The sequence below is a fragment of the Bos indicus genome, chromosome 4, assembly GCF_029378745.1.
Source record: "Bos indicus isolate NIAB-ARS_2022 breed Sahiwal x Tharparkar chromosome 4, NIAB-ARS_B.indTharparkar_mat_pri_1.0, whole genome shotgun sequence".
Lineage (NCBI taxonomy): Eukaryota > Metazoa > Chordata > Mammalia > Artiodactyla > Bovidae > Bos > Bos indicus.
Window position 1 is genome coordinate 29968995 of NC_091763.1, and position 72089 is coordinate 30041083.

Consider the following 72089-nt stretch of genomic DNA (forward strand, 5'->3'; position numbering starts at 1 on the left):
ACTTGTGGAATCTTTGTTCCTGACCAGAGATCAAACCCTGAGCCTTTGGAGTGGGAACAATGACTCCAAGACCCTAGACTACCAGAGAACTAACCCTGCTGCTGCTGCTAAGTTGCTTCAGTCGTGTCTGACTCTGTGCGACCCATAGATGGCAGCCCACAAGGCTCTGCTGTCCCTGGGATTCTCCAGGCAAGAACACTGGAGTGGGTTGCCATTTCCTTCTCCAATGCATGAAAGTGAAGTCACTCAGTCGTGTCCGACTCTTAGTGACCCTGGGGAATATCAAATAGTGAGAACTCACACTAAGGAAACCACTTGAATATAAGACCCTGCATCACGCAACCACCAGTAGCACCTGTGCAGGAGGCTTCATCTAAACAACAAACAAAACAAAAATACAAACCCATTCATCACCAGACAGGATTACCACCTCACTCAGCCTTGCCCATCAGAGGAAAAACAAACAAACAAACAAAAACTCAGCACAAATCTCACTCTATACAAAGCTTACACAAACCACTGGATCAACTTTAGGAGGGCAGAAACCTAAAGGAAGAAAAAATTCAATCTTGAAACCTGGAAAAAGGAGACCTCAAACACTAAGTTTAAATATATGTATGTATGTATATATATGTATATAATGAAAAGGCAGAGAAATATTACACAAATGAAGGAACAAATTAGAAATACAGAAGTCCAAATAAATGAAGAGGAAATAGGCAAACTACCTGAAAAAAGAATTCAGAATAATCATAGTAAAGATGATTAAAAAAAAAAAAAACCTTGAAAACAAAATAGAGAAAATGCAATAATCAATTAACGAAGACCTAGAAGAATTAAAGAATAAACATACAGAGACAAACAACACAATTACTAAAATTAAAAATACTCTGGAAGGAAGCAATAGCAGAATATCTGAAGCAGAAGAAAGAATCAGTAAGCCGGAAGATAAAATGGTAGAAATAACTTTTGAAGAGCAGACTAAAGTAAAAAGAATGGAAAGAACTGAGGATAGTCTCAGAGACCTCTGGGACAGTATCAGACACACCAATATTCAAATTATAGGAGTCCCAGAAGAAGAAGAGGAAAAGAAAGAGTCTGAGAAATTTTTTGAAGAGATTATAGTTGAAAATTTCCCCAGCATGGAAAAGGAAAAAGTCAATCAACTCCAAGAGTTCCATACAGGGTTAACCCAAGGATAAACAAGCCAAAACACATACTAATCAAACTAACAAAGACTAAACAGAAAGGATATTAAAAGCAGCAAGGGAAAAGCAGCAAGTAACATACAAGGGAAACCCCATACATTTAACAGTTGATCTTTCAGCAGAAACCTGGCAGGCCAGATGGGAATGGCAGGATATATTTAAAGTACTGAAAGGGAAAAATCTACAACCAAGATTACTGTACCAGCAAGGATCTCATTCAAAATTGATGGAGAAATAAAAAGCTTTTCAGACAGCAAAAGTTAGGAAAATTCAGTATCACCAAACCAGCTTTACAACAAATGGTAAAGGGACTTATATACTCAAGAAATACAAGAGAAGGAAAAAGATCTACAAAACCAACAGCAAACGATTAAGAAAATGGCAATAGGAACATGTATCTCAATAATTACTTTAATGTAAATATATTAAATTCTCCACCAAAAGGCACAGACTGGCTGAATGGATAAAAAAACAAGACCCGTATATATACTGTCTACAGGAAACCCACTTCAGATCTAAAGACACATATAGACTGAAAGTGAAAGCATGGAAAAATATATTCCATGCAAATGGGAAGGAAAAGAAAGCTTGAGTAGCAACCCTCATATCAAACAAAACAGACCTTTAAATAAAGAGGATTATAAGAGATAAGGAAGGACACTGCATAATGATCAAGGGATCAATCCAAAGGAAGATATAACAATTGTAAATATGCACCCCACATAGGAGCACTTCAATACATATGGCAAACACTAACAGACATAAAAAAAGAAACTGACAGTAACACAAGAATAGTAGGAGACATTAACACCCCACTCACACCAATGGGCAGATAATCAAAACAGAAAATTGATAAGGAAACCCAACTCTTAAATGATACATTAGATGAGATGGAGCTCACTGATATCTTCAGGACATTCCATCCAAATGCAGGATACATCTTCTCAAGTGGACATGGAATATTCTCCAGGACAGACCACATCTTGTGTCACAAATCAAACCTCAGTAAATTTAAGAAAGTTGAAATCATATCAAGCATCTTCTCTGACCCCAATGCTATGAGACTAGATATCAATTACAAGATAAAACAACTGTAAGAAACATGAACACATGGAGATTAAACAACATGTTTCTAAATAACGAACAGTTTACTGAAGAAATCAAGAGGGAAATAAAAAATTTTCTAGAGACAAATGACAATGAAAACATGACAACTCAAAACCTATGGGATGCAAGTGAATGCAGTTCTAAGAGGGAAGTTTATAGCAATACAGTCCTACCTCAAAAATCAAGAAAAAAGTAGAATAGACAACCTAACTTTACACATCAGTTCAGTTCAGTCGCTCAGTCGTGTCCGACTCTTTGCGACCCCATGAATCGCAGCACGCCAGGCCTCCCTGTCCATCACCAACTCCCGGAGTTCACCCAGACTCACGTCCATCGAGTCAGCCATCTCATCCTCTGTCGTCCCCTTCTCCTTCTGCCCCCAATATCTCCCAGCATCAGAGTGTTTTCCAATGAGTCAACTCTTCACATGAGGTGGCCAAAGTGCTGGAGTTTCAGCTTTAGCATCATTCCTTCCAAAGAAATCCCAGGGCTGATCTCCTTCAGAATGGACTGGTTGGATCTCCTTGCAGTCCAAGGGACGCTCAAGAGTCTTCTCCAACACCACAGTTCAAAAGCATCAATTCTTCGGCACTCAGCCTTCTTCACAGTCCAACTCTCACATCCATACATGACCACAGGAAAAACCATAGCCTTGACTAGATGGACCTTTGTTGGCAAAGTAACGTCTCTGCTTTTGAATATGCTATCTAGGTTGGTCATAACTTTCCTTCCAAGGAGTAAGCATCTTTTAATTTCATGGCTGCAGTCACCATGGAGCCCAGAAAAATAAAGTCTGACACTGTTTCCACTCTTTCCCCATCTATTTCCCATGAAGTGATGGGACCGGATGCCATGATCCTCGTTTTCTGAATGTTGAGCTTTAAGCCAACTTTTTCACTCTCCACTTTCACTTTCATCAGGAGGCTTTTTACACATAAAACAGCTCAAAAAAGAAGAATAAAAACCCCTCAAAATTAGTAGAAGGAAAGAAACCATAAAGATCCAAGCAGAAATAAATGAAAAAGCAATGAAAGAAATGATAGTAAAGATAAATAAAACTAAAAGCTTGTTCTTTGAGAAGATAAACAAAATTGACAAACCTTTGGCCAGACTCATCAAGAAAAAAAGAGAAAAAAATAAAATCAACAGAATTAGAAATGAAAAAGGAGAGGTTACAACAGACAATGCAGAAATGCAAGGGATTATAAGAGACTATTATGAACAACTATATGGCAATAAAATGGATAACCTGGAAGAAATGGACAGATTCTTAGAAAAGTTCAATCTTCCAAGACTCAACCAGGAAGCAATAGAAATTATGAACATCCCAATTACAAGCACTGAAATTGAAGCTGTGATCAAAAGTCTCCCCCAAAATCAAAAGTCCAGGACCAGATGGCTTAACAGGAGAATTCTATCAAACATTTAGATAAGAGCTAATACCTATCCTTAGAGGAAGGAACACTTCCAAACTCATTCTATGAGGCCACCATCACCCTGATACTAAAACCAGACAAAGACAACAAACAAAAAGAAAACTACAGGCCAATATCCCTGATGAACATAGATGCAAAAATCCTCAAAAAAATTTTCAGTTCAGTTCAGTCACTCAGCCATATCCAACTCTTTGTGACCCCATGGACTGCAGTACGTCAGGCTTCCCTGTCCATCACCAACTCCTCAAGCTTACTCAAACTCATGTCCATTGAGTCGGTGATGCCATCCAACCATCTCATTCTCTGTCGTCCCCTTCTCCTCCTGTCCTCAGTCTTTCCCAGCATCAGGGTCTTTTCAAATGAGTCAGTTCTTCACATCAGGTGGCCAAAGTATTGGAGTTTCAGCTTGAGCATCAGTCCTTCCAATGAATATTCAGGACTGATTTCCTTTAGGATGGACTGGTTGGATCTCCTTGCTGTCCAAGGGACTCTCAAGAAAATTTTAGCAAACAGAATTCAGCGACACATCAAAAAGCTCATACACCAAAATCAAGTTGGGTTTATTCCAGGGATGCAAGGATTCTTCAATATACGCAAATTAATCAATGTGATACACCATATCAACAAATTGAAAGATAAAAACGATATGATGATCTCAATAGATGCAGAAAAAGCTTTTGACAAAATTCAGCACCAATTTATGATTAAAACTCTTAAAAAAATGGGCACAGAAGGAACCCACCTCAACGTAGTAAAGGCCATATATGATAAGCCTATGGCAAACATTATTCTCGATGGTGAAAAACTGAAAGCATTCACCCTAAGAGCAGGAACAAGACAAGGATGTCCACTTTCACCACTATTATTCAACAGTTTTGGCAGTCCTAGCTACAGCAATCAGAGAAGAAAAAGAATCTAGATAGGAAAAGAAGAAGTAAAGCTCTCACTGTTTGCAGATGACATGATACTGTACATAGAAAACCCTAAAGATGGTATCAGAAAATTACTAGAGCTAATCAGTGAATTTAGCAAAGTTGTAGGATACAAAAACAATACATAGAAATCACTTGCATTTCTATATACTAACTATGTCAGAAAGAGAATGTCAGAAAGAGAAATTAATGAATCAATCCCATTCACCATTGCAACAAAAAGAAACTGTACACAGAAAATTATAAGACACTAATGAAAGAACTCAAAGATGACATAAACAGATGGAGAGATATTCTGTGTTCCTGGGTAGGAAAAGTCAATATTGTGAAAATGACTGTGCTACCATATGCAATCTACAGATTCAGTGCAATCCCTATCAAATTACCAATGACATTTTTCACAGAACTAGAACAAAAAATTTCACAATTCATATGGAAACACAAAAGACCCCAAATAGCCAAAGCAGTGTTGAGAAAGAAGAATGGAACCAGAGGAGTCAATTTTCCTGACTTCAGATTACACTACAAAGCTACAGTCATCAAGACAGTATGGTATTGGCACAAAAACAGAAACATAGACCAATGGAACAAGATAGAAAGCCAAGAAATAAACCCATGCACCTATGGGTACCTTATTTTTGACAAAGAAAGCAAGAATATGCAATGGAGCAGAGACCACCTCTTCAGTAAATGGTGCTGGGAAAACTGGACAGCTACATGTAAGAGAATGACATTAGAACACTTCCTCACACCATAAACAAAGATAAACTCAAAATGGATTAATGACCTAAATGTAAACCAGAAACTATAGAACTCATGGAGGAAAACAGGCAGAACACTTGATGACATAAATCAAAGCAAGATCCTCTATAACCCACCTCCTAGAGTAATGGAAATAAAAACCAAAGTAAACAAGTGGGACCTGATTATAGTTTAAAGCTTTTGCACAGCAAAGGAAACTATAGGCAAGGTAAAAAGACAACCCTCAGAGTGGGAAAAAATAATAGCAAATGAAACAATTGACAAAGGATTAATTTCCAAAATATACAAGCAGCTCATATAACTTAATACCAGAAAAACAAACAACCCAATCAAAAAGTGGGCAAAAGACCTAAACAGACATTTCTCCAAAGATGACATACAGATGGCTATCAAACACATGAAAAGATGCTCAACATCGCTCACTATTAGAGAAATGCAAATCAAAACTACAATGAGATATCACCTCACACCAGTCAGAATGGCCATCATCAAAAAGTCTACAAACAGCAGACTTTTGTAGACTGCTGTTTACAGTCTACAAAACAGCAGGAGACTGTTGACGGTGGAGAGGGTATGGAGAAAAGAGAATCCTCTTGCACTGTTGGTGGGAATCTAAATTGATACAGCCACTATGGAAGACAGTATGGAGATTCCTTAAAAAAAACTAGGAATAAAACTAACATATGACCCAGCAATTCCACTCCTAGGCATATACCCTGAAGAAACCAAAATTGAAAAATACACATGTATCCCATTGTTCATTGCAGCACTACTTACAATAGCTAGAACATGGAAGCAACCTAGATGCCCATTGACAGATGAATGGATAAGAAGTTGTGGTACATATACACAATGGAATATTACTCAGCCATGAAAAGGAACATCTTTGATGTTCCTCATCAATTCTGATGAAGTGGATGAACCTAGAACCTATTATACAGAGTGAAGTAAGGCAGAAAGAGAAAGATAAATAGTGTTGTAACGTATCTATATGGAATCTAGAAAAATGCTACTGAAGAATTTACTTACAGGTCAGCAGCGGGGAAACAGACTTAGAGAATAGGCTTATGGACGTGGGGAGAGGGGAGGAGAGGGTGAGAGGTATGGAGAGAGTAACATGGAAACTTATATCACCATATGTAAAATAGGTAGCCAATGGGAATTTACTGTATGGCTAAGAAGCTCAAACAGGGACTCTATCAACCTAGAGGGGTGAGATGGGGATGGAGATGGGAGGGTAGTTCAAAAGGGAGGAGATATATGTATACCTATGGCTGATTCAAGTTGAGGTTTGACAGCAAACAAGGAAATTCTGTAAAGCAATTGCCCTTCAATTAAAAAAAAATGTTTTTTAAAAAGGCAATTTGTTAATGTTTATTGAAAGTAAATAATTCATATTTCTCAATATTTATTTATATGTTCAGCATTCACTAGGTTTTAAAGGCATATTGTATATATATTTTTCTTGTCTCTATTTCATCTTCTGTATTTGTGAAATTGATATTTATTTTAGATTATTGGATCCTCAAGAATAGGGATTTTTCTATTTCTGTCCCTGGTGGAGGCCTGCTTATAACTGATGTATCTTAATCAATGTTTGTTAATGATTTTGTCATTTAGACTCACAAAATTTTAGCCTTGGAAGATGCCTTAGAGATCATCTAATTTAATCCTTTTATTGTATAGGTGAGACAGTGGAGACTCTGGGTGATAAAATTTTTTTAAATAAAATATTGGAAGGAGCTGTTGCTAGGTTCACATAGCTAGTTTTTTCAAAACTGGAACTAGAATCTAGTTTTTCTGGATTTGAATGTAATGTCTATTACTTCCAAGCTGCACAATTTTTGCCAGTTTCTTAATTTTTCTGAGCCTCAGTTTTGTCATGTGAATTGAGGACACAGGAATTCAACAGACAACCTCTGATTATATGGATGGCCTGTTTTCAATATGACTACCAAATACTGGTGAGAGAAGCCATGAGGAGATGAACAAGGACTTAAAGTGGGCTTGGTATATTCTCCAGCTCTGTCTGAGAGACAACTGGAGACAGCTCTTCCATCTTGAAACTAAGCAAGTTCACCTAATTGTTGTGAATCACAGGGAGGTGACAGAGTCTAACCTGAATACTACAAGAACTCAAGTGACTTAACTTGAATACTAAAAAGAAATAAGTGGCTTTTTTTGTTCCCCAAAAAGGTGAGTTGGATCACACTGATTACAGGATGATTTTTCCTTAAGCCTATATTCCTGTCCTCTAACAGGTCAAAAATAAGTGTAAAAAGTATTTAAAACAATGAAAAGATAATATTGTCAGTTCTTGCTTTTCATTTAATTATCTTATACTTTAATCTCTGCAGTTGTTTTCTTTCTTTTAAATAAACAGTATTTAGGTAAGAGAAGCACAGAAGCTTTTATGTTTAATAGCCCCTGACTACCCAGGCCTTTACTCTTGCCTGGAAAATCCCATGGATTGAGGAGCCTGGTGGGCCACAGTCCATGGGGTCACTGAATCGGACACAACTGAGCAACTTCAGTTTCACTTTTCACTTTTATGCACTGGAGAAGGAAATGGCAACCCACTCCAGTGTTCTTGCCTGGAGAATCCCAGGAACGGGGGAGCCTGGTGGGCTGCCATCTATGGGGTCACACAGAGTCAGACACGACTGAAGTGACTTAGCAGCAGCAGCAACCCAGTCCTTTATTTGGTAGAGGGGATTTATTTGACTCTGAGGAATAAGAGAGTAGAATATACGTGTCAAATGAAATGGTAATTTTTATTCCATTATTTTTTTCTATACTGATCACCTAATTGGTGGTTATTTCTGAGAAGAGAAATATTTTTAAAATACATAAAAGGTGAAATATGACTGAATAATAGGGCATATTCATTCAATGGCATAAAAAGTTATCTGAGACTTAACTGCAAAGGAATACCAAACAAGCTATTAACATGCAAACGTATTTTTAATTAAAATTTTGAATGAAATATTTGTTGTTATTAATATAAAATTATAAAATGCTGCTATATTCTAATTTAGGAAAAACATATTTAAAAAGCATGTGGAAAATATGCTCATTAACTTAAGGATTGTGGTTCCCTTTGGAGATGAAGGGAATTGTGTTGAGGAAAGAAACAAAGGATGCTTCAGCATACTTTTTTACTTAAAAAAATACAATAAAGTTACTTTAAAATACAATTGGAAATAATACCCTTACAATTAAAAAAATGGAGCTGTTTAGACTAGACTAATAGTAATTTTCTGTGTTATTTAGGTTAGTATTGTCTTATAGAACGTCCTGCAATGATGAAAATGTTCTGTCTCTATGATGTCTAATCAGGGACCCACTAGCCACATATGGCTACTGAGAATTTGAGATGTGGCTAGGGTTACATACAAGCAGAATTTTAAATGTGTGTAATTTTAATTAATCTAAATCTTAAATTAACTTAAATTTTATTGCAGCCAATAGCTACCATATTTGACAGCACAGATTTAAATCCTTCCATTTGACTTCTTTTTGTGCAGACCCTGTCTCATTATTCTTTTAATACAAATTTGAATGTGAATATTTGAAGAAAACTCAATAATCTCTTGTTAATGGCTAGTATGGCAAAGGGCAACTGAATGTTACTGGGGTATTAGGGGAAGGTAGAAAAAGAAAACTTCCTAACTGTTTACATTTGTAAACTGGAATGAGGAGAAAGGTCACTAGAAGTTCCATTGGGTGTCAATAGGAAAGAAAGAATCAAAGCCCTCTAGGTACTCTTGGGGTGGTACTTCAGATTTGGTAACAGATTTGATAACTGAAGACTTAATTTCCCTGGTGACTCAACTGATACAGGAGGTTTTATCTTTTTCAGAAAATTAAAAGTAAATTGGCTGGTTCAATAGAATTACTGAGTCCAGTTAGATAAGTATTTGTTGTGTTTATTAAGTTGTTTATGTAGTATAATAATACAAGTGATTTAATAAAGATAAGACTTCAGATAAATGTCAACACACTTTCCACTCTGCAGCTGGTCTGTTTCAGACAGTTAAAATAAATTAAAAGATAAAATGCCACTCACAAAAAAATTGATCATTGTCCAAGGGAAACATTTAAAATTGAATGAAAGTTTCCACATTCAGTGCACAAAAACATATGCAAATATGTAGGAAATGAACCTCTTTGTAATATGGAGATTCTTTACCCTGAAGGAAAAGATCAGGAAGCTATATTTTATAGGTGTTTGCCATAATGAGATATAATTAAAATATATATTCACAGTTTGTAGACAAGTATTAATGACTAGTATTAATTTATGGCCAAATAATGGAGATCTTTGAAATACTATTAATTCTGTTATTTATTTATCTTTATATATATCTAGGCACAGCTTGTGAAAGCTTACTAGGCTATAAAATGTAGATGTTGTCACTGGAGTTTAAATAACATAAAGTGGATCTAAATTTTACCCAACCTTCACTATTTAAATTGCTTTGAAAAAGATGTATGCTTTTAATTGTAGTGTCTCTAGGACATAATCTGATACTTGAAAAATATAGTAAAAAGTGTGATAACAGAGAAAGAGGATATGTCTTTAAATGGTCAAATCATTATTTCTGTTGTCTTCCAGATTAAGATGGATGAGATTCCTCTGTTCTTTCAATGTACCCAGGACAGATCTCTACCATTTCTGTATGCCCTTACCTATATTTTCCATCTAAGGCCTATGTCACAATTCTGTAAACATAATACCTGTTCAAAAGATTATTTAAAGCATGATTTAGTAACGGCAACCCAGTAGGCCCATGGTGAACACTTGCTGAGTTCTGAGCCAGTGATCTTTCTTACAAGATACCAAGGTAGTTGTCACACAACAGGAAATGTTGGATTGGAGCATGAAACATGAGGCTGATGACATCAGTTCTTTGTTTGATCAGGAAAAAAGTATTTACCATAGTTCTAGAGTACTCTTTCTTTCTTGTTGAAAATTGTGTGGAATGTTTAATATTCCTAGTGTTGCACTCAGTTCAAATGCTTGACACACAGAGACATTAGACATTTGCTATTTCAAATACCAGGAATGAGATGTCCACCTTCCCTATGAATTGAGAAGGTGGCCAGTTCTGAACTGGTAACCAGGTGTGCTAGATTGTTTAAAGGCCACAAATACCTCTAATTTCTGTACCTGGCCCCTTTGCAGTATGACTTTGCTGTTCTTTCCTTACAGAAGTGGAATCTTTCCTATACCTTGAGTCTGGACTGATCATGTGGTTTGTTTGACTGATAGAATTTGTCAGAAGCAATGTGTGAATTCCAGGGGCTAGAACTCTAGAGGATTTGCAGTTTCTGCCTTTGCATTCCTGGAATGCTACCCTGAGACCTCCATATGAAGCAATTTTGGCTTGCAGGAAGATGAGAAGCCATTTGGTGAACTGAGGCTTCCCAGGAAACATTTAGAACCAAGTATCAGATATGTGAATACAGTCACCTTGGACCTTTCAGACTGTCTGATCTGAAGCACCCACATGGGTGAGCTTAGGCAAAACCAGCACAGGAATTGTTGTTTCAATCCATTAAGTTTTGTGGTAGTTTGTTATACAGCAAAGGATAACCCAGACAGTGAGGAAATAGCTTCTCAAAGTGAGATTGTTGAGAGAGCATATAGAAAGATAAAGAACATGGTGGCATTGTTAATTTCCAGGTCATTTTAGAAAAGGATATGAATTCTGTGATACAGAGAAAGACATGAGTCACTTAGCAGTGATTGACAGCTATTTCAGTTAGTATAGTGCATCAGTCTAAAAAAAATTATAAGATTAAGGTTCATACCTTACTATTAATTTGACAATGTTTGTCCATGAAAATATACTATGTCCAACATCTTTTTCAGTGGTAGAAATTAAAATTATTTTCTTTGAAAATTATGAGAACTAAATCACTTGAAGACTGACAATAATAGTGATTGATATTTCCAGAGACTTTATACACAAGAATAACCCATCTCAATTTCCCAACTTACACATGTGTAGTTCACTTATATATTTGTTAATCACAGGGAAATAAGTGTGCTTGAAATGCTTGAAATATATTGATGACCTACTTACATTTCTTGTCATTTTTCTATATTTGTATTGTTCTAGTGGTTGTGGTTTCAGAATGTTTTGGGTCTCTAAATGTAAGAATTTAAGATTTTTTTTTAAGTTAAAAAAAGATTAAAAAAATTTTTTTTAAGTAGAAGAGATTTTCAAGTGGAGGAAAGATAGAGAAGTAGAAGCAAAGACCACTCCATTCCTTAGTGCATCTTGCTACGAGAGTGCAACCTAAAGAAATGTTGATAGTTGACTGGTGATCCTTAAGTAAGCAGTTTTAAAATATGCCTGTATTAATCAGTATTTCTTCAAACACCACAGTGGTACAAAATTTCAACAAGAGTAACTATCTTTTTACCAAGTTGTAGGCAACAGAAAATGCCTTTAAATTAAAGATTTTCCAATCTCAGCTCAGAGAAATAATAGTCTTATAAAAATATAGTGTTTGAAAAGCAGAAGATTGTGAAACTAGGCAGAAGTCTACCAGCTGTTAGAAAGTTCAAAAAGTCAATAAATGAAACTAAATACTGGCCTTCTAAAATCATTTTTTAGGTAAGATAAATAAGATCCTTTTCACCTTAAATTCTCATTTGACAATATCCCAGCACATGTCTTGGCTATTAATACGCTTGGGTAGCCTCAGGGAGACTTTCAAAAAGTGGTTCTTAAGATACTGATATTCCTATCTCCAGACTCATGAGTCATTTGGACACAAGCACTGAATTTAAGAGATATTCAGTTCCTCACCATTGAGGAACTGGTAGGAAAAAAACAGTTATTATATTGAGAGTTCAATAAACATTCTTTCATTTTCAAGGTAGATTCTCACAACACCATTCTAAAATCTGTGACTACTAGATCTTCTGTGAGGAAGGAATAACCTATCTTCAATTTGTCCCTACATCTATGGCTCCAATCATCAGTGTGTCAGTCAGTCAGTCAGTTCAGTCGCTCAGTCATGTCCAACTCTTTGCAACCCCATGAACCGCAGCACACCAGGACACCCTGTCCATCACTAACTCCCTGAGTTTACCCAAACTCATGTCCACTGAGTCGGTGATGCCATCCAACCGTCTTATCCTCTGTTGTCCCCTTCTCCTCCTGCCTTCACTCTTTCCCAGTATCAGGTTCTTTTCCAGTGAGTCAGCTCTTTGCATCAGATGGCCAAAGTATTGGAGTTTCAGCTTCAACATCACTCCTTCCAATGAACACCCAGGACTGATCTCCTTTAGGATGGACTGGTTGGATCTACTTTCAGTCCAAGGGACTCTCAAAAGCCTTCTCTCACACCACAGTTCAAAAGCATCAATTCTTCGGTGGTCAGCTTTCTTTATAGTCCAGCTCTCACATTCATACATGACCACTGGAAAAACCATAGACTTGACTAGACAGATCTTTGTTGGCATCAGTGTGTTCAGTTCAGTTCAGTTCAGTCACTCAGTCATGTCTGACTCTTTGTGACCCCATGAATTGCAGCACGCCAGGCCTTCCTGTCCATCACCAACTCCCAGAGTCCACCCAAACTCATGTGCATCGAGTCGGTGATGCCATCCAGCCATATCATCCTCTGTCGTCCCCTTCTCCTCCTGCCTGCAATCCCTCCGAGCATCATAGTCTTTTCCAATGAGTCAACTCTTCGCATGAGGTGGCCAAAGTACTGGAGTTTCAGCTTGAACATCAGTCCTTCCAATAAACACCCAGGACTGATCTCCTTTAGAATGGACTGGTTGGATCTCCTTGCAGTCCAAGGGACTCTCAAGAGTCTTCTCCAACACCACAGTTCAAAAGCATCAATTCTTCGGCACTCAGCTTTCTTCACAGTCCAACTCTCATATGCATACATGACCACTGGAAAAACCATAGCCTTGACTAGACGGACCTTTGTTGGCAAAGTATTGTCTCTGCTTTTGAATATGCTATCTAGGTTGGTCATAACTTTCCTTCCAAGGAGTAAGCGTCTTTTAATTTCATGGCTGCAATCACCATATGCAATGATTTTGGAGCCCCAAAAAATAGTCAGCCACTGTTTGCCCATCTAATTCCCATGAAGGGATGGACCAGATGCCATGATCTTAGTTTTCTGAATGTTGAGCTTTAAGCCAACTTTTTCACTGTCCTCTTTCACTTTCATCAAGAGGCTTTTTAGTTCTTCTTCACTTTCTGCCATAAGGGTGGCGTCATCTGCATATCTGAGGTTATTGATATTTCTCCCAGCAATCTTGATTCTAGCTTGTGCTTCTTCCAGCCCAGCATTTCTCATGATGTACTCTGCATAGAAGTTAAATAAGCAGGCATCACTGTGTATCTCTCCCCAAGTAAAAAGGCAGTGTGGTAAAACATGGAACAGCCAAAAGTGCTCCACCTTGGGAAAACATAAGAAGGTCTCTTCACTAGGAAATGGGCTCTGTTAATCTTTTGTTTTCACATCAAGATTTCTGTGGCATTGGGGCTATTTTAGTGGGTATTTATAGCTTAGAGAATTCACCAGCTGTTGGAAGATGGATGTGGGGGAATGGAATTTTTTTTACAAATTTCGGAGATATTTCTCAATCTTGGTTTAGTTTTGAATGATTAGCTGAAACTGGGGTAGAAAATTGAAGGAAAGGAAGTCTTATTTCTCTTCACAAGGGATATGCCAATGTGTGTCTGTGTACACATGTACACACAGTCATGTACATGTACATGGTGAGCTTTAGAGTACTTGTTCTTCTGTAGTAAACATTACGTAATTTGTAACATTTTATGCATTACATGTCCACTGTGTTTAAGGCACTGTGCTGAAGGTGGCCAAGGAAACACATTCTTAGCTCCCAAGGATCTCAAGTGTAGTAGATTTATGTTCTCTGTTCTTGCCTTTTGCATTAAGCTATTTGTTTCTAATGATAGTACTCTGTATTTGGATGTACATATGCATTTGAACAGTAGCTATAGAAATGGCTTCCGTTCAGTTCAGTCACTCAGTCATGTCCAACTCTTTGTGACCCCATGGACTGCAGCACACCAGGCCTCCCTGTCCATCACCAATTCCCGGAATTTACTCAAACTCATGTCCATTGAGTCGGTGATGCCATCCAACCATCTCATCCTCTGTTGTCCCCTTCTCCTCCTGCCTTCAATCTTTCCCAGCATCAGGATCTTTTCAAATGAATCAGTTCTTCACATCAGGTGGCCAAAGTATTGGTGTTTCAGCTTCAGCATCAGTCCTAGAAGTGGCTTGGTAATGTGGAAATGCCATATCTATAGCCAGTTCATAGGCAGTTGGTATTAATACATAACTTCCTTTGGCACAAAAGAATAAATTAGTGTACAAACCAATATTTAATGAGTGAACAAAGAGTAAAATATCCTATTAAACTAGCAAGTAATTTCTCCTTGTTATTTAGAAATGATTTTTAATTTAATTTTAATTAATTTATTTTTAATTTATCTCCATCCTAAAGGAGATAAGTCCTGGGTGTTCATTGGAAGGACTGATGTTGAAGCTGAAACTCCAATACTTTGGCCACCTGATACAAAGAGCTGACTCATTGGAAAAGACCCTGATGCTGGGAAAGATTGAGGACAGGAGGAGAAGGGTACGGCAGAGGATGAGATGGTTGGATGGCATCACCGACTCAATGGTTATGGGTTTGGGTGGACTCTGGGAGTTGGTGATGGACAGGGAGGCCTGGTGTGCTGCGGTTCATGGGGTCACAAAGAGTCGGACATGACTGAGTGACTGAACTGAACTGAACTGAGCGCATGTATGCTCAGTTGCTCAGTTGTGTCTGACTCTTTGCAACCCTATGGACTATAGCGTTCCAGGTTCCTCTATCCATGGGATTTCCTGGGCAAGAAAACTGGAGTGGGTTGCCATTTCCTCCTCCAGGATATGCGAGAGTAGGTAAGAGGAAACATATTTTTTTATTCTTTTTAAACAAGAAAGTTATGTTAGGTCTCTAGTATTGTCATTAGGAAAAAAATTGGCACACAACTGTGACATTTTAATTAGTTATTTGCTTCCTATTGTAATAACTCCTATTTTGTGTCCATGGATTTTATGCTAGATGGTTAAGTGATTCAAGAAACTGTTTTGTGGTGGTATAATTGTTTTGTTCAAACTATAATATATATAATGTGCCAGGCAATATCCGATTTAATTAAATATACTTTATGGGTGAAAGAATTCATGTAATATCCTAAGGTGCCTTAGTCAAATTCATGATGGCCAATTCATAGGCAAGCACAATATTACCCAATTAGCAACCTTGGCTTTATGACTCAATTGCATTATGTATTTTAAATTTCATTGTCTCTTGTGGTCAATCATCTTTCAACATTGAGTACTTAAATGCAGTTTCAAAATGAAGATGCCAGAATCATTGACCAGCATAGCTACTTGGCAGTTGTTTTATGATGCTGGTTATTGTGAATGTTAATATGTCTCTGTTGATGGCAATAATGTATTTCTAACAATGTTTTCATCAAATTAAATATTATAGAAGCTACCTGATTAGTGTGAAATATTTTTTAGGCAATAATTATCATGTATAAACCAAAGAAAAGTAAAATATTTCAATTCAGTTGTTTTATTGATATCTCCCATGGGGATTCCCAAGTGCCTATTGTATTTTGTGAAGAAAATGACACTTTTATTCAATAGAAAGTGAGCCAGGCCCACATGCCACTCAGCTCAGCTTAATTGTATGAATTCATTTTAAAAATATAAACCAAGATAAAAGTTAGTAAATTAAAAGAAAAAAGATGCGACAGAGACCTAGACCAGCTGTCATTTCATGAACGGCCATATATAATCCACAGTGAGATTACCTTATGACCAATTTATCTATTGAACAAGTTATTTTAGAACTCAATTCCTTGTTGAGTGATTTTGTAATTGTTTGAATATCCTCTCTTTCTCTCTTTTCATCTTAATAGCTTTCTTAGAGGTAAAACCAAGCAAATACAACCTAACTTGACTTAGGTGATTCTGCTTCACTTTATGACTTTTATAATAAAACTGTTTTGTACAATTGTGGGTATCTTATTTTTTTTTTTTAATATTTTAAGCTCTCTTTATTACACCATGAAATCCCAGAAAAGTACAAAGCCAATGAAAGTCGGAGCATTTCAGGAAACAAAACAAAAATGTTTGCAAACATTTTCAATGATATTTTAGTTTTGATGTCAAAAGAGAAAACAAAAACCTTAAGATTTTGCACTGAAGCACACTGCTCATGAATTAAGTACATCCTGAAGTACTGGGAAACAATTTCACATCTCATATTTGGACCTGATTCCATTATATTTATATGTAAGAGGGAATATAAATTCCCTAAGTTATATTCTCTTTCTAGATTTTTAAGAAAAAAGATTTTGTTGATTCATAGTGACTGTGAAGAACAGAAATAGGAGATAAGCATATTATACATATATATTCTTTTAGGTGGTACATAAGATCAAAGTTGAATTAATTTAATAATCTTCCATGTTTTTAATTGCTACCAATAACAATATATGGATCCAACTATAGAAGAGGTTGGTAATATCAGAATGATTCTCTGGCATATCCATGCTTTATAGCTAAGTTACACAGATAAAAAGGTGATGTTGAAAACCATTTTTAAAGAATATCTACTGTACTTCTGAATGTAAGAGGCTTTGAAAGTCTAAAGATCCTTTGATCAAAGTTTAATTTTAAGGGAGTCTGCTTAAGGTAGGCTGAATATTCAGATAAATTTTTCTCAGTACAGAACTTTTAAGAATCCTTGGATAAAACTTTAAAAATTATAATTTAAGTACACAACTGAATTGAATGGAAACTAAGGATAATTTTTGGAGACTAGAAACAAGGAGAAAGTAAGAATGGAGAGAGTTAAGCAAAGACTGACCCTAACACCTGAACTCCATCTGCAAGTGCACAGGAAACAAAGTCTGAGGCTGGAATTGTGTGGGAGTTTGAATGCTCGGAGAGTGACCTGGAACTGCTTTCTCCCAGAGGGAGAAAGCATGTAGATTCTTGCCCATTACTGACATTGGTTCTGGGTAAAGAGTTTAAACAGAAAGTCTCCTCTGAGGACTGGTTCTCAAAGCCTATTCTTCCAAGAGTTTGGTCCCAGATTCATACTACCACACAAAACAAAAACTCACACGGATAATGTACATTTTGGGTATCCAGGGCCGAAGAATTGATGCTTTTGAACTGTGGTGTTGGAGAAGACTCTTGAGAGTCCCTTGGACTGCAAGGAGATCCAACCAGTCCACTCTGAAGGAGATCAGCCCTGGGGTTTCTTTGGAAGGAATGATGCTAAAGCTGAAACTCCAGTACTTTGGCCACCTCATGCGAAGAGTTGACTCATTGGAAAAGACTCTGATGCTGGGAGGGACTGGGGGCAAGAGGAGAAGGGGACGACAGAGGATGAGATGGCTGGATGGCATCACTGACTCGATGGACGTGAGTCTGAGTGAACTCCGGGAGTTGGTGATGGACAGGGAGGCCTGGCGTGCTGCGATTCATGGGGTCACAGAGTGGGACACGACTGAGCGACTGAACTGAAGTGAACTGAACTGAGGCTGAGATGGTTTGAGGTTCCTGGAAGAGACAAATACACTTTGGAGCAATATAATTGAAACATAGAGGCCAAAGTGATAAACTTTGAAGATGGAAGAATGCAACATGAGTCAAAAATGCAGACAGCCTTTAGATGGGAAAGTCAAGGAAACAAATTCTCTCCTGGAACCTCCAGAAAGAACGTAGCACTGATAACGCCTTGAGTTTAGCCCCCAAAACCCATTTAAGGCTTTAACTTTCCAGAACTGTAAGAAATTTACAGTTAAGATAACAAGTTATTGTTAAGTTTTTTAAAAAAGATTTATTTATTTACAAAAAAATATTTATATTATGATGGTCTTCCTTGCAGCACTCTGGGCTTTCTTTAGTTGTGGCAAGCAGGGGCTCCTTTCTAGTTGCAATACGCTGGCTTCTCATTGTGGTGGCTCCTCTTGTAATGGTGCACAGGCTGTAGGGCACACGGGCTGTAGTAGTTGTGACGCGTGGGCTCAGTATTTGCAGCTTGCAGGCTCTAGATTACAGGATCATTAGTTGTGAAGAATGGACTCAGTTGTTTTGCTGCATGTCAGGATCTTCTGAGACCAGGGATCAAACCAGTGTCCCTGGCATTGCTCGATGAACCCTTAAGCACTGGAGCACCAGGGACGCCCCTTGTGTTGTTGTTAGTGTTGATGAGTCACTAAGTCATGTCCAACTCTGCGACCCCATGGACTGTAGCCCTCCCAGGCTCCTCTGTCCGTGCACTTTGCTAGCAAGGATACAGAAGTGGATTACCCATTTCCTTCTCCAGAAGATCTTCCTGATCCAGGGATCAAACCCATATATCCTGTATAGGCAGGCGGATTCTTTACTGCTGAGCCAGGGAAGCCTCAGTTGTTAAGATAAACAACTTTTCTTTTTTGTAGCCACTAGGTTTTTGTTAATTTGTTGCAACATCAATAGGAACTAATACATGGTGATTAGATGAACTGGTTTCAGGAGAAAGGTTTCTTTTTTCCCCCCAGACTTAAAACTTTTAATTTTGTGTTGGGGTTTAGCCAGTTTAACTATGTTGTGGTAGTTTCAGGTAACAGCGAAGTACTCAGCTATACATATACATGTATCCATTCTCCCCCAAACCCTCCTTCCCATCCAGTCTGGCACATAGCATTAAGTAGAGTTTGCTGTGCTATACAGTAGGTCTTATTGCTTATCCATTTTAAATACAGCAGTGAGTACATGACCTTCCCATAGTCCCTAACTGTCCCTTCCCCCTGGCAAATAAGTTTGTTTTCTAAGTCTGTGAGTCTCTTAGGAGAAAGGGTTTTAGATAAAAATCTGATACCAGTCAGAACCACCAGAAGACCATGAAGGAAATTTGTACTTGGATTGAGAGATAGAGATTGCAATGTCTATTTAAAATGTTGCTTTTTTTTTTAAGGTGCCATTGATTTCTCTAAATCATTTAGAGGCCAAATATTTTTAAAATTTTGTACATACAAAACACAAAACTTGAATTTTAGTGCTGTGGTTTGGTCATTTAGTCACTAAGTCATATCCAACTTTTGTGACTCCATGGACCATGATAGCCTGCCAGGCTCTTCTGTCCATGGAATTCTCCAGGCAAGAATACTGGTGTGGACTGCCATTTCCTTCTCCAGATTTTCCCAACCCAGGAATCGAACCTGGGTCTCCTGAATTGCAGGCAGATTCTTTACTGGCTGAGCCATGAGGGACTGAACAGCACTGAATTTTAGTGCTATTCCTATGTTTGTACGCATTCAGGCTGATGAACCCAGACTTACAACCTAGAATTTGCTGCCTAATCACTGTGTGATATTTTTTCTGAAAATCAAAGTATAATAGATTGTTGACCAGAACTTTGATCTTAATGCTTCAGTGTTTAAAAGAGCTTCCCAAAGCAAGTATAGAAGAACTAATTGAGGAAACTGAGCCCTAAATTATGGTTTTGTATCAATTTCTAAAATATATATCAAGAGAGATAAAATGCAAAAATTAATACAAGGGAAAGAGCTGAAACACAGGGACTCATGTTTCAGTCTCTGACCCGAGATATTGTAACTCAGTTATTTTTGATAGTGTTTGTCCCCTTGATCAGCCACTTTGCTATAAGATATAAGACCTTGGACAATACCAGGACATTTCTCTGGCAATTTTTATCCATCAATGCTTAAACAGATGTTAGGCTATTTCGACCATACATTGTTCAAGTGAAAGTCACGATTCAAGGTTGGTGAATAAAAGTAAATATCTCTCCCTATCAATACAATCCCACAATTTGATCTTATGTGAAAGGTATTTCCATTTATAAGAAGATCATGTAGCATCATTTGCTCACAGTGTTTTCTAAATATTTATGATTTGTGTACATTTTGATTTGAAATACATGAAATATCCTCTGTGTTAGGAAACTGAAACTATCTTGGGTAAAGAATCTGTCTGCAGTGCAGGAGACACAGGAGACTCACAGGTCTGATCCCTGGGTAGGAAGGTCTCCTGGTGGAGGAAAATGGCAACCCACTTCAGTATTCTTGCTTGAAAAATCCCATGGACAGAGAAGCCTGGTAGGCTACAGTCCATGGGCTTACAAAGAGTTGGATGCAACTGACACACACACGTGCAAGACAAAAATATTCTGTAGAGAATTGGGTTGAAAATAAAAGGCTAACTTTGAAAATCAGTGTTTTAAATCCTAAACTTTGGGTTTTCCTATAGAATCTGTTTCTGATTTATCTTTAGATGCTCACAGAGTTTTTAATACAGTGTCTAAACCTTGGTAAGCATTTGCTAACTACATACAGTCTATATTTGCTTTATACATACAGTCATTGTACCCACAGTCACTTGTTTTAATTTTGATTTCTCTTTAATATTCATGAATAATTGATTTATGGGTGTTTCTAGGATGTTTCCTGAAGAAGTCCCAGGAAAACAAGAGGGGTAATGTAAACGGGAGAAGAATAGGACATTTCTCATTCCTCCACCTCTTCATTCTCAATTGTTCTGAGCCACACTGGGGATGGGTAGGGAGGGAGTGTTCCTTGGACCATCTAATGAGTATGATGAGACCACTGGGGGAACAGTGCATGTCTGACAGTAGATAAACAGAAAGGTGCTGAAGTCTTAATGCAGCTACAATTTGAGACTATAAGCAATTCTCAAATACTACAAAAAATGTTTTTAGAGGTAGTATGTACTTGGTAAAACTTCTTAGGGTTCTAGTAAGCAGTGCTGAGCACCATCAGCATTATAATCTTCTACAACTAAAGTAACGTTCTTTCTCATCCTAAAAACATATAATCCAGACCACAGAACTACCTTTCGTGCTATGAAAAGCGAAAGTGAAGTTGCTCAGTTGTGTCTGACTCTTTGCGACCCCATGGACTGTAGCCTACCAGGTTCCACTGTCTATGGGATTTTCCAGGCAAGAATACTGGAGTGGGTTGGCATTTCCTTCTCCAGGGGATCTTCCCGATCCAGGGATTGAACGTGGGTCTCCCGCATTGTAGGCAGACACTTTACCATTTGAGCCACCAGGGAAGTCCCAAGTAAAAGTGAAGCTCAGCTGTGTCCAACTCTTTGCAACCCATAGACTATACAGTCCATGGAATTCTCCAGGCCGGAATACTGGAGTGGGTAGTCTTTCCCTTCTCCAGGGGATCTTCCCAACCCAGTGGGTGAACCCAGGTCTCCTGCATTACAGGCAGATTCTTTACTAGCTGAGCCACCAGGGAAGCGCAGATAGCGGTCTTAAAATTCATGTAAGCATTTTTGTTGTTGAACAGTCACTCAGTCATATCTGATGCTTTGTGACCCCATGGACTGCTGCATGCCAGGCTTCCCTGTCCTTCACCATCTATCAGAGATTGCTCAAACTCATGCCCATTGAGTTGGTGATGCCATCCAGCTATCTCATCCTCTGTTTTCCCCTTCTCCTCCTGCCCTTAATCTTTCCCAGCACCTGGGTCTTTTCCAATGAGTCAGCTCGTCACATCAGGTAAGCAAAGTGTTGGAGCTTTGGCCTCAGCATCAGTCCTCCCAATGAATATTCAAGATTGATTTCCTTGAAGATGGACTGGTTGGATCTCCTTGCAGTCTAAGGGTCTAGTCTTCTCCAGCAACACAATTTCAAAGCATCAGTTCTTTGGCTCTCAGCTTTCTTTATGGTCCAACTCTCACATCCATACATGACTACTGGAAAAACCATAGCTTTGACTAAACGGACCTTTGTCAGTAAAGTAACGTCTCTGCTTTTTAATACACTGTCTAGATTTGTCATTGTTTTCTTCCAAAGAGCAAGCATTTTTAATTCAGTGGATGCAGTCACCATCTGCAGTGATTTTGGAGCCCAAGAAAGTAAAGTCTGTCACTGTTCCCATTGTTTCCCATGTCATGAAGTGATGGGACTGGATGCCATGATCTTTGGTTTTGGAATGTTGAGTTTTAAGCCAGCTTTTTCACTCTCCTCTTTCACCTTCATCAAGAGGCTTTAGTTTCTCTTCACTTTCTGCCATAAGGGTGGTGTCACCTGCATATCTGAGATTATTGATATTTCTCCCAGCAATCTTGATTCCATCTTGCACTTCATCCAGCCTGGCATTTTGCATTATGTACTCTGCATAACTCTTGAGAGTCCCTCGGACTGCAAGGAGATCAAACCAGACAATCCTAAAGGAAATTAGTCCTAAATATTCATTAGAAGGACTGATGCTGAAGCTGAAGCTCCAATACTTTGACCACCTGATATGAAGAGCCAATTCATTAGAAAAGACCCTGATTTGGGGAAAGATTGAAAACAGGATAAGATGGGGACAACAGAGGATGAGATGGTTGATTGGCCTCATTGACTCAATGAATGTGACTTTGAGCAATCTCCGGGAGGTAGTAAAGGACAGGGAAGCCTGGTGTGCTGCAGTCCATGGGGTTGCAAAGAGTTAGACACATTCGAGTGACTGAACAGCAACAACAACTCCGCATAAAAGTTAAATAAGCAAGGTGACAGCATACTGCCTTGACGAACTCCTTTCCCAATACTGAACCAGTCTGTTGTTCCATGTCCAGTTCTTTCTGTTGCTTGTTGACACACATACGGTTTCAGGAGGCAGGTAAGGTGGTCTGGTATTGCCATCTCTTTAAGCATCTCCCTCTGTTTTTGTGACCCATGCAGTAAAAGGCTTTAGTGTAGTCAATGAAGCAGAAGTGGATGTTTTTCTGGAATTCTCCTGCTTTTTCTGTGATCCAGTGGATGTTGGCAATTTGATCTCTGGTTCCTCTGTCTTTTCTAAGTCAGCTTGTACATCTGGAAGTTCTTAGTTCTCATAGTGTTGAAGCCTAGCTTGGAGGATTTTGAGCATTACCTTGCTAGTATGTGAAATGAATGCAGTTGTGTGGTAGTTTGAACATTGTTTGGCATTGCTCTTCTCTAGTATTGGAACGAAAACTGACCTTTTCCTGTCCTGTGGCCACTGATGAGTTTTCCAAATTTGCTGGCATATTGAGTGCAGCACTTTCACAGCATCATCTTTTAGGATTTGAAATAGCTCAGCTGGAATTCCATCATCTCTACTAGCTTAGTTTGTAATGATGCTTCCTAAGGCCTACTTGACTTTGCACTCCAGGATGTCTGGCTCTAGGAGAGTGATCACACCATCATGGTTATCTGGGTAATTAAGATATTTTTTTCTATAATATCTGATAATAAAATATCTTCCTAGGTAGTGGTAAAGAATGCAGGAGACATAAGAGATGTGACTTTGATCTCTTGGTCAGGGAGATCCCCTGAAGGAGGGCATGGCAACCCACTCCAGCATTCTTTCCTAGAGAATCTCATGGACAGAGCCACCTGGTGGGCTATAGTCCATAAGGTTGCAAAGAGTTGGACACAACTGAAGTGACAATTATGCATAAGCATAATATTATTAATAATGTGTAAAAGTAAGGCAATTTCAGGAAAGAGTGAAAAGTTAAATTGAAGCTGAAAGTGCTATTATTCAATTCAGTTCAGTTCAGTCACTCAGTCATGTCCAACTCTTTGCGACCCCATGGACTTCAGTACTCCAGGCTTCCCTGTCCATCACCAACTCCTGGATCTTGCTCAAACTTGTGTTCAGTGAGTTGGTGATGCCATCCAGCTATCTCATCCACTGATGTCCTCTTCTCCTCTTGCCTTCAATCTTTCCCAGCACCAGGGTCTTTTCCTGTGATCAGTTCTTCTCATCAGGTGGCCAGAGTATTGGAGCTTCAGCTTCAGCATCAGTCCTTCCAATGAATATTCAGGATTTCCTTTAGGATTTACTGGTTTTATTTCCTTTCAGTCCAAGGGACTCTCAAGGGTCTTCTCTAACACCCCAATTCGAAAGCATCAATTCTTCAGCCCTCAGCTTTCTTTGTGGTCCAACTCTCACATCCATACATGACTACTGGAAAAACCATAGCTTTGACTACATGGACCTTTGTTGGCAAAGTAATGTCTCTGCTTTTTAATGTGCCGTGGCTCAGATGGTAAAGCATCTGCCTACAATGCGGGAGACCCGAGTTTAGTCCCTGGGTTGGGAAGGTCTCCTGGAGAAGGAAATGGCAACCCACTCCAGTATTCTTGCCTGGAAAATCCCACGGATGGTGGAACCTGGTAGGCTACAGTCCATGGGGTTGCAAAGAGTTGTATACAACTGAGCGACTTCACTTTCACTTTTATAGCGAAAAAGCTGTATCCACATCATAACAGACTACCTCCTAGCGACCAAGTTCAATGTGATCTACATATCCTTGAAATTAAAATGGACCCTTAAGAAACCAGTTTGTCAGAAACTTTATGAAATTAATGAGTATAGTTTTTCTATATCCAATAACAAAAACGAGCCTGCCACATATCAGTATTTATCATACACAGTCTCCCTAATCATTAGCAAATTAGCAAGATGATCAAGAATGTAGTTAGACTCTCAGGTCTTATGCAGTTCTAGAATGGCCGTGTGCCTGAGCCAGGAATAGAGGAAGAATTTGTGTATATGTAGTTGTCAATGGGAGAGGGACTTGGTTTGCTTTTATATTAGTGATGTTATTGAGAAATAGGTGTATAATATATTATGACTTTTCCCAGATTGCTCTTGTCACACTAGACTATGGCCATTTTAATAAAATGTTTATTTAACATGCGTATTTTTGAGTCTTGTAGTCTGCATATAATTTTGATATAGTTGAACATGACTTTGAGGGATCCCCTAATCTTCATATGAATGATTGATTTAACTCATAAAGATTACCTTTAAATTTTTTTAATTTAAAAAAATTAAGAGAGAGACACCTGGCAATCTTTGTGTTGGAGCAACACCTATTCTATTGTTTTATTATCCTATTGGCCAAACTAATGTTTAGAACAAATGACTACAATGTTCATTTTAGACTGATTTTTTTCTTATTTGAACTTCCAGTATCAGAGTCGCTGGCCAGAATTATCCTAAAATACTGTAGGTGCTTAAAAATAGCGTTCAGGTCACCTTGGAGCCTCTTTTTGAAAATGTTTTCACTTTTCCTTGTCAGGCTCCTTCTTCCATAGCTAGTTGGCTTTCTCTTCTTTGAATATGACTGGGTTCTGCACGGTTTTTTTAGTGTGCTGTTCAAAACAGGATACTTTCTCCCTCTGACTAATGGGGAGGAGAGAAGAAGAATTATGTTTCAGCCTTGCCTACTCTACTCCTATTGATTTGTGCTGGTATCATATTGACTTTTATCACAATAGCACTGAATTGGTGATTCATATTCAGCTTCTGGCCATCCCCCCACTCTCTTTCTGTTTTATTTGTTCTTAATTGCTTTTCCCCATCATGTCTTTGTGATGCCTGATAGTTTTTCCAGGGTATATTACTCTGTTCTTGCCCTCTTAAATATTTTTTAGCTGTTCTTAATAATCAAGTGTTAATTTCTTCTAGCAGTAAAATATGGGCATGCTTTATAAAATGCTGATCTGAACACATCGTTACTTTTGCATAGCTTTTTTTCAGAACCACATAATGTCTGTTCACCTATATATGTAAAATATAATCTTTCATAGTACGTTATCTATAGTAGATGCTGCATAAATATTTAGTGATAGTTAATGGCCACAGACTGTTGTACACAGAAACCATTTCAAGAGTTTGCAGGAAACTGATGTTTTAGAAAAACATGCTTTGGACGGTCTTTCTTTCCCATTTACAATCTTAAACAATAGGATGTAAAAGTATAAACTGGAGGGCTTCTGTTGTTCTCAGTGAATAACTGAGATGGTGTTTGGTAGCATCCTCACAAGGTTTGTGGAAATTAACTTCACACCAGGAACTCTGTATTGAAATAGATTGTTTAAGAATAATTCTTCTCTTTTGAGAAGGGTGAGGGATTAATCTGCAGAAATGTTCATGCTAGAGCTGTGCATGTGTTGAAATTTGTCAGGGGGAAGATAAATGGGCCCTCCTTGAAAAGTAAATCGCACCATGGCTAATCCCTTGGGAAAGCTGAAGAATTGTTATGGTAGCAAAAGCAACCTCGAAAAAGGAGGCATCATCCCTTTTTACTTAGGAAGTAGGAAGATGGGGAGAAGACAGGATTGTAAAATGAGATGAAAATGTCCTTGACTATAAAAATATATTTATTAAGATATATACATAAGATGTAATTATATCTGTATTTTGATTTGTTGAGAAATAACTTATGTACTCTAAATGGAGAGTCATACTTAGGACTGTTATTAAAAGCATTTGACAGCATTCATCCAGACACTGACCATTGAGAATGGATGTCAGGGGAGGCACATGAGCCTGGTCTTCATTGGAGGTACCCGAACCTGGTCTTGGTTACCTCACCCAATGACCAGGTGTTAACTCTTTAGTTGCTAACTCGGTAAAAAGTTAGAAGTGGGGTTGGAAGACCACTTGGGGGGCTCAGAGCAGTGACCATTTTCTAGCATATATGGAAGATATTAATATTTTAGCAAGCAGTATGGCTCTTCTAGTGTGTACCATCTAAATATCAGTCCTCATTCTAATAGAAAATTATCTAGTAATTTTACTGAAAAAAAAAAGAATATAAACTTTCTCAAAAAGATGGCATATTTTAAAAGAAAATGTTCATGAAGTGCTCATGAAATTAGAAATGTTGGTGAAATTTGAATATCAGATAAGTAACAAATTTCTCAATGTGAGTATATTGAAATAAATATTTGGGACAAATTTATATTAAGACATTATGCATTGTTTATTTAATATTCAAATTTAAGAGCTCTGCATTTTATCTGGCAGCCCTAAACAGAATGCATTTAGCAGGAAATGTTATCAGTCCTATTGAAAATGTTAAACAAAAGAGAGTAGAAAGGAGCCCAGCACATTGAGATCACCTGAACATATGTGACAAAAAGCTGCTCTGGAATTCTAGTAATATGGCAAGAAATCTTAAATGCAGAATTATAGAACTAAGGATAGAAAAGTTTCACATAATAAAATGCTTTTGAGATTATACTAAAAGGAAATAAGGTGTTACTTGCATTTAAAAGTTGTCTTTCCCAACTAGGAAAAGCTATTTCAGTCATCATCAAATAGCATTAATCAAGTCCCTGTCTGCATGGGACATTCTCCTAGGTGTTTTGCAAAGTGAGAAAACAGACATGGCAGATAGCCTTTGTCAGCCTGTAATCTAGACATCTATACTGAAATGCAGCCATAAAGGATATAACGGAAGAAATGTTGATCAAGGATCCAGAACCTCCCTCATTCATTATAAATGGAGAAGAGAAAAGTTCATCTAATTTATAAGAAAGAGTTTTGTAAATCATTTTAAAAATGCAGTTTTATTATAGCCAGTTATATATATATATATATATATATAGTATATAAAACTAGTGTATATAGTAGATTCAGAAATAAATGCTGTTGAGCAGGGTTTCTCAACCTTGGGACTATTAACCTTTTGTACTGGATAATTCTTTGTTGTGAGGAGCTATTCTGTACATTGTGGGACGTTTAGAGCATCCCTAGCTTCTTCCCACTAGATGCTAATTACATGCACTCTCCCCATCCTGCCAATCAAAACTGTCTCCTGACATTGCCAATGTACCCTGGGGGACAAAATTGCTTTGAGTTGAGAACTACTGTTCCAGGAAACTACAGGAAGGTAATCCCCAGCAATTTGAGTGGAGGTGGGAAGAGGTCTCCTCAGTCACAAACATATCCATGAAAAGAGTTAAATATCTACAATATCCAGAAAGCCCTCATTTTAAATCATTACCTCAGTATTAAAAATAATATCGGTTGCACCCCAGTGATTCTGGTTTTATTGATCTGGAGGAAGACCTGGACAACTTGACATTTTAAAAATGCCCCAGGTGATTCTAGGTTTAGATTTACTCTCTGGAGTAGAGAGCAGCAGGATCTGCTGGAAGGCTTGTAAACAGATTTTTTTGCCTCAGTATTAACCCTGAATATTCATTGGAAGGACCGATGCTGAAGCTGAAACTCCAATACTTTGGCTACCTGATGCGAAAAATCAACTTACTGGAAAAGACCCTGATGCTAGGAAAGATTGAAGACAAGAGAAGGGGGCGACAGAAAATGAGATGGTTAGCATTCCTGACTTAATGGACATGAATTTGAGCAAACTCTGGGAGATAGTGGAGGACAGGGGAGCCTGGCGAGCTGCAGTCCATGGGGTTGCAACAGAGCAACTGAACAACAGCAACAATTCCTGATTCAGTAGGTCAAGGGTGAGGCCTGAGAATGTGCACTTCTCACAAGTTCTCAGATGCTGCCAATGTTGCTGGTCATCAGGGCACACTTGGAGATCTACTGGTTTAGCGATACACTCCTGACTGCTTTACACTTTTGCTTCCTTGGAGAGAAGGAAGTGTCGCAGACCAGAACACATGGGATTGGTGGATTATAGAGGAGGAGCAGGCCCATGTAGTTCCATCCCTGCTGAGCCCTTTTTGGGGTTTCCCTTCTGCAGGCTGAATACATCTGGCTGTTCTCTGCAGTGCAATGAAGCAGTCAGCTCCTACACCAGGACCTGGGGGTAAGTCTAGCCGGATTTTAGGTTGCAGTTTGCAGTCCACTTGTGCTCACACATCTAAGCCATGTTTACCAGCTTTTGATCAGTCATGAAGCTGACAGTCTGCTTGTCCTTTGCTGGGATGCCTTATATTTCTCTTAATTGTTTAAGACCATGGATGGGGAAAGGGAATAATACATTGGACCCCTTCCTCTACCAAGCAAACCCTAATTCAGTCCCTTGGACTTCTGTCTTGTTCTCCAGCACCGGATAGAGAAGGTAGGAACAGAGGGCACACATATAATCCCTTCCCAAGGTCTCCATGTAACTCTTGATATAATATAATTTTTGGAAACATCATAGAAGTACAAAAAAATGTTGGGAGGCATAAGTCTTAGGCTTTTGGGGTTGTGGCAAGTTTGTAAATGTTCACTGAGACAGAAAATGAAAACAAAGAAGTCCTGAGAATTTCCTAGAATAACTCATCAGTGTCAAGGCTGAGTTTGTTGTACCACTCCCTTCTCTATCCTCCCCTCTGCCCAACCAGGTCTACAAACCTCACTCTCTTTTTACAGTCATTGGGATTCTGGTGCATACTCATGTTTCTAACTCACTGTCTTGGTAATCTGCCTTAAATTTTGTTTTCTAACTATTGCTTGCCTGGTGATATTATAATTCCAATTAATCAGGTTAAAAGTTGGCCTAGAAAAGGATCATGGGAATCCACTGATATTTGTCCACAGAACACTGCAGTAGTCTTTAAAGGAATTGCCTGCCAAAGTGCTATACATATTAGAGCTATCCATAAATATTCATATATTCATTGATGATGGATTACATGAATAGAATAATGGACAAAGGTGGTTAGAAGAGCTAGTCTATTAGAAAAATTTAAAGTACAACCCTACTGTCCTATAAGTACAGCTTGAAAATTGCTGTGCCAAGGATATTTCTCATTTTCAGCCTTGTCATTCTGTGGAGATTCTGGAAGACCCAAGGGGAATGCTAACCCTCCTCCCCACAAGAGACACTAATTCAGTGTAAGTTTTTCCTCCATGAAAGATCCCTCAGTGAAGCACAAGACACAAATAGTAGGTTTTGAAAAATAGTGAAGTATATGGTAAAGCATTTTGTGATTAGACCTCAACTCCAAGGAAATGAATTCTCTGAGTTGTGCTTTTCCATAGTTTGAGTGATGTATATGATAGTGTATAAATACAGAATAATCATGGTCAGTATCAACTATATTAATAACTAACTATTAACATATGCTTGGCTTTCTTGTTGGCTCAGATGGTGAAGAATCCTCCTGAAATGCAGAAAACCTGGGTTCAATCCCTGGGTTGGGAAGATTCCCTGGAGGAGGGCATGGCAACCCACCCCAGTATTCTTGCCTGGAGAATCCCCATTGACAGAGGAGCCTGGCAGGCCCCAGCCCATGGGGTCACAAAGAATCATACATGAGTGGATGACTAAGCACATAACATAGGCTTGCTGTGAGTCAAGCATTGTGATAAGCACCACTATTTAGTATCTTATTTTATCTTTATAATAGCTCTAGGCAGGAGAAATGGTAATAGTAATAATAATAATATTATTACTGTCCCCCATTATCTCAAAGAAAAAACTAAGACCCCACACTTCTCTGTTAGTAAGAAGTGGAGTCAGAATGAAAACACAGGTCTGTTTGCCTGTGCTCCAGCCCACCATGCACACTGCTTAATGCTTGGAAATAGCCCCACCTTGGACCTGCAGGGCTCTATCTAGACCCTTTTCAAAGAAGCTGCCCTAACTGGTAACCTAGGCCTTACATAAACTGGGGCTGTAGCAACCACATTCCTAAAACAGAAGCACCACCCCTCTTGCTGAGCCCCGTGGGGCACTGATCTCAGTTGATCCCCTACCATTTTTGCCTCCAGCTAAGGCCTAATAACTTCCTCTTTAGATCTTCAGTTTCCAGAGTGTCAATGGTCTGTGACTAGTCTTAACCCAGTTGTATATATGGCATAAGCTCCTGCCAGGGCTGAGAGGCTAGAGACACTAGTTTCTGTCTTCTTTTCCATGGTCACCATGTAACTTTGGAACTCTAACATCAACTGTTAGAGCTTCACTATGTCATCTGACTAAAGAGCATTTGTGAGGAAAGGGACATATGCAGTTCCATCTCTTTCTATAAAAAGGAGAAAACAAGATTTAGAGAGTTAAGTAGCTGGCCTGAGCTTGGCAGTACCAGACTAGAATTTAAGTACCCTAAATATCATGTTATTTCCCCACAAAGATGAAATGTCAGGATGGCTTGTTTAATTTGATCCACAGAGTCAGAGGAGTTAGAATTGTTACATTGGACCTGTTCCACATACCCCGTAAATGAATCAAAAAATCAATATCTTTTGGTTGCCAATTAAGTATACAGTGTCTTTGTTAGATGTTGTGAAGGATGCCAAGATCAGTTGGCCGTTTTCATCCCTGGAAACCAACTCTCCAATTATAATCCTGGGCTGGAATTTGGAGAAGCTCCCTAAGATTGAATATGAGCCTTTGACATAGCCTACATAGTCCAGAATCTTCTGAGAGGACTGGCCGAACTTAGGCCACCCAGTGGGTATCCTTCTGCTCAGCCAAGCCTGGGAGCTGTGCAGACTGTGAGAATAGCACAGGCTTTGGAGTTGTGACTGGGAATGAATTAGAGAACTTTTTACTTGCCCAAATTATTTATTTGTCTGAAAGTCACTTTTCTCCTTTATCAAAGTAGGTAATAAATATCAACCATGCAGGCTGACTGGGGCAGTAAGTGAGATAATTAAGTAAAATGTCTGGCAGTGAGTATGTATTCAATAAATGGTAGCTGCAGTGTCTGATACTAACTATTGTTACTATACTAACTATTGTTAGTATCAGTAGCACCCAAATGCGATCCCAGGTCCAGATCTGAAACATATAGGTCTCTTGGAGCCTTATGGAGTGAAAGGGAAACCCACAGGCTTGCAGTGGTCTGAAAGCAAGCTAACAGGTTCCCTCTAGCAAGGACTGCTTTCCTCTCTGTGTTCACAGCTTCACCTTTGGTGGCAGGTTGTGTAAACAGGGATCTGCCTCTTTAGGAAGTGATCCTTCCTGCCTCTGAGCTGGGTCAAGCTGTCATCACATGCTGTTGTCAGTGATGGCCTCCACAGTTTAAGGAGATTGTGGAGATATTTGAGAGGTTCAGGGAGGACCATGCTGTTTTGAGGGTTGCAGTGTGTCATTGTGATTGTTAATTTTATGTGTCATTTTCACTGGGTTATGGGATGTCCAGATATTTGGTTAAACTTTATTTCTGGATGTGTCCGTGATGGTGTTTCTAGATGAGATTTATACTTGAATCCATAGAGTGAGTAAAGTAGGTTGTCCTCCCCAGTGTGAACAGGTTGCATTCAATTCATTGGAGGCCTAAATAGAGTAAAAGCCTGAGTAAGAAAAAATTATTTCTCTCTGTTTGACTGTCTTTGAATTAAGATATTAGTCTTCTTCTGCCTTTGGACTCAGACTAGGACTAGAATTACACCATTGGTTCTCCCAGGTCTCTAGCTTATGGACTACAGATTTTGGTACTTCTCAGCCTCTATAATTGTGCCAGCCAATTTCTTACAGTAAATCTCTTTCTCTCTCTCTCTTTTATTGGTTCTGTTTCTCTGGAGAACTTAGACTAACATAGTCATCTAAGAAAGATGTTAGATTACATATTACAGGAACAGACACAGAAGGGGAAATGGTATCCTTAGGGAGGTGTTGAGCAGTTCAATGCCGTGTGGCAGAGAAGATGGGTTCAAATGCCACAGGATAGCCAGAAGAAAGAGACTTGACAACAAGAGTGATTAAGTACTACAACCAGATAACAAGGGTGAATGTAGGACCTAGTTCTGGCAGAACCGGGAGAACAGGCTGAACATCCATGTTTCCAGAAACCTGGAGAGAAGGTCTTGCCTGGACATAGAATTTGGGCTGAATTACTCCATGAATTTCCGTCTGATACTGAGATGGATTTATTTGACCTTTTGAAAGTCCAGAAGAAATTCTGGAAATTTGACTTTGGTGGGATTTAATATAAGTAAAACTCTCTCTATTTTTATAAATATAAATCTAGGACTTGGATAATTGATATCTTGCACTTAATATTTGCATTTAATATTAATGGATTTGGGCTTCCTGATTGGCTTAGTAGGTAAAGAATTCACTTGCAATCCAGAAGACACAGGAGACGTGGGTTAAATCTTTGGGTTGGGAAGATCCTCTGGAGAGGGAAATGGCAACCCACTTCAGATTTCTTGCCTGAAAAATACCATGGACAGAGGAGCCTGGCGGACTACAGTCCAAAGGATCTGAAAGAGTCAGACATGACTGAATGACTGAGCATGCACACACATTAAGCAACATGGGGTAGTTACAACTTTTGCCTTTATGAGAAATGAAGGTCACATTGACTGAATGAGAACACAAGACATTGATTCTTCCCTGTTTCTTTAGCCCTTTTGGGTATTGACTTGTTTGAAAATAGATACTGAACTCAAGAAGGAGACATCCTATAGAGTTTGAGTGTAGGATCTCAACATTGGAATTATTTTTCCTTCCTTTGCCCATTCTTAATGCAATCAATAAACTTTTCTAATACACACACTTTGTGCTATCTACTATACTGGACATGGAGGATAACAAATGAAGATACTAACTGTGCCATCAAGGACATTATTTTTCCATTATCTGGCACAACAGGTTATTTAGTTAGTGAGTTGCTTCTTATCAAGCACTTGAACACTTGATTCTAGGTGTCATGAATTGATTTGTGTGCCCTCAAAAAGATAGGTTGAAGTCATAATCCCTAGTACCTCAAAATGTGACTTTATTTGGAAATGGAGCCTTTGCAAATCTACCCAGGTTATAATGATGGCATTAGGGTGATCCCCAAGAAAAATAAATGCAAAAAAAGCAAAATGGCTGTCTGAGGAGGCCTTACAAATAGCTGTGAAAAGAAGAGAAGCCAAAAGCAAAGGAGAAAAGTAAAGATATACCCATTTGAATGTGGAGTTCCAAAGAATAGCAAGGAGAGATAAGAAAGCCTTCTTCAGTGATCAGTGCAATAAAATAGAGGAAAACAATAACATGGGAAAGACTAGAGATCACTTCAAGAAAATTAGAGATAACAAGGGAACATTTCATGCAAAGATGGGCTCAATAAAGGACAGAAATGATGTGGACCTGACAGAAGCAGAAGATATTAAGAAGAGGTGGCAAGAATACACAGAGGAACTACACAAAAAAGATCTTCATGACCCAGATAATCAGGATGGTGTGATCACTCGCCTAGAGCCAGGCATCCTGGAGTGCGAAGTTAAGTGGGCTGTAGGAAGCATCACTACAAACAAAGCTAGTGGAGGTGATGGAATTCCAGTTGAGCTATTTCAAATCCTGAAAGATGATGCTGTGAAAGTACTGCCCTCAATATGCCAGCAAATTTGGAAAACCCAGCAGTGGCCACAGGACAGGAAAATATCAGTTTTCATTCCAATCCCAAAGAAAGGCAATGCCAAAGAATGCTCAAACTACTGCACAATTGTACTCATCTCATACACTAGTAAAGTAATGCTCAAAATTCTCCAAGCCAGGCTTCAGCAGTACATGAACTTTGAACTTCCAGATGTTCAAGCTGGTTTTAGAAAAGGCAGAGGAACCAGACATCAAATTGCCAACATCTGCTGGATCATGGAAAAAGCAAGAGAGTTCCAGAAAAACATCTATTTCTGCTTCATTGACTATGCCAAAGCCTTTGACTGTGTGGATCACAATAAACTGTGGAAAATTCTGAAAGAGATGGGAATACCAGACCACCTGACCTGCCTCCTGAGAAATGTGCAATCAGGTCAGGAAGCAACAGTTAGAACTGGACATGGAACAACAGACTGGTTCCAAATCAGGAAAGGAGTACATCAAGGCTATATATTGTCACTATGCTTATTTAACTTATATGCAGAGTATATCATGAGAAACACTGGGCTGGATGAAGCATAAGCTGGAATCAAGATTGCCGGGAGAAATATCAATAACCTCAGATATGCAGATGACACCACCCTTAAGGCAGAAAGTGAAGAACTAGAGAGCCTCTTGATGAAAGTGAAAGAGGAGAGTGAAAAAGTTGGCTTCAAGCTCAACATTCTGAAAACTAAGATCATGGCATCCTGTCCCATTACTTCATGGGAAATAGATGGAGAAACCATGGAAACAGTGTCAGACTTTATTTTTGGGGGCTCCAAAATCACTGCAGATGGTGACTGTAGCCATGAAATAAAGAGATGCATACTCCTTGGAAGAAAAGATATGACCAACCTAGATAGCATGTTACAAAGCAGAGACATTACTTTGCCAACAAAGGTCCATCTAGTCAAGGCTATGGTTTTTCCAGTAGTCACGTATGGATGTGAGAGTTGGACTATAAAGAAAGCTGAGTGCCGAAGAATTGATGCTTTTAAACTGTAGTGTTGGAGAAGACTCTTGAGAGTCCCTTGGACTGCAAGGAGATCCAACCAGTCCATCCTAAAGGAAATCAATCCTGAATGTTCATTGGAAGGACTGATGTTGAAGCTGAAACTCCAATACTTTGGCCACCTGATGGGAAGAACTGACTCATATGAAAAGACTCTGATGCTGGGAAAGACTGAAGGTAGGAGGAGAAGGGGATGACAGAGGATGAGATGGTTGGATGGCATCACTGACTTAATGGACATGAGTTTAAGTAAACTCTGGGAGTCGGTGATGGACAGGGAGGCCTGTAGTGCAGCAGTCCACAGGGTCTCAAAGAGTCGGACACAACTGAGTGACTGATCCAACCAATATGGCTTATTCCCTTTTTTTAAATTTATTTATTTTAGTTGGAGGCTAATTACTTTCACGGAGAAGGCAATGACACCCCACTCCAGTACTCTTGCCTGGAAAATCCCATGGACGGAGGAGCCTGGTAGGCTGCAGTCCATGGGGTCGCCAAGAGTCGGATACGACTGAGCAACTTCACTTTCACTTTTTACTTTCATGCATTGGAGAAGGAAATGGCAACCCACTCCAGTATTCTTGCCTGGAGAATCCCAGGGACGGGGGAGCCTGGTGGGCTGCCGTCTTGGGGTCACACAGAGTCGGACACGACTGAAGTGACTTAGCAGCAGCAGCAGCAATTACTTTACAATATTATAGTGGTTTTTGCCATACATTGACATGACTCAGCCATGGGTGTACATGTGTTCCCCATCCTGAACCCCCCTTCCACCTCCTTCCCCATCCCATCTATCAGGGTCATCCCAGTTTACCAACCCTGAGCACCCTGTCTCATGCATCGAACCTGGACTGGCAATCTGTTTCACATATGGTAATATACATGTTTAAATGCTATTCTCTCAAATCATCCCACCCTCACCTTCTCCCACAGAGTCCAAAAGTCTGTTCTTTACATCTGTGTCTCTTTTGCTATCTCGCATATAGGGTCATCATTACCATCTTTCTAAATTCCATATATATGCATTAGTATACTGTACTGGTGTTTTTCCTTCTGACTTACTTCACTTTGTATAATAGGCTCCGGTTTCCTCCACCTCATTAGAGTTGATTCAAATGTATTCTATTTAATTGCTGAGTAATATTCCACTGTGTTTATGTACCACAGCTTTCTTATCCATTTGTCTGCCGATGAACAACTAGGTTGCTTCCATGTCCTGCCTATTGTAAACAGTGCTGCGATGAATATTGGGATACACGTGTCTCTTTCAATTCTGGTTTCCTTGGTGTGTATGCCCAGCAGTTGGATTGTTGGGTTCTATGGCAGTTCTATTTCCAGCTTTTTAAGGAATCTCCACACTGTTCTCCATAGTGGCTGTACTAGTTTGCATTCCCACCAGCAGTATAAGAGGGTTCCCTTTCTCAGCACCCTCTCCAGAATTTATTGTTTGTAGACTTTTGGATAGCAGCCATTCTGACCAGTGTAAGATGGTACCTCATTGTGGTTTTGATTTGCATTTCTCTGATAAAGAGTGATGTTGAGCATCTTTTCATGTGTTTGTTAGCCATCTGTATGTCTTCTTTGGAAAATGTCTGTTTAGTTCCTTGGCCCATTTTTTGATTGGGTCATTTATTTTTCTGGAATTGAGCTGCAGGAGCTGCTTGTATATTTTTGAGATTAGTTGTTTGTCAGTTGCTTCCTTTGCTATTATTTTCTCCCATTCTGAAGGCTGTCTTTTCACCTTGCTTCTGGTTTCCTTCATTGTGCAAAAGCTTTTAAGTTTAATTAGGTCCCATTTGTTTATTTTTGCTTTTATTTCCATTACTCTGGGAGGTGGGTCATAGAGGATCCTGCTGTGATTTATATCGGAGAGTGTTTTGCCTATGTTTTCCTCTAAGTTTTATAGTTTCTCATCTTACATTTAGATCTTTAATCCATTTTGAGTTTATTTTGTGTATGGTGTTAGAAAGTGTTCTAGTTTCATTCTTTTACAAGTGGTTGACCAGTTTTCCCAGCACCACTTGTTAAAGAGATTGTCTTTTGTCCATTGTATATTCTTGCCTCGTTTGTCAAAGATAAGGTGTCCATAGGTGTGTGGATTTATCTCTGGTCTTTCTATTTTGTTCCATTGATCTATTTTTCTGTCTTTGTGCCAGTACCATACTATCTTGATGGTTGTTTCTTTGTAGTATAGTCTGAAGTCAGGCAGGTTGATTTCTCCAGTTCCATTCTTCTTTCTCAAGATTGCTTTGGCTACTCGAGGTTTTTGTATTTCCATACAAATTGTGAAATTATTTCTTCTAGTTCCATGAAAAATACCATTGGTAGCTTGATAGGGATTGCATTGAATCTATAGATTGCTTTGGGTAGTATACTCATTTTCACCATATTGATTCTTTTGCTCCATGAACGTGGTATATTTCTCCATCTATTTGTGTCATTTTTTATTTCCTCCATCAGTGTTTTATCGTTTTCTATATATAGGTCTTTTGTTTCTTCAGGTAGATTTATTCCTAAGTATGTTATTCTTTTCTTTGCAATGGTGAATGGAATTGTTTCCTTAATTTCTCTTTCTGTTCTTTCATTATTAGTGTATAGGAATGCAAGGGATTTCTTGTGTTAATTTTATATCCTGCAACTTTACTATATTCATTGATGAGCTCTAGTAATTTTCTGGTGGAGTCTTTAGGGTTTTCTATGTAGTGGATCATGTCATCTGCAAACAGTGAGAGTTTTACTTCTTCTTTTCCTACCTGGATTCCTTTTATTTCTTCTTCTTCTCTGACTGCTGTGGCTAAAACTTCCAAAACTATGTTAAATAGTAGTGGTGAGAATGGACCCCCTTGTCTTGTTCCTGACTTTAGTGGAAAAGCTTTCAATTTTTCACCATTGAGGATAATGTTTGCGTGGGTTTATCATATATGGCTTTTATGATGTTGAGGTATGTTCCTTCTATGCCTACTTTCTGGAGAGTATTTATCATAAATGGACATTGAATTTTGTCAAAGGCTTTCTCTGCATCTATTGAGATAACCATACGGTTTTTATCTTTCAATTTGTTAATGTGGTGTATCATATTGATTTGCAAATGTTGAAGCATCCTTGCATCCCTGGGCTAAAGCCCACTTGGTCATGAGGTATGATCTTTTTAATATGTTGCTGGATTCTGTTTGCTAGGATTCTGTTAAGGATTTTTGCATCTATGTTCATCAGTGATATTGGCCTGTAGTTTTCTTTTTTTGTGGTATCTTTGGTTTTGGTATTAGGATGATGGTGGCCTCATAGAATGAGTTTGGAAGTTTACCTTTCTCTGCAGTCTTCTGGAAGAGTTTGAGTAGGATAGGTGTTAGCTCTTCTCTAAATTTTTGGTAGAATTTAGCTGTGAAGCCATCTGTTCCAGGGCTTTTGTTTGTTGGAAGATTTCTGATTACAGTTTTGATTTCTGTGCTTGTGATGGGTCTGTTAAGATTTTCTATTTCTTCCTGGTTCAGTTTTGGAAAGTTATACTTTTATAAGAATTTGTCCTTTTCTTTCAAGTTGTCCATTTTATTTGCATATTTGGTGATAGTAGTCTCTTATGATCCTTTGTATTTCTGTGTTGTCTGTTGTGATTTCTCCATTTTCATTTCTAATTTTGTTGATTTGATTCTTCTCCCTTTTTTTCTTGATGAGTCTGGCTAATGGTTTGTCTATTTTATTAATCTTCTCAACGAACCAGCTTTTACCTTTGTTTATTTTTGCTATGGTCTCCTTTCTTTTTCATTTATTTATGCCCGAATTTTTATGATTTCTTTCCTTCTACTAACCCTGGGGTTCTTCATTTCTTCTTTTTCTAGTTGCTTTAGGTGTAAAGTTAGGTTATTTATTTGATTTTTCTCTTGTTTCTTGAAGTAAGCTTGTATTACTATGAACCTTCCCCTTAGCACTGCTGTTACTGAATCCCATAGGTTTGGGTTGTTGTGTTTTCATTTTCATTTGTTTCTATGCATATTTTGATTTCTTTTTTTATTTCTTCTGTGATTTGTTGGTTATTCAGAAGCATGTTGTTTAGCCTTCATATGTTTGTCTTTTTAATAGTTTTTTTCCTGTTGTTGACATCTAATATTATTGCATTGTGATCAGAAAGGAGGCTTGAAATGATTTCAGTTTGTTTTTTTTTTTAATTTACCAAAGCTAGATTTATGGCCCAGGATGTGATCTATCCTGGAGAAGGTTCCGTGTGCACTTGAGAAAAAGGTGAAATTCATTGTTTTGGGGTGAACTGTCCTATAGAAATCAATTAGGTCTAACTAATCTATTGTATCATTTAAAGTTTGTGTTTCCTTGCTAATTTTCTCTTTAGTTGATCTATCCATAGGTGTGAGTGGGGTATTAAAGTCTCCCACTATTATTTTGTTACTGTTAATTTCCCCTTTCATACTTGTTAGCATTTGCCTTACATATTGCAGTGCTCCTTTTTTGGGTGCATATATATTTATAATTGTTATATCTTCTTGGATTGATCCTTTGATCATTATGTAGTGTCCTTCTTTGTCTCTTTTCACAGCCTTTATTTTAAAGTCTATTTTATCTGATATGAGCATTGCTACTCCTGCTTTCTTTTGGTCTCTGTTTGTGTGAAATATCTTTTTCTAGCCCTTCACTTTCAGTCTGTATGTGTCCCTTGTTTTGAGGTGGGTCTCTTGTAGACAGCATATATAAAGGCCTTGTTTTTGCATCTACTCAGCCAGTCTTTGTCTTTTGGTTGGGGCATTCAACCCATTTACATTTAAAATAATTATTGATAAGTATGATCCCATTGCCATTTACTTTGTTGTTTTGGGTTCGAGTTTATAAACCTTTTCTGTGTTTCCTGTCTAGAGAAGATGCTTTAGCATTTGTTGAAGAGCTGGTTTGGTGGTGCAGAATTCTCTCAGCTTTTGCTTGTCTGTAAAGCTTTTCATTTCCCCTTCATATTTGAATGAGATCCTTGCTGGGTACAGTAATCTGGGTTGTAGGTTTTTCTCTTTCATCACTTTAAGTATGTCCTGCCATTCCCTTTTGGCCTGAAGAGTTTCTATTGAATGATCAGCTGTTATCCTTATGGGAATACCCTTGTGTGTTATTTGTTGTTTTTCCCTTGCTGCTTTTAATATTTGTTCTTTGTATTTGATCTTTGTTAAGTTGATTAATATGTGGTGGCTCAAACACTAAAGCGTCTACCTGCAATTCAGGAGACCTGGGTTCAATCCCTGGGTCAGGAAGATCCCCTGGAGAAAGAAATGGCAACCCACTGCAGTACTCTTACCTGGAAAATCCCATGGATGGAGGAGCCTGGTGGGCTACAATCTATGGGGTCGCAAAGGGTCGGACACAACTGAGCGACTTCACTTCACTTTGGGGTGTTTCACCTTGGGTTTATCCTGTCTGGAACTCTCTGGGTTTCTTGGCCTTGGGTGGCTATTTCCTTCCCCATTTTAGGGAAGTTTTTAACTATTATCTCCTCAAGTATTTTCTCGTGACCTTTCTTTTTGTCTTCTTCTTCTGGAACTCTTATGATTCGAATGTTAGGGCATTTGACATTGCCCCCAGAGGTCTCTGAGGTTGTCCTCATTTCTTTTAATTCTTTTTTTTTTTTCTTTCCTCTCTGCTTCATTTATTTCCATTCTATCTTCCACTTCACTTATCCTATCTTCTGCCTCAGTTATTCTACTGTTGGTTCCCTCTAGAGTGTTTTTGATCTCGTTTATTGCATTATTCATTATTGATTGACTCTTTTTTATTTCTTCTAGGTCCTTGTTAAACATTTCTTGCATCTTCTCAATCCTTGTCTCCAGGCTATTTATCTGTAACTCCATTTTGTTTCCAAGATTTTGGATCATTTTTACTATCATTATTCTGAATTGTTTTTCAGGTAGACTCCCTATCTCCTCCTCTTTTGTTTGGTTTGATGGGCATTTATAATGTTCCTTTACCTGCTGAATATTTCTCTGCCTTTTCATCTTGTTTAGATTGCTGTGTTTGGGGTGGCCTTTCTGTATGCTAGTAGTTTGTGGTTCCTCTTTATTGTGGAGATTCCTCCCTGTGGGTGGGGTTGGAGGAGTGGCTTGTCAAGGTTTCCTGGTTAGGGAAGCTTGCATTGGTGTTCTGGCGGGTGGAGCTGGATCTCCTCTCTCTGGAGTGCAATGAAGTGTCCAGTAGTGAGTTTTGAGGTGTCTTTGGGTTTGGCATGACTTTTGGCCACCTGTATTTTAATGCTCAGGTTATGTTCCTGTGTTGTTGGAGAATTAGCTTGGTATGTTCTGTTCTGAGACTTGTTGGCTCTTGGTTTGAGCTTGATTTCAGTGTAGGTATGGAGGCTTTTGGATGAGCTCTTGTCGATTAATGTTCCCTGGAGTCAGGAGTTTTCTGGAGTTCTCAAGTTTTGGATTTAAGCCTCCTGCCTCTGGCTTTCAGTCTTATTCTTACAGTAGTCTCAAGACTTCTCCATCCATATAACACCAATGATAAAACATCTAGGTTAATGGTGAAAAGGTTCTCCACAGTGAGGGACACCCAGAGAGGTTCACAGAGTTACATGGAGAAGAGAAGAGGGAGGAGGGGGATAGAGGTGACCAGGAGGAGAAGAGGGAGAATCAAAAGGGGAGGGCAATCTAGCCAGTAATCAATTCTTTATGTGCTCTCCACAGTCTGGAACACTCAGAGAGGTTCACAGAATTCCATAGAGAAGAGGGAGGAAGGAGATAGAGGTGACCAGGAGGAGAAGAGGGGGAGTCAAAAGGAGAGAGACAGATCCAGCCAGTAATCAGTTCCCTAAGTGTTCTCCACAGCCCAGAACACCCAAAAAGATTCACAGATTTGGATAGAGAAGAGAAGGGGGAGGGAGGAGAGAGAGGTGACCTGGGGGAGAAAAAGGAGAGTCAAAAGAGGGAGAGAGCAGTCAAGCCAGTAATCACACTCCTAAGTAAAAATAATTACTGAATATTGGTTTCTTAAAGGTACAAAATTGATAACAAAAACCAAAAAACAAAGATTAAAAATCTACAGTAGAGGTTAGACTTTCAAAAATACAGTATTTAAAAAAAAAAATCACAAAAATTATTTTAAAAATATATGAAATTTACTTTAAAATAGGGTCTTTTTTTACAAGGTAGTAGTTATAAAAATGAAAATTAAAGGAGTAATAAAGAACTTAAAATTTTAAAAAATAAAAAAATTACAAAATGATAATAGTAAAATATATCTAGGAATTTCTCTGGAGCTGTTGAAGGCAGTGTGGGGTCAGTTCAGTTTCAGATAGTTCCTTCTTCCAGCTTATACTTTTTCTCAAGGTCTATAGGCCCTTTCCAATGTAGTCAGTGCTAACTACAGGGTTTTAATCTGTTGCACCTGTCACTTCCAGAGCAGTTCCCTCTTCTTTGTTTATTTTGGCTTCTTCTGTTTGCAAGCCTCTTCAGTGTCTAATTTTCACCCTGACCTGACACAAGGGGGTGAAGGTGGTCACTTATTTAGGTTAACTTGTCCCATTGTGCTGTGGGTGGGGGAGCAACACTGCAAACAGATATCACTGGCGTGTGTGTGGAGTGCTCACAGTGTCTGGGTCACACTGGGTTTTCCCCCGCTCATGGCCTGTGTGCTTTCCTCGTCTACACTGCTCAGGCTCCAGGTTGCTCTGCAGGGGAACTGTGTAAAGTGGGCCCTGGGTTGTGTGCAGGTCTAAGCCACTCAGGTTCAGGTTCTCGGGTACTCCATAAAGGCACAGACTCGGTTGGGCCTGTGTTTTGTGGCCTTGCCAGGTGTGAGTGGCTCAGGCAACCAGATGGTTGGTGAGTGAGTGCACTCTCCCAGCTGGGCGGTGCATCTTATCACCTCGCTGGTCCTAGCCCCTCAGTTTCCTGGGTCTGCCAGGAGGCCGCCATCTCAGGTATGCCATGTGTCTCCTCTGGGGAGCTGATCTCTGATTGTGACCCTCCTGGTGGTTGTCAACCATCCAGGATCCCAGGAAGACTTCGTTAGTAACTGGGAGCCTGCTCACAGTTTGGTGCAGGATGCCATCTCTGGGGCCGAGATTGCCCCTCACCTTCTGGCTCTGGCTGTTGCCCGCCTGCCTCTCTGCCTCTGGCAGGGGGAGGGGCCGATCTGCAGATGCCTAGCTCTCCTCTGGTATTCATGCCATCCTTTGTTCTGTGAGCAGGCCAGGCTGTGCCTCAGAGCTTTTCCTGGGAAAGTTCTCTCTCTCTCTCTCTTTTTTTTTCTCTCTAGCTATTCCCAGAGTTTGGGTTGCTATCTCACGTTAGCTCCCTCAGATTGTCCTCAGGGCATTCAGGCCCAGTCCTTACCCTATACATGCAGCCTGTGCCTCCCTGTTCAGCCCCCACTCACTGCTGGCGGATGCGAGTGTCCAGCCTACCTCTCTGCTTGGCGTCGTGGCTAGGGGCGTAATCTGTGGGTTCTTTTTTTTTTCTTCCCTGTTATGTTGCCCTCCAAGATTCCAAAACTTCCCACAGAACTGCCAGTGGGAGGGTTTCCTGGTATTTGTAAACTTCTCCACCTTCATGACTCCCTCACAGGGATGGGTCTCCCTCCCTAACTCTTTTGTCTCTCTTTTTATCTTTTATATTTTGCCCTACTGCCTTTCAAAGAGAATGGGCTACCTTTCTGAGAGCCTGGTGTCCTCTGCCAGTGTTCAGAAATTGTTTTGTGGAACTCGTTCAGCATTCAAATGATATTTCGATGAATTTGTTGGGGAGAAAGTGGTCTCCCCATCCTATTCCTCTGTCATCTAGGGACCACCCCTGATTTATATCCTTTTAAAAAGGAGAAATTTGGACACAGACACAGGGAGAATACCATGTGAAGATGGAGGATTGGAGTAATACATCCAACAAGCCAAGGAATGCCAGTGATTACCAGCAAACCACCAGAAGCCAGAAAGAGGCAAGGAAAGATTCCCCTACAGGGTTTATAGTGAATCAGGGTTTACAGGGTTTACAGGTTTATCAGCTTTCCTGATACTTTAATTTCAGATTTGTAGTTTCCAGAACTATGGACAATAAATCTCTATTTTATGCCACCCAGTTTGTGGTACTTTGTTATGGCAGCCCAAGGAAGCTAATGCACTAAGCTAGGAGATAGGTCTAACTAAGGAAAATACAATGATATGTATGCCTTGATAGAGATAAAAAGGAATAGAAAGATTCCCACAAGGGGGCATTAGAAGGATCCAGTGAATAAGGAGAGAAAAGGACTTAAATGTGAGATGACATATAAGCTTGGTCATCTAGTGGCCTTTGTATTAATCCTATCATGATGGATCCTGATTCATTATTTCATCTTTGATTTGTGGTCCCCAAAATACTCCAGCCAGGAATAATGTGGTGACATACACAATGGAAATCAGAAGTGATACTTTAAGCATTTAAAAACATTTAAAGCATAAACACGTTACCACTTGTTTTATATATGTTTATGATTTTTAATTGTTGGACATTCTCTGTTTATCAGGCCCTGAAGTTGGCCTAAGTCTGATTAGCATATTTGAATACTCATATTTCCTGGTGTTTATATACCAGGTTACAAAGGTGATCCACATGAAACCCCTGAGCTCGTGTGCCCACCCAGAGATCAATCTGGAAAGGTCTAGTGTGGCTTTCTCTCTGCAGGTTTCAGTGGTTTTGATTTTTGAGTTTTTCCGAACAGTATAAGACTCATTCTAAACAGATTTCTTACATGACTTTTAAGCTTACTTTTCTGTAAGATTCAAGTTCGGTATGTACACCCATACAAACTTTTAAGCTTTCATATCCTACTTTTCTGTAAGATTCAAGTTCAGTATCTACATCCATGCAAATACAGCTACACAAACTGATCTTGTACAAAAAATCCGGTTCAGAGGGACCATAGGTCTCAGGGAAGATGAGTTTTCTAATGAAAGCTATAATATATACAGAATGTTACAGGTTGTAACAAACTCCTGAATTTGGGATTAACTGGTTTAAAAATCAATTTACCTATGACATATAACAAGAATTTTCACAACGTTGCAAACATAAAAAGTCACTGGTGTGAGAATATTTATCACAGCATATTTTTGATAGATATAATGGACTTTCCTTTTAACACATTCTGTTACGTTCTCATATATTTTTCTTTGAGTCCTTAGAAGAAAGTTACTATACAAATTCTTGTTATTTTTATTGACTCCTATGTTACAGTGGAGCTAGATGAATAGAGTTTAAAGTCAAGTGTTGCTACATATTTCCAGGCCATTTGGCACCTCAAACATGTAAGCACTTTTTCTAAAAGAGAAGTGTGCTATATATTGATCTTATTCTGCTCCAGCATTTGGCAATTATATGAAGTTTCAAGCATCTCTTTAGAATTCCCAGCTTTTCCAGGGCCAATTTCTATTCAAGGTTTTTATAGCTGTTCTCTTATGACATTTATCATTCTAAGCATTTGAACATATTAGCACTCACATGTATCTTTGCCATGCATATTTTTTATTTGCTTGTCCAAGCTCATTCTTCAGATGGTAAATTTCATAAGGTCAGTGAATTAGTATGTGATTTTTTTTTTTATATTACTGTGCTTTGTCCACAGGTAATATTCAGCTCATGTTGATACAGTGAAAATAAAGCCTACAACCAACACTATAGCTCTCTCTGTCATGGAGGAGGGTTCTTTCCTTCTCCTTCTTCTTGCCCAACATTGATGCAAAGATTCTAGATCTCCACTCTCATAGATCTTTGAAATGCTCACTCCCTGTTTTACCATCTCTTCTCTCCTAAGGAGTATGTTTGTTTTCACTATATTCATCTCGTATCACAGAAGTAGAGAAGTGCTTCATTCTTTGTGGAGTCACATTCAGCCCACTGCACTTAGTCATCTTACCTCATTAGCATGTGTGTAGGGCACTAAGAAGAGGAAGAAGTTACAGGGACATTCTGCTCAGTATCCTGAATGTTCAAATATTATCTCTCAAGGAAATAGACTATGAACCAGAACAGAGTTCTGATCTAGATATGTCATTTCCTCACTGGTGACCCTGAGCTAGTTGCTTCATATATTGGAGCTTTAGTTTCCTAATCTATAAAATGGGAATAATAATACATTCTGCTTCTCTTATGGGTATATTCATGCAAATGCAAGGTAGAACTGTTTGGGGGCCAGTGATCATGAAGCAGTTTTCAAGATGGTCAACATATTTTTGTGTATTCAGACCATTCTCTCCTGTTGCCTGCCTCACACTTCAGCCCAACATGGGCATCCCCTTTTCCTTGTTGATGCTTCTAGGACTGGAATGGGGCTTGTTGCTCCCAAGAGAAGAAGGGCTGTGGTGGATTGAGCAAATACCCATCTGAATAGCAAAACACATGCCCACCAAGTCTGTGCTGCACAAAATGACTTGGTAGGATATATTGAAACTAGTAAGTATTGTATTATGAAGCTTTATCAAATTCAGGAAATAGTTCCTGGGGAATATCTCTATAGCATGTTCCTGAGGGGGTCTATGCTGTAGAGCTTCCTTTGAGAAAAGAGCTTATATGCAGCAATTATTTTGTTGAACCACATGAAGTTGCAATATTCAACCATTTTGACCCCCAAAATGACAATTATATGAAATTCAACCTGATACCTCTTCTTACCACCCCCTCCCCCACAGTCTGCTGGGGATTATGGACTCAGACTGGTCCCAGGATTCTGTAGTCACGATGACATGATGACAATAAAATTCTGCCAAAGAGAACTCCTAGCTGTTACCAAAAAAATGTTTTCCTCAAATTTTGCAAATCTGCCATATGTGTTTCTTTAATTAAAAACAAAGACATGAAGTGTAGCTGCCACATGTCGGGCAGAAATCTGTTTATGCCTGGAATTAGTAAATATCAAGATGCCTCTTTACACTGACTGGCAAAAGCTGCAGAAGTAAAATATGTAAACAAAAAAGAACTCCTTGGCTAGGCGGGTGCATACTCCAAAGAGTATTAATTTGCATAATAAATAGTTCAATATTCAGGAGGTTATAAAATAGCAATTACCGCTGAGTTGCTATATTAGGGCTTGCTAACAAAAAAACACTTAAAATGCAATAGTTTGCTCTTACAGAGGCATTCTCCTAAAATCTTTATTTTGAAACAAGATTTTATTTTTTAAAGTAGTTTTGAAATCCTTTGCACATTTCTCTGAAACAAAAGCAGAAATATTCTAGCTAAAAACAAAAACTGATAAACAATCTATGGGGGGGAAAAGGGGCCATTAACATTTTTATCTGTTTAAAAAAAAAAAAAAGAAAAAAAGTAGCTGCTGAGAAGAGTGTTTTCCTCATGTAAGAAAGTACAGGGAGACCAGTGGGGAAGTGTGGAGTCAGACTGTGCAGTAGTAGGTGGTACACCCAGGCAGGGGGTAGAAACAGAAGTCATTACATGTTATGCTAATAAGAAGGTCTACTCCTGCTAAAACACCATCTGTATTTTTAAAAATGACTCAAGTGTTCCAGGTATTGTGTATCCAAGTACAGTTTCTACTTGCTTTACATATTGTAAGTATTTAATATTGGAAAAGAAATATAGCTTTTTAAGTTGTATTTTTTTCAGTAAATGTTATAGTTTTAATGCTCTTACATATAAGTTAATTTTTCAGTAACATTGCTTTTAGAGTGTTATATGTGTATATATTACATTAAGCCATTTGATTAAATGTTTACCCACATATAAACCTATCTTTATAGGTTTATATTTGTTTCCTCCTATGAAGAGAACATGGTGACATCAAGGAAGGTTGTATTTATACCAGTGTATCTGAGGAGATTCTTTTTAAAACGAAGCTCTTGGAGTTGGGATGGCTTCATTTGTTAGGCCCCAGCAAAGGTTGACAGCTGGAAAGATGAGAAAAGGGAAGACCAAGAAAACATTCACTGAGTACTGTAGGATGCTGGGAGCTGCGCTAAACAGTGGAAGGCTCAATTATACAGTGTTAAGTTTACATTACACCCCAAAGTTAGCCACTTTGTCACAATGTTTGCAGCAGTTCCAGGGTTTAAAACTGCCCAGGATGCCAAACAAAGGGACAATTTATCTTTTGGTGTGTAGAAACTGCCCCTAGTTAAAACACCATAATTATTCCCCCATCTCATTGGAAGATATATTTCCAGTAATATTTTACCTTTATATTTAGTGATCTTTATCAAACATTTTTTAAGTATTTATATTGTTTTGTTAAATTGTGTTATACTAATGCTTTTAAGGTCTTCCTAGGTGGCTGCTAGTAATAAAGAACCCACTGCCCAATTCAGGAGACACAAGAGAGGCTAGTTCAGTCCCTGGGTTGGGAAGATCACCTGGAGAAGGAAATGGCAACCCACTCCAGTATTGTGGAGAATCCCATGGAGAGAGGAACCTGGTGGGCTACAGTTAGTTCCTAGGTTCTTAAAGAGTCAGACATGACTGAAGTGACTTAGCACACATGCAGTGCTTTTAGAAAACCCTGCGTGCAGAAGAATATTTTTTAATACTTGGGACTTTGTGACTATACGATATTTTTAAGTTAAAAAATTCAATTTATCTACTTTTTTGTTGCAGAGAATTATGATAAAGGACTTTCAAATATTAAACACTTATTATAGTAAGATAAAATTGTACAAGAAAAGAGAAGTGGAGACACAATTTCAATGGGATAAAAGAATCATGTAAAATTTGCAACTATTTAAGAAGACTTGGTTGAATCTATTTTTCAGTGGATGATGGTGGGTGTAATATCACTATGACATTTATGTCCCATTGAATTCATTGAAGAGTGATGTAAAGTTGTATTTTAAAATGTCAATATTACATCCTTTACAACTATTTTCACTTATGATTAATTTAAGATGTCAACTTGAAATGTATGAGGGACACAGTTTTTCAAATTTATGGTCATTTTCTTCTGTCTCCTTATATGTGTAGCCTCAAAGAAGACGCCCCTTAAAGGCTAAGACTTTAAAGAAGTTTAGACTTCAGTTTATCTTCTTTTGACTATTAAAAAAAACCCAAACTTCAATTTTGGTAGAAAAAAACCCAAGCTTCAAAATTGCCAGGTAGAATATAGACAAGCATGTTTTCTTTACTTGTTTCTACCACCAATCCCTGGCCTGGTTTTGCATTTGCTTATTGCCTCCCCATAGCACCTGAAATCAAAGACAGTGTCTGGCTCAGCAGTGGCACTTTTGGAGTATTTAATAGTTTTATTTGAAAATTTTCTGAAATATTTATTTCTTTGTGGCCTGAAAAAGATTTTTTTCTATGATAAATTACCTGCTTAGAAGCTCAGCTCATGTGTTCAAATAGATATAGGTTAATGACATTCCAGCCTTGTGCACTGTGCAAACTGAGTGTGTCATGTTCATCTGTTACCGTGCCTCCTGGCGTCCTCTTGGCAACTAGATGTCTCCTCTTCTTTACTAGGATGGGCATTTCCTCCACTGTCACATGTGAGAAAAAAATTCATAAACGTAAGTGCTTTTGTTATAGCTTCTTTGTCCTTCCAGGTGCTGTTTTTCTTCCTAAGCAATTGTCAGTTGAGTCCTCTTTAAGTTGATCACTTTTACTCTGTATTAAAAGATAACTAACACTTGGTCCTTGTGTCCCTCTGAAGTCTTGATACTTCCAACTCTTTATTCTATATCCTGTTTGCTTATATTTCACATTTTGTTCTTTAAAGTCATTATCAGTTCTAAACTGATACATCCTAAATATAAATGCAAAGTTCTTGAGTCCATAAAAGTTGTTTGGTAGATCTGGTCTAACTTAGAGTTGCAAAACAGCTTTATTGCAAAAGGGAGGTCTCGGATGTCATCATTAAAAATCTTTCGAGCTCCTTGAATCATTAGATAACAACCACTATTACACAGTGGGATCAGCTTCATTTTTTAAAATTTAGTATTAATTATTTTATTTTTAAAAGCTTATTTTATAATAGTTAGTTTACAATGTTGTATTAATTTCTGCTGTATAGCAGAGTGATTCAGTTACACATATACATACATTCTTCTTCTTTTCCATTATGGTTTATCACAGGATACGGATATAGTTTCCTCTGTTGTTCAGGAGGACCTTGCTGTTTATACATCCTATATATAGTAGCTTGTATCTGCTAGTCCCTAAACTTCATTTCTTGCTTGGAAAATCCCATGGAAGGAGGAGCCTGTTAGGCTGCAATCCATGGGGTGGCTAAGAGTCGGACACGACTGAGCGACTTCACTTTCACTTTTCACTTTCATGCATTAGAGAAGGAAATGGCAGCCCACTCCAGTGTTCTTGCCTGGAGAATCCCAGGGACGGGGGAGCCTGGTGGGCTGCCGTCTATGGGGTCTCACAGAGTCGGAAATGACTGAAGTGACTTAGCATAAACTTCATTATTTACATTAGTGACCTTAGCACATCTCCTGTTTAATTCAGAAACTTCTGGACTGTGAATGTGAGGATGATCTAGTGACATAATACTGAAGGACGTGAAAAATAAAAGGGCCATCAAACATCAAAGACAGATTTTCTATTAGCCCTGCTAACAAGCTACTCTTCTCTCTCTTTACACCACAAAATACCATGTGAGAGGTGATGGCAGTAGAATGAGCAGAGTTAAGAGCAGTGCTAATGCACTAGGATACACTGGTAGCCTGCACTAGATGTTAAAATAATGAAATAATTTTGCATCAGTTGATAAGACAACCACTGGCCCAGCCCCAAGTGCTCCTATCTCACCTCTTTTCCTGAGCTTCCTTGGCTTCAGTCTGGAGTCCTGCACCCACCCAGGATCTGGGAATTAACTAGGTAGACCCTGGTAGGACAGCTAGTCTCACGATCCTGCTCCAACACATTAAGCAGCATCTGTTCTCATTGGTCACTACCTAGAACTTTAAGTTGCTAAACATTTAAAATACTACCCATGGTTTAAAGTATTGTTCTATACTCTTGAACTTGATTTTTGGCCCTTTGCCTTTTTCTTTCTTTGCAGAACAGTTGGACCCAATTTTTCACAGTTTGAGAATAGGATAAGCCCAGGGTTGATAGCATATACTTGATTTATGCACATTTTCATGCATTTGCTACTTGTTCCTTAGTTACGTGTTTCATGATGGTGGTGTCACTGTTTTTCTACACCATAATTTCCCCGGGCACTTCACTGCTCCTTCATCGCACAGGAAACTGTAAGGGTCAGTGATCTTCGGTGCCACCACTTCCATTTCCTCATTACAAAAATTGACCTTCTTTCTGTTGTTTGAAAGGGCTCAGGCCACTGTCATTCAGATTTCAGGACCGTTGAACAGTAATAACAGTATAGGAGGAACAGGCAACCACCGCAGCAGCTGGGCATTGTGCTCTCTTCCTGGAATCCATTTTGATTTTCTTAGACTAGCCAGCAGGCGCTGTTTGCTGCCTTTCGCAGGCATCTTATTTTACAGTAATTCCCTACTTGTCATTAAGCCATTTAGTTGTATTAGAGCATTGTGCTCTACTCTGTGAATATTTGCCAAGGTTCTTGTGCTCTCTAGGCAATTTCATGTTCATACTCACAGAATGCAACTCAATATGTACAACTAGTATCACAGAAAAATGAACTAATTAGTAATTCCTGTTAAACTACCAATTGCCTTCTCATCCTCTATGAATTTAGTGTGTGTGTGTGTATGTGTGTGTGTGTGTAAGGGGTACTGATGTGAAACTAGTTCAGAAATGAAAAAATAAAAGCACCAACAGAAGTTAAAACCAGATCTCTCAGTTTTTTCTGCAGATTGTTTCATCTATTTATTCTTTCATTTTGTATCTACTGAAATCCCACTGAAATCACTTTCTGTATATCTAGTTGCTCTTTGAAGAGGAATTTTATACATTGGAAATATGATATTAGAATTAAAAATTATCATTATTAACTTAAAAGTAATAACCTCTAAGTACTAGGCAAAATTTCTATCTCAGTAGTACAAATGAAGTTTATGATAAAATCCATTATTGTAGCTTAGATATTATCCCATACAATCAGAAGACAATTCACTAACGTTTTGTATTTTTAAAAGGAAGTCGTATCATTTTTACTATTCAGATGAATGCACAGTCTAAGCATATAATTTAGTGCTGTGCTTTTAAAAATAGGAATTCCTTAAATTTTAGAATCATGGAATCAGGATCTCTTAGGTACCTTTTTTTTCTCTTTCACAAACCATCTACTGTATGCCACAGAGTATGTCAAAGATTCATAGAGGACAAATTCCCTAACCTTAAAGGATTTTTAAGTTTACGTTTTACAACAGTCTTTTTCTAAAAGTGTTAGTTTTATAATTTACTTTGAATGGAACACAATGGCTTTGGGATTTAAATGACAAATAATTGTTTCTATCACAGAATGTTGTATACTTAAAAGTGGATAGCTAGCTGACTGAACAGCAAGGCTGTGATACCAAATGAAATATAATTCAACCAGAAATCAGTTTTGAAAGATTTCTAACTTTCTGAGACTTTAATTGAAGGCTTAGAAAAATAATTTTCTAATGAGTAATTGCAACCTGTATTTGTAGGTAACTAATTTCATTCCAGATTTTCTTCACAAAAAATCTTAAAAGTATAGTTTTATGGTGAAAGGAAACTGAAATTTTTATTTATGATGTCATAAAAATATATGGTTTTTAAAAATATAATCTTTAAGTTTCTAAACATGTTGTATTAATATATTGGTTCCTCTTTTATTTAAACTGTTTAATAGTTTGCTAATGCAGTTTACTTTAATGGCACCCAGTATAATGATTTGCTAATAATTATTCAAATATTACTTCTAGCCAAGAAACTCCTTTTATATATACATTTTGTACTGCTTGTGTTAATGTGCATGAGAGCTTAGTTTAGGCAATTCTGAACACCATTAGCATCTCTTATTTGAAATGGGGCTTTAGAATACAAAAATATAATAATTTCCCTGAAGAAAAAAAGAATTAATTATGCAGCCTGAAGAGAGAAATAAGGAGCAAGCAGGTGTAACACAGGCCCAGGAGGAAACAGGCACATGTGCAAGCGTACTACAACTCTTTCTGTGACTAAGAAAGAAAAAGAAGTCATACATTTCATATTTCTAAGAGAGTAGTTCTTTTTATCAAGTCAAGGAAATCCAGTACATGTCTGTATCCAGATTCTGTATATGGCCTAACTGAGCCAAGGATTTAGAAATAGCTTATTCTATGGCCAGAATTTTGTGATTTTCACCAACTGATTTGCGCTGTTGGTAGAATTTCCTGACCAAGGCTTTTTATATGAACCAAGGGGTTTCCCAGCTGAAGGAAAATGAGGCAGTTAAACCTCCACATCTTAGTCACAGATTTTGTCATAATGACTATTGGCAGCAAACAAGATTTCAATGGGCTCCAGCAATGCCGATCAGAAACCACTTCCCTTTGGGTTGACAGAAGCATGAGAGGAAATTTCCTTAGAATAGAACTTGTACGTTTAATACCATTCCTTATCAGAGAAGAAGAGTATACACGTGGGAAAGAGGATCTCACTGATTTTTAGATAAAGGTTAGTTCCACCCAATCTGAACATTTCAATTGATTGGTCTTTCTTGAAATAAAGGCATCCACCATCATTTATTTGTTATCAACAGTATTTAAATTAGTTTGAATTCATTTAAGATAAGATTCTCTGCCATGGTTATCAGTTGTGAACCGATAATACCATTCTCTAAAAAAATTCTGAAAACCAAGGTTGTTTTCAATTTTTCCATTGTGCCCCAGATTACTTGTATGAGGGGAAAGTAGGATTGCCTGAACAACAGTGGGGATATTATGGTTGCAAGAATGGAGGAATTAACTAAAGTACATTAAAAGCACTTTAAAAATGGAAATGCAGATTAATTTTTTTCCTGGGAGACATGCACAGAAATTTGAAGTGATAGGACTAAATGCCTTGGATTATATTATCAATTCTCTTGACAAAGCAACTTTAATCTAGAGCTGGAAATTCAATGTTGTAAGAAAAATACTTCCTTCAACTTGCACTGAATGGAAAGAGTACCCCCATCCCTGCAAAGCCCCAGAAGTGAGAAAGCTGTCTTATTTTCTACATCTCACTATATAAAGAACAGTTTTCTTCCTTTATTTTAAGGCTGCTAACACCTTCATTCCCAAAGGAGGACACTGTCCAAGGGAAAGAAGTTAGTCATTTTCCCCTGGAAATTATTGCTTTCTTACATATTCATACAAATTCAAATACTTGGTTCTTCATTCTTGCTAGCTGTGACCAAGAGTGTGTATTGTTTACTGTAAAACAGATTCTTGAGTCTTTGTTAATCTGTAAAATAATTCACCATGACAAAAGGCCTTATGCCACCCTATCCTTAGTTACTACCATTAAAATATTTCTCCAGGATGAAAAAGAACAATACTTTCTCAGATGACTCTGCTCATGAATGAGGTGATCCTTATATTTTTGTTAAAAATTATGGCAAAGTTAATAGTAAAATGACTGTTGTAAAAGACTGCCTAGAGTCAAATCATACTGTAAACACTACTGTTCCAAAATAAATATTTCCTGTTTATAGATTAAGCCCACGTCACTGGCATTCTGCATGGGTTTTGTAGGAAAGCAGTGCCACTTTAAATACATCAAAAATTTCTATGCTAAACAAAACAGAATATCAGAAATACTGCCTTCAGATGGATTTATCCAAGTATAAATACTGTTGAAATAATAAACACTGATATCTGAATAGAGAGGGGAAAATTAACAGATGAAGGGAAAATTCTTCAATGATTTTTTTAGATGCACTTATTTAACCAGCCTAACAGACTTGTGAAGTTTAAGACAAGAAATGAAATGTGAGGGCTTCCCGGGTAGTGAAGTGAGTGAGGTCGCTTACTCGTGTCCGACTCTTTGCGATCCCATGGACTGTAGTCTACCAGGCTTCTCTGTCCATGGGATTTTCCAGGCAAGAGTACTGGAGTGGGTTGCCATTGCCTTTTCCAGAGGATCTTCCTGACCCAGGGATCGAACCCAGGTCTTCTGCATTGCAGGCAGACGCTTTACCCTCTGAGCCACCAGGGAAGCCCCAAAGTAGTGCTAGTGGTAAAAAAAAAACCTGCTTGCAGGTGACGTAAGAGACACGGGTTTGATCCCTGGATTGGGAAGATCCCCTGGAGGAGGGCATGGCAACCCAGTCCAGTATTCTTGTCTGGAAGAGAACATGGACTAAAGAGCCTGGCAGGCTACAGTCCACAGAGTCTCAAAGAGTTGGGCATGACTGAAGTGACTTAGTGTGCATTATAAGATATGCAAACTAATTTGTTACAGAAGTGTTGCATAAAAAAGAAAGCAGGAGGTGGGGAGAGGGTTGAGAGAAGGATTACAAAGATATGGGCATGAGGAAACTTTTCAGTTCAGTTCAGTTCAGTCACTCAGTCGTGTCCGACTCCTTGTGACCCCATGAATTGCAGCACGCCAGGCCTCCCTGTCCATCACCAACTCCCGGAGTTCACTCAGACTCACATCCATCGAGTCAGTGATGCCATTCAGCCATCTCATCCTCTGTCATCCCTTTCTCCTTCTGCCCCATATCCCTCCCAGCATCAGAGTCTTTTCCAATGAGTCAACTCTTTGCATGAGGTGGCCAAAGTACTGGAGTTTCAGCTTCAGCATCATTCCTTCCAAAGAAATCCCAGGACTGATCTCCTTCAGAATGGACTGGTTGGCTCTCCTTGCAGTCCAAGGGACTCTCAAGAGTCTTCTCCAACACCACAATTCAAAAGCATCAATTCTTCGACGCTCAGCCTTCTTCACAGTCCAACTCTCACATCCATACATGACCACTGGAAAAACCATAGCCTTGACTAGACGGACCTTTGTTGGCAAAGTAATGTCTCTGTTTTTGAATGTGCTATCTAGATTGGTCATAACTTTCCTTCCAAGGAGTAAGCATCTTTTAATTTCATGGCTGCAGTCACCATCTGCAGTGATTTTGGAGCTCAGAAAGATAAAGTTTGACACTGTTTCCACTGTTTCCTCATCTCTTTCCCATGAAGTGATGGGACCAGATGCCATGATCTTCGTTTTCTGAATGTTGAGCTTTAAGCCAACTTTTTCACTCTCCACTTTCACTTTCATCAAGAGGCTTTTTAGTTCCTCTTCACCTTCTGCCATAAGGGTGGTGTCATCTGCATATCAGAGGTTATTGATATTTCTCGCGGCAATCTTGATTCCAGCTTGTGCTTCTTCCAGCCCAGCGTTTCTCATGATGTACTCTGCATAGAAGTTAAAGAAGCAGGGTGACAATATACAGCCTTGACGTACTCCTTTTCCTATTTGGAACCAGTCTGTTGTTCCATGTCCAGTTCTAACTGTTGCTTCCTGACCTGCATACAAATTTCTCAAGAGGCAGGTCAGGTGGTCTGGTATTCCCATCTCTTTCAGAATTTTCCACAGTGTATTGTGATCTACACAGTCAAAGGCTTTGGCATAGTCAATAAAGCAGAAATAGATGTTTTTCTGGAACTCTCTTGCTTTTTCGATGATCCAGCAGATGTTGGCAATTTGATCTCTGGTTCCTCTGCCTTTTCTAAAACCAGCCTGAACATCTGGAAGTTCACGGTTCACGTATTGCTGAAGCCTGGCTTGGAGAATTCTGAGCATTACTTTACTAGCGTGTGAGATGAGTGCAATTGTGTAGTAGTTTGAGCATTCTTTGGCATTGCCTTTCTTTAGGATTGGAATGAAAACTGACCTTTTCCAGTCCTGTGGCCATTGCTGAGTTTTCCAAATTTGCTGGCATATTTAGTGCAGCACTTTCACAGCATCATCTTTCAGGATTTGGAATAGCTCAACTGGAATTCCATCACCTCCACTAGCTTTGTTGGTAGTGATGCTTTCTAAGGCCCACTTGACTTCACATTCCAGGATGTCTGGCTCTAGGTGAGTGATCACACCATCGTGATGATCTTGGTCATGAAGATCTTTTTTGTACAGTTCTTCTGTGTATTCCTGCCACCTCTTCTTAATATCTACTGCTTCCGTTAGGTCCATACCATTTCTGTCCTTTATTGAGCCCATCTTTGCATGAAATGTTCCCTTGGTATCTCTAATTTTCTTGAAGAGTCCTCTAGTCTTTCCCATTCTGTTGTTTTCCTCTATTTCTTTGCATTGGTTGCTGAGGGAGGCTTTCTTATCTCTTCTTGCTATTCTTTGGAACTCTGCATTCAGATGCTTATATCTTTCCTTTTCTCCTTCGCTTTTCATTTCTCTTCTTTTCACAACTATTTGTAAGGCCTCCTCAGACAGCCATTTTGCTTTTTTACATTTCTTTTCCATGGGGATGGTCTTGATCCCTGTCTCCTGTACAATGTCATGAACCTCATTCCATAGTTCATCAGGCACTCTATCAGATCTAGGCCCTTAAATCTATTTCTCACTTCCACTGTATAATCATAAGGGATTTGATTTAGGTCATACCTGAATGGTCTTGTGGTTTTCCCTACTTTCTTCAATTTAAGTCTGAATTTGGCAATAAGGAGTTCATGATCTGAGCCACAGTCAGCTCCTGGTCTTGTTTTTGTTGACTGTATAGAGCTTCTCCATCTTTGGCTGCAAAGAATGTAATCAATCTGATTTCGGTGTTGACCATCTGGTGATGTCCATGTATAGAGTCTTCTCTCGTGTTGTTGGAAGAGGGTGTTTTCTATGACCAGTGCATTTTCTTGGCAAAACTCTATTAGTCTTTGCCCTGCTTCATTCTGTATTCCAAGGACAAATTTGCCTGTTACTCAGGTGTTTCTTGACTTCCTACTTTTGCATTTCAGTCCCCTGTAATGAAAAGGACATCTTTTTTGGGTGTTAGTTCTAAAAGGTCTTGTAGGTCTTCATAGCACCGTTCAACTTCAGCTTCTTCAGTGTTACTGGTTGGGGCATAGACTTGGATTACTGTGATATTGAATGGTTTGCCTTGGAAACGAACAGAGATCATTCTGTCGTTTTTGAGATTGCATCCAAGTACTGCATTTCGGACTCTTTTGTTGACTATGATGGCTACTCCATTTCTTCTAAGGGATTCCTGCCCACAGTAGTAGATATAATGGTCATCTGAGTTAAATTCACCCATTCCAGTCCATTTTAGTTTGCTGATTCCTAGAATGTCAACATTCACTCTTGCCATCTCTTGTTTGACCACTTCCAATTTGCCTTGATTCATGGACCTGACATTCCAGGTTCCTATGCAATATTGCTGTTTACAGCATCGGATCTTGCTTCTATCACCAGTCACATCCACAGCTGGGTATTGTTTTTTCTTTGGCTCCATCCCTTCATTCTTTCTGGAGTTATTTCTCCACTGATCTCCAGTAGCATATTGGGCCCCTACTGACCTGGGGAGTTCCTCTTTCAGTAGCCTATCATTTTGCCTTTTCATACTGTTCATGGGGTTCTCAAGGCAAGAATACTGAAGTGGTTTGCCATTCCCTTCTCCAGTGGATCACATTCTGTCAGGAAACTTTTCAGGTTGATGCAAATGTTCATTATCTTGATTATGGCAATGGCTTCACAAGTATGTACATAGGTCAAATCTTATTAAATTGTTTGCTTGAAATAATTACTGTATATTTTTAAATTATGTATTAATAAAATTATTTTAGACTTTAAATCCCCAAAAGGTAAAGCAAATGTTAGAACAATTAAGAATGTTGCCCAGTGGTGGCAGTTGGCTCTAGTTTGGTCTAGATATAATTGCCTTCCTCATTTCATTTTTGTTTAGTACCTCTGGAATTGGGAGACTGGAAATAAGAAGAAAATTCAAGATTGCCTTATAAGAGAGATTTGGAAAATTACAGCAAAAATGAAAAGCAAACAAACAAAAACAACAACCAAAAACCCTCTCTTTCCTTGCTTTTCAGAAAAAATAAAATGTATAAGAATTCCAAGAGTTTAGAGAGATGAGGAACAATCTATCCGATAATTTGCACATTTGTGAATTTGCTTTTTTCATCATGTAAAAGCAGATGAAACAAACATTTTTAGCTTATTAGATGGTGTGCTGGGGGTAATAATAATAGTTCCTGCCTTTTAATGTTTATCATCAGCCTAAAGAGTGGCAAGCATAGGCAGAAGGAGTTCCATCTTAAAGAGGACTATAAGGAATATTGAAACCAGAGAGCCACAGGGTTTGACACACTCAGGAAGCACAGCAACAGTGGGGATCAGGCTGATTGCTCCCAGTTCTGGCAGCTGTGTCACCTTGGCATAGATTCCTCGAGTAATGTGGGCACCGTATCAACTGTCTCTACACCTCATTTTTTTTCAGCCTTGTTGTTTATTTCTGTGCTTAGTCGCTCAGTCATGTCCGACTCTTTGTGACCCCATGGACTATAGCCCATGAGGCTCCTCCTCCCATGGGGTTCTCCAGGCAAGAATACTGGAGTGGGTTGCCATTTCTTTCTCCAGAGGATCTTCCCAACCCAGGGATCAAAACCCAGGTCTCCTGCATCGCAAGCTCATTCTTTACCAGCTGAGCTACCATTTCTCGTTCATTAGTCACAGGAATATTGTACAAATCGAGAAGCTTCAGCCTTCTTAAAAAGATATAAACAAATCCAAAAATAACTGTGAGGTTCTAAGAAGTCCATACTTTCCTTTTACATTTGAAAAATAATGAAAACAAGCTCATTATTTAAGAGCAGATAGCAAAACATATTTGTGGTTTGGTTTCAGGTCCTCATAGAAAATGCAAGTAAGGAACCTGTTATATAAACAAATAAAAATGAGCAATAGTTTTTCACCAGTTAAACCAGAGTTTAGAATACATCTCTTAATTGTTTTAACCTGGAAGAACTATATTTTGGGGACAAACTGCAAGTTTCAAAAAGTGGGAAAGGTCTTCTAGGAATTATTTCTATTTGAGAAGAAGTAAGTTCAGGGTCAAATAGCCTCTCAACATGCATTGCTGAGTGCTAGAGTGATGATAGCTGACATTTGTGTGCATGTGTGCTAAGTCACGTCAGTCATGTCTGACTCTTTGCAACTCTGTGGACGGTAGCCCACCAGGTTCCTCTGTCCGTGGGGTTATCCAGGCAAGAATACTGGAGTGGGTTGCTGTGTCCTCCTCCAGCTGACATTTACTGCAGGCCTATGTTGCACCAGGTAGTTTGTTTAATCTAATTTAATCCTTGTAACTGCACTACAAGTTAGATACTGTTATTATCTCTGTTTTAGAAAGCAGGAATGGAAGTGTAGGTAGTTTACTGACCTGCTAAGACCACACAGCTAGTGAAGACATAGACAGCATTTAACTCCAGATCTGCCTGGTTCTGGATCCTCTGCTCTTAAACATAGAAGGCTCAGCTCCTCAACCCTATGACTTTCAACTCCAAAGGTAAAACAATTCTGTTTTGCTATGGGCCAAGTTCCAAGTGCCTCACAAAATCTCTGTCACCTTATCTTCTATTTCCCTAGCTCTTATCTTTCCTCTCACCAAATACCATTATTTGCATGTATATTTTGAATGTGGTAACCAGATACATTTAGAAAAAAATCTTTGTCTGGAAGTGGTGACAGGCACAGTGTAAGTACAGTGGGCAGCACTCTGTTCCCAACTCACCACAAAGAACATACGAACTCTTTGTGCCTGACACTTTACACAATATGCTCCTTGGCTTTAGGAAAACATTATTTCATGTTCTTACTCTAATCAGTCTTGTCTGCCAGTCTGGAGAACTGAGAGGTTCATTGTTATATGCAGCTGTCATTTGTTCCATCTCCCGGCTCTCTCTGCCTTCAATATCTTTGTGGTATTTAGTGAAAGTAATTTTCAGTTGGAAATCTTCTGCCCTTTCAGTAAGTGCAAGTATAGCACTTCATCAATGGCCAAAGAATTCTGAGCTATCTGGGATGTATCAGGACAGTTGATAAAACCTCACGGAGCAACCTATGATAGTACATCCCATCATAAATTAAAAAAAAAAAAAGGCAGAAAGGGCCTTTGTCAGTGTTTATCTGAAGCGCTTTTATTCTTTGCCCTTGATTTCCTCTTCAGAAAATTGATGCGCCCTTAAATTGAAGCAAGAGGCTTGACAGGTGATGGTTAGTGTGATAACTGCTCAGATTTCATCAGCCAGTGTTTTTCTGGTGGTGCAATTGTCGGAACTTTCAGCTAGATTACCTGTCATCCACTACATCAGATAAAAGAGGCAGAGTTGAAAGATGCAGTTTTGCCACTGTACCTTATAGGAAATGAAAAGTGCAGGTGTGGTACCAGTAGCGAGAAAGAAGCACAATTATTTTCTAATCAGGCTATTTCTTTGAGAAATTTGGTGCCTAAATTTGCAACCATTGGGCAAAACCATTGCTGCATTTGCATTGTTAAATTTACAGAGAAGAAATGAAAAGAACTGTCATATTGTAGGTAGTGCTATAAGCTATCTTCTCTATCCATTTTATTTGTTCCACAAAATGAAGTAGTCATAGTTTATTTTTAGATACAAGAAAAATGTTCCTATTTTGGATGCATCTCAGTATACTGATGTGGAGCCTGTATTTTGATCTGCTGTTAAGCTGTTTGAAACTGTGAAAGGAGACATTATTCTACACAAAGTTTTACGGGAAAACTTTGCAACTAGAAAGATTGGAAGAATTGTGCCATATAGTCAGAATAATTTTGTGACAGGTTTTTTTTTTTTTTTTTTTTTCCAGATTTTAAAAGCCACATAGGTTGATAAATCAAAATAGGACAGATTCTGGATAAATGTATTTTTGTGAGATTATATTGTGTACTGTTTTCTGAACAGTTGATTATACAGAATGAACTAATCTCATCTCTTTAAATCTGTCACTTCTTAAGAAGAAAAACAGGTATTTGAATACAGTTGTCTCATGACAAATGGAAATCTTTTTACCTGGAAAGTAAAAGGGGCACCTTGTTTCCTGATAGGATGAGAGAGAGGTATATACTGTATTCTTACCCCATTAAATCTCCACTGCTAAGTCACTTCAGTCATGTCTGACTCTGTGCGACCCCATAGACGGCAGCCCACCAGGCTCTGCTGTCCCTTGGATTCTCCAGGCAAGAACACTGGAGTGGGTTGCCATTTCCTTCTCCAATGAGTGAAAGTGAAAAGTGAAAGTGAAGTCGCTCAGTTGTGTCTGACTCTTCACAACCCCATGGACTGAAGCCTACCAGGCTCCTCCTTCCAAAAGACAAATTTTCAGAGTTGCCTACAATTATCCATGATCATTTATTTCCAGAGTCAAACTTAACATCCAAATCTGACATTCAGACAAGGAACAATTGTTTGTTATTCGGGACAAATTAAAGGTTTTCCGTAGCACAGTCACATGGTGAGACCTTCTGTTTTCAATTTAGTTGCATGTAGTCATCAGATTAAATCTTACCAGAAAATCTTTATCCTCACATTGTGGAGCGTCTAGTTTAGTTTGTTAAATATTAATTTAATGTGGGCAAGAGAGTTTCAGAAAAACATCTATTTGCTTTATTGACTATGCCAAAGCCTTTGACTGTGTGGATCACAATAAACTGGAAAATTCTGAAAGAGGTGGGAATAATAGACCACCTGACCTGCCTCTTGAGAAACCTATATACAGGTCAGGAAGCAACAGTTAGAACTGGACATGGAACAACAGACTGGTTCCAAATACGAAAAAGAGTACATCAAGCAGTATTGTCACCCCGCTTATTTAACTTCGATGCAGAGTACATCATGAGAAACGCTGGTCTAGGTGAAGCACAAGCTGGAATCAAGATTGCCAGGAGAAATATCAATAACCTCAGATATGCAGATGACACCACCCTTATGGCAGAAAGTGAAGAAGAACAATAGAACTTCATGAAAGTGAAAGAGGAGAGTGAAAAAGTTGGCTTAAAGCTCAACATTCAGAAAACAAAGATCATGGCATCTGGTCCCATCACTTCATGGGAAATAGATGGGGAAACAGTGGAAACAGTGTCAGACTTTATTTTTTTGGGCTCCAAAGTAACTGCAGATGGTGACTGCAGCCATGAATTTAAAAGACGCTTACTCCTTAGAAGAAAAGTTATGAACAACCTAGACAGCATATTAAAAAGCAGAGAAATTACTTTGCCAACAAAGTTCCATCTAGTCAAGTAGTTATGTATGGATGTGAGAGGTGGACTATAAAGAAAGCTGAGCGCCGAAGAATTGATGCTTTTGAGCTGTGGTGTTGGAGAAGACTCTTGAGAGTCCCTTGGACTACAAGGAGATCCAACCAGTCCATCCTAAAGGAAATCAGTCCTGGGTGTTCATTGGAAGGACTGATGTTGAAGCTGAAGCTCCAGTACTTTGGCCACCTGATATGAAGAGCTGACTCATTTGAAAAGACCCTGATGCTGGGAAAGATTGAGGGCGGGATGAAAAGGGGACAACAGAAGATGAGATGGTTGGATGGCATCACCGACTCAATGGACATGAGTTTGAGAAAACTCTAGGAGTTGGTGATGGACAGAGAGGCCTGGCGTGCTGCAGTCCATGGGGTTGTGAAGAGTCGGACATGACTGAGCGACTGAACTTAACTGAAACGAATATGCGTAGTAGATACTTTCTGCTATGTCCCTCTCTCTGTTTTATTTGGAGGTAGTTTGCTATACTAGAATGATAGAGGCAGAACTATGGAGACCACACACCATGATGATCAAGCGTTTGAGGTTTGCCTGGAGAAGTCTAAGATAATATGCACCAAACTGGAAAAATTTGTTGACCCCAAGAGGAGTGACTGGGAAGAGGAGAGAGGCAGATAATTAACTTTTACTTTATATGTCTCTGTATCATTGGACTCAAATAACCTTTTTAACCAAAAATTAGTAATAAAATACATTTGAAACATTTTTTAAAAAACATATACAGTCTTATAAATAAATAGCTTAGCTTCAAATACTGGCTCCTCTATTCTCCAGCTATGCAATTTGGGACTAGTGATTTTTCTTCTTAGAGCCTCAATTTCCTCATCTACACATGGTGTTAATGATAATATGCAGATTCTAGACTCATTAGAGGATTAAATTATATAATCCACATGAAGTGCTCTGCACATTGAAACTAAACAATAAACATCAACTTTCTGGAATAAGGAGGCCTAAATATCTGTTTGATATATAGAGTGTTTCTCAAGTAAAAAAATTTAAATGTCTTTGAGCTTGCTTTTTTCTTATGAAGTGGGCTTATTAGAAGTGATGGTATCTGAGGCTCTTATTCTAACATTTCATAATTCCTTTTAAATGTAGTTGGAAGAGTGCATGCATGTTGACTCCACAGCAAAAGACTCAAGTTGATATCTTAGTCTATCATATATGTCCTCATCACAACCATTAGGTTGAATATTATGTCTGGGAATAACATTCCTTTAGACAGTCACAGCCCAGTTGTGACCCAGTAGGTGGTTCAGAGCTGCTTTAGATGATACTTGCCCACAAAAAAAATCTCTGCCTCAGTTAAAATAAACACCTCAGTATATCTTTTTTGACCAAGATTCCTATTTTCATGTATTTGAAGTACAAAGTCTCTAACAATCTAAGAAGAAACCTGAGGATGGGGAGAAGATGGTGTGATAGATCGGGAGACTGGGATTGACAAACATACACTACTATGTATAAAGTAGAGAACTTACGAAAACCGACCATATAGCACAGGGAACTCTACTCAATGCTCTGTGGTGACCTAAATGAGAAAGAAATCCCCAAAGGAGGGGATATATGTGTACATATAGCTGATTCACTTTGTGTACAGTAGAAACTAATACAACATTGTAAAGCAGCTATAATACGTTGGCCACCTGATGAGAAGAGCCAACTCATTGGAAAAGACCCTGATGCTGGGAAAGATTGAATGCAAGAGGAGAAGGGGGTAACAGAAGATGAGATGGTTGGATGGCATCACTGACTTGATGTACAGGAGTGTGAGCAAACTCTGGGAGATATTGAAGGACAGGGAAGCCTTGGTGTGCTGCGTCCATGGGGTTGCAAATAGTCGGACATGACTTAGCAACTGAACAACAACAGCAAAAGCAATTATACTCCACACACACAAAAAAAGAAAAAGAAACCTAAAATGCACTGTGCACTCTGTGAACTCTTACCTCATCTCTCCAGCCAATAAGAAAATTCTCCTTCCAAATTCAAGATCTCTAATCTTGGCTGTGAACTGGTGTGGTCATCTGTATCAACTTCTCATGACAGCTCATGTAGCTATAGTCACAAGGAGCTCACTATATTTAAATTAAATCATTCCTTGTGATTAACACAAGTATTAGAAAGATTTCCCTTGCACTGAGCTGAAATCAAGCTTTTCGTTATTCATAGCCTTTTGTCCTTGCTTGGTCTTCCCAAAGCTGTACATAACCCTTCCTCTTCTTCTTCTTCCATGAGATAGCCTGCCAAACATTTCAAATTTGCTTCATGTCTTCTTTATGCTTATTGTTTTCCAGGCTCACTATCCAGTATTTCACTGTCCATTGAAGGTGAAATAAGCAATACATGGTCCTCCAGCAGTCCTCAAATGTCATAATTGCAGACCTCATCATTTGTCCTTTCTTCTCAATATATGCTTTGATGCACTCTTAACGTTTGTCACCCTTGGTCAAAACCCTACTTGAGAAATGCTTTGACAAGTATTAAATATAGTGGGACTCTTATATTTCCCTCCCTGAATCCTGTATTTCAATCTAAGGGGTATGTGTGTTAAGTTTGTTTTATTTTCCCATCATGCTCCAAATCTCCCTAGAAATCTAATGTTTTTAAAGAAGAAAAGTTGGTTTAGACTAACTTGATTTTAGTGAACCCATTCTAGCTCCTTTTAATCACCATTTTTAAAAAGAAGATTGTAGATAACCATCTTTAAAATGTTATAATATATATAAAATATAATTATTATTATATTATTGATTATATATAATTATATATAAGTAATATTCCCTTTAAAATATTTTCTTTCTGTAGTAATTGGATATCCATAGATTAAAAAAAAATGGAACTTGATCTAATTCTCATAACTTCTTAAAAAAATTGACTCAAAATATGTCATAGACTTAAATGTAACATGTACAACTATATAACTTTTAGAGAAAAAGACAACATAGTAAAAATTTTGAGACCTAGGACTGCTGCTCCTGCTGCTGCTGCTGCTAAGTCGCTTCAGTCGTGTCCGACTCTGTGCGACCCCATAGATGGCAGCCCACTAGGCCCCACCATCCCTGGAATTCTCCAGGCAAGAACACTGGAGTGGGTTGTCATTTCCTCCTCCAACGCATGAAAGTGAAAAGTGAAAGTGAAGTCACTCAGTCGTGTCCGACTCTTAGCGACCCCATGGACTGCAGCCCACCAGGCTCCTCTGTCCATGGGATTTTCCAGGTGAGAGTACTGGAGTGGGGTGCCATTGGAGACCTAGGACTAGGGTGATACAAAAGAGGAAAAATTAATCAATTGGAGCATATCAAGATTAAAAGCTTTTTTTCTGGAGAAGTTTCTATGATGAAGGTTAAAAAGCAAGCTTCAGACTGAGAGAAAACATTTGCAAACCTCACATTTGACAAAGGGCTTGTGTTTAAAATGTACAAGCTCTCAAAACTCAACAGTAAAAAAAGAAGCAAGACAGAAAATAGGCAAAAGACATGACGTGACAGTTCAAAGAAGGGGATATACAGATGGAAAATAAGCACATGGAAAAATGGTTGACATCATTAGCATTTGTAAAGTACATATTAAAACCATAATGAAATGTTACTATTCATCTATCAGAATGGCTAAAATAAAAAATAGTGATAAACTCAGAAGCTGGTTAGGATGTGAAGAAACTAGATCACTCATACTTTGCTGGTGGGAATGTAAAATGATCCAGCTATATTAGAAAAACACATGACAATTTATTGCAAAACTTAACAAGTACATATGAGCCAGCAATTGTATTATACTTTGGGACATTTATCCTAGGGAAATGAAAACTTATAGTCATGTTAAAACCTATACATGAGTATTCATAGCAGTTTTATTTCTAATAGCTAGAATCTACAAGACACTCAAATGTTCTTCAATGAGTAAATGGTTAAGGGATTGGTGGTGGATCTGTATCTTGAAATACTACTTAGCAATAAAAAGGAACTATTGATACAACTTCTCTTGAAGGGTGAGGTTGCCACGTCATTATGTTTTGGCCCATGGGACAAAAATATATATACCTTTAAAGGAGCCTTTAACTTTCCATGCTGCCCGGAATGTGAATGTGGTCGCTGGAGCTCAAGGTAATACCTTAGTCTACCTGGTTTGCACTCTGTATAGAGGATAGGAGAACCACAAGGTAGGAAAAGACTGGGAGTCCAGTGATTATGGAACCACCATACCAGCCTGAACTACTTACCCATGGATCTCTTTTATTTGAGAACAAAATAAGCAGTAAGTGTAAAGTCATCTTTACTTGAGGTTTTCTGTCATTGCAGATGAATCCAAACTTATCAGATCCAGATGCTAAGACAGAAGAAACAGAAAGAAGGGTGGTATGACTAGGGGATAGTAGCAAGGAGAGAGTACAAGAAGCACAAGAACATGTACAAATCCATGAAGTACAGTAGCTGAGCAGTGTAAGAGTCGAGTTTTGTTCAAGGTATGATGGAAAACCATTTTGGAAAGCCGTGTTTTGAGGACAGTGCATGATCTAATTTGCATTTTAAAAATTTACTTTTGTTTGCTGAATATGGCGAGTGGTGAAGCATGGCATCTAATTATAAGGCTACTGACATTCTAAGCAAGGGAAACGGAGAAGTTGATAGATTTGGAATATTCTTTAGAGACAGGATTCATCAGACTTGCTGCAGGATTATGTTGTTGTTGTTGAGTTGCTCTTTCATGTCCAACTCTTTGCAACCCCATGGACCGCATCACGCCAGGCTTCCCTAACCTTCACCATCTCCTGGAGATTGCTTAAACTCATGTCCAGTGATGCCATCCAACCGTCTTGTCCTCTGTCATCCCCTTCTCCTCCTGTCTTCAATCTTTCCCAGCATCAGGGTCTTTTCCAATGGGTTGGCTCTTCGCATCAGGTGGCCAAAGTATTGAAGTTTCAGCTTCAGCATCAGTCCTTCGAATGAATATTCAGAATTTATTTCCTTTAGGATTGAATGAGTTGATCTCCTTGCAGTCCAAGGGACTCTCAACAGTCTTCAAAAGCATCAATTCTTTGTCGTTTACCCTTCTTTAAGGTCCAGCTATCACATCCATACATGACTACTGGAAAAACCATAGCTTTGACTATATGGACTTCCCTGGGTTTCCCTGATAGCTCAGCTGTTAAAGAATCTGCTTGCAATGCAGGAGACCTAAGTTCAATTCCTGGGTCAGGAAGATCCTCTGGAGAAGTGATAGACTACCCACTCCATTCTTAGGCTTCCCTGGTGGCTCAGAATGTAAGAATCCACCTGTGATAGGGGAGACCTGAGTTTGATCCCTGGGTTGGGAAGATCCCCTGGAGGACAGTTATGTTAGAATGTTAATAACAAAAGAATTAAATAATAGATTTGGACAGATAGATAGTGATGGGGACATATTTGGCCTCCATACAGAGTTGTCAAGTTGGCAATCAGACATCTGAGGCCAGAGTTCAGGTAGAGGTCACACAGAGATTAGAAGGGATTGGCACATGGCTGGACCTACTCATATTGGGACCATGTATAGTGAGAAGGAAGAAGGAATCCTAGAGCACAGGCTTACATAAGAGCAAAACAGAGGGTCCCCATAGGGAGGCAAGAGGGGGTGATCAGGGAAGTCTTCCCTCAAAAAGACCTATGATGAAAGATTAAGGGTGAATGGGAATGTCAGGCAAATTGGAATAGGGTGATAATGAAAGTATTTCAGCTGCAGAGAATAACATGTTGAAGAGCACAAAAGCATTCAAGGGACTGAAAGAAGTCGTTAGTGATGGAACAGAGTAACGGTGGAGGAGGTAGGGTTGGAAGTTGGGGTAAAGGTGGCTGTTGAGGTCAGAGACAGACAGATGTGCAAGAGTCAGATTTTGGAGCAGATAGTAAGGAATTTGAGCCTCATCCTTAGAGTACTATGTGTGCTTAGATGCTCAGTTGTGTCCAACTCTTTGTGACCCCATGGACTGTAGCCCACCAGGCTACTCTGTCCTTGGAGATTCTCCAGGCAAGAATACTGGAGTGGGTTGCCATGTCCTCCTCCAGGGGATCTTCCTAACTGAGGGATTGAACCCAGGTCTCCTGCATCGCCGATGGATTCTTTACCCTCTGAGCCACCGGGGAAACCCAAGAATACTGGAGTGGATAGCTTGTCCCTTCTCCAGGGTGTCTTCCTGACCTAGGAATTGAGCCACAGTCTCCTGCATTGCAGGCAGATTCTTTACCAGCTGAGCTACCAGGGAGACCCAAAGTGAAAGTGTTAGTTGCTCAGTCATGTCTGACTCTGCGTGGACTGGCTCCGACTCTGACCTGCCAGGCTCCTCTGTCCATGGGATTCTCCAGGCAAAAATACTGGAGTGGGTAGCCATTACCTTCTCCAGGGGATCTTTCTGACCCAGGGATCAAACCCACATCTCTTACATCTCACATAATTATCCTCTCCCAACTTTTAAATCAGAGAAGGCAATGGCACCCCACTCCAGTACTTTTACCTATAAAATCCCATGAATGGAGGAGCCTGGTAGGCTGCATTCCATGGGGTCGCTATAGTTGGACACGACTGAGCGACTTCACTTTCACTTTTCACTTTCATGCATTGGAGAAGGAAATGGCAACCCACTCCAGTGTTCTTGCCTGGAGAATCCCAAGGACTGGGAAGCCTGGTAGGCTGCTGTCTATGGGGTTGCACAGAGTCGGACACGACTGAAGTGACTTAGCAGCAGCAGCAGCAACTTTTAAATTATAGGAACATTTCTGTTCTTAATTTCTTGGAAGTGTTATAGGTTCTCTGGGTCTTAAAAGTCAAGGTTTCTGGGCAGAGAATGGCACGATGAGCATTCCATGATTCCATGCAGGGTGAATAGCATGTTCAAATACGTGGAGGTAACTGGGATACTCCATTGGTGAAAAGCTTGCTGTGGAAGGGTGAGTACAGTTGACCCTTGAAGAATCAGGGGTGAGCTGGTTAATCCATGTGTAACTTTTATTTGGCCCTTCATATTATCAGTTCTTCCACATCAATAAATTTGGCTAAATACTGGGCTTCCCAGGTGGCACAGTGATAAAAGAACCCGCCTACCAATGCAGGAGAAACAAGGGACATAGTTTCAATCCGTGAGTTGGGAAGATCCTCTGGAGTAGAAAGGACAACCTGCTGTAGTATTCCTGCCAGGAAAATCCCATGGACAGAGGAGCCTGGCAAGCTGCAGTCCATGGGGTACAAAGAGTTGGACACAACTGAGCACATGCACATACATACACACACACATTGAAAAATACTATTTCAAATCAATGTTATTTAAGGGTCAACTGTAGTTCTGAATGACTAAAGTGAAAGTGAGGTTGCTCAGTTGTGTCTGACTCTTTGTGACCCCATGGACCGTAGCCTACCAGGCTCCTCTGTCCATGGGATTTTCCAAGCAATAGTACTTGAGTGGATTGCCATTTCCTTCTCCAGGGGATCTTCCCAACCCAGGGATCAAACCCGGGTCTCCTGTATTGTAGACAGATGCTTTACCATCTGAGCCAATGACTAACTCATGGACAATTAGAGAAAAAGCATGAAAACTCTCTCTAGCTAAATACAAAGTAGTTGTAGAGACCAATAAAACAAAGTCTAAAGACTGCCCCCCCAATAATATAAGAAGCTTATTTGCCAAAGAATAATGACTTATTCTCTCAAGTCATTGAGAGAAAAGGTGTATTAGTCAGTAAGTAATGCTGGGACAATGGTAAGGCCATCTGAAAAATGTTAAATATAATCCTTTCTTCATATCATACTCTAAGATTATCAAAAGTTTCAAAGATAATCAAAAGTTTTTTTGATTTTGAAATCAAAATTTCAAAGATTTAAAAAATGAAGCCATAATAATAGAGAGAACAGCATGAAAAATCCCTTTACAACTTTGGAATGGAAAGGTCCTTTTTAATTATGACTAAAGCCTCTGATGCTGGGAGGGATTGGGGGCAAGAGGAGAAGGGGACGACAGAGGATGAGATGGCTGGATGGCATCACTGACTCGATCAATGTGAGTCTGAGTGAATTCTGGGAGTTGGTGATGGACAGGGAGGCCTGGCGTGCTGCGATTCATGGGGTCGCAAAGAATCAGACACGACTGAGCGACTGATCTGATCTGGTCTGAAAGCCTTTACACCATAGTAAAAATTTGGATACATTTTTAGAAAATAATTGTTAAACTTCTGAATGTAAACAAAGCAAAAACAATAAACAAATCCAGAGAAAAACAACAAAACAGAAAAATAATTTCACATCAACGAAATAGCTTATTGCCCTAATGTGTACAGACACACTACAAATGGTTTAAAACTGTTTTTTTTTTTTAAAAACAGAGAGTTGAATAGCATTTTAT